This window comes from Sturnira hondurensis, unplaced genomic scaffold, assembly GCF_014824575.4.
Source record: "Sturnira hondurensis isolate 20B ecotype Veracruz unplaced genomic scaffold, ASM1482457v3 Scaffold0017338, whole genome shotgun sequence".
Taxonomy (NCBI): Eukaryota; Metazoa; Chordata; class Mammalia; order Chiroptera; family Phyllostomidae; genus Sturnira; species Sturnira hondurensis.
In genome coordinates, this window is record NW_028089969.1 from 972133 (window position 1) to 1033080 (window position 60948).

General features: G+C 36.8%; 2 protein-coding genes across 4 annotated transcripts; one reads left to right on the forward strand and one right to left on the reverse strand.

Annotated features, from left to right (window-relative positions):
- Window positions 1-10240: 10240 nt before the first annotated feature.
- CEP76 (centrosomal protein 76) lies at window positions 10241-27689 on the reverse strand. Of its 2 annotated transcripts, none has more exons than XM_037067624.1 (12): window positions 27401-27689; window positions 26248-26403; window positions 25123-25204; window positions 24260-24484; window positions 23158-23244; window positions 21578-21675; window positions 21090-21218; window positions 17556-17744; window positions 15177-15343; window positions 13739-14072; window positions 12430-12647; window positions 10241-11637 (listed from the first exon to the last, which is right to left on the reverse strand). In XM_037067624.1, the coding sequence occupies exons 1-12, from the start codon at window positions 27461-27463 to the stop codon at window positions 11499-11501; spliced, it is 1887 nt and encodes a 628-aa protein (XP_036923519.1). In that variant the 5' UTR covers window positions 27464-27689; the 3' UTR covers window positions 10241-11498. The 2 variants fall into 2 exon arrangements, with proteins under 2 accessions (XP_036923519.1, XP_036923518.1); XM_037067623.1 differs by having other exon boundaries at window positions 23059-23244.
- Window positions 27690-27912: 223 nt separating this feature from the next.
- On the forward strand, window positions 27913-56077 carry PSMG2 (proteasome assembly chaperone 2). Of its 2 annotated transcripts, XM_037067621.1 has the most exons (7): window positions 27913-28112; window positions 31331-31502; window positions 36402-36460; window positions 45160-45278; window positions 46636-46809; window positions 54178-54298; window positions 55774-56077. In XM_037067621.1, the coding sequence occupies exons 1-7, from the start codon at window positions 28056-28058 to the stop codon at window positions 55870-55872; spliced, it is 801 nt and encodes a 266-aa protein (XP_036923516.1). In that variant the 5' UTR covers window positions 27913-28055; the 3' UTR covers window positions 55873-56077. The 2 variants fall into 2 exon arrangements, with proteins under 2 accessions (XP_036923516.1, XP_036923517.1); XM_037067622.1 differs by lacking the exon at window positions 54178-54298.
- Window positions 56078-60948: the final 4871 nt, after the last annotated feature.

The window sequence follows — 60948 nt, forward strand, 5'->3', positions numbered from 1 at the left end:
TGCTTGAGGAGAGTCTGGGGATGGTGACTCCTGGGAGAGAACTAAGGGAACAGCCACCAGGATCCTTATGCTGAGTCATTCCCCATACTGCAGGAGCCATCTCTCTTAGGTAGAGCACTCCTCTCTGAAATGCATTAGCCTTAGGGGAAACAATAGCCCATCCACAAAAATAACTCTGCCCCACTCTCTGGTGCTTAAACCGGATTTCACATTACAGATAGATTAGATTAACAACTGATCATTTTAATTGATGATTACTTTTACAGGTAAATTGGCTGTAACAAATCACAAAGAAACAGCCAAAATGGGAAGACAAAGAAATAGACTGCAAATGAAAGAACAAGAGAATTTTCCAGAAGAACTGGATGAAATGGAAGTAAGCAACTCATCAGATATTTAGAGTAATAATTATAAGGACACTCAACAGCAAGAAAAAAGACATAGAAACCATAAAAAGCCCCGGCTGGTGTGGCTCAGTGGATTGAGCGCGGGCCTGTGAAGCAAAGGATCGTAGTTCGATTCCCAGTCATGGCACATGCCTGGGTTGCAGGCCAGTTCCCAGTGGGGGACACATGAGAGGCAACCACACATTGATATTTCTCTTCCTCTCTCCTTCCCTTCCCCTCTCTCTGAAAATAAATAAATAAAATATTTTAAAAAAACATAAAAAAAGGATCAGTCAGAAACAAAAAATGCAATATCTGAGATAAATATACTGGAAGGAATAAACAGTAGGCTAGATGAAGCAGAGGATCAAATCAATATTTTGGGAGCAAGGTAGAAAAAAACAATCAGGCAGAACAGCAAACAGAGAAAAGAATTTTAAAAAATGAGGAGACCTTAAGAAACATCTTAAACAACATGAAGCATAACAACTTCCGCATCTTGGGAATACCAGAAGGAGAAGAGAATGAGCCTATTTGAAGAAATAATAACTGTAAACTTCCCTAATCTGGTGAAGGAAAAAGTTACACAAGTCCAGGAAGCTCAGAGAGTCCCAAACAAGTTAATCCAAAGAGGCCTACACCAGGACACATCATAATTAAAATGACAAGGCTTAAAGATAAGTAGAGACTCATAACAGCCACAAGAGAAAAGCAGGTAGTTACCTACAAGGGAGCACCCATTTACACTGTCATCTGATTACTTACCAGAAACATTTCAGGCCAAAAGGGACTGGTGTGAAATATTCAAGGTGATAAAAAGCAAGGACTACAACCAAGGCTACTTTACCTAGCAAGACTATCATTTAAAATTGAAGGAGAAATAAGGAGTTTCCCAGAGAAGAAAAAGCTAAAGGACTTTGTTAATATCAAAACAATAGTGCAACAAATATTAAAGGGCTTGCTTTAAGAAGAAGAGAAAGGGGAAAAAAGAGGAATATAGTCTAACAATAAAATGGCACTACATATGTACTATCAAATAATCACCTTATATGTAAATGGCTTAAATGCTCCAACCAAAAGACATGCATAGGATAGCTGAATGGATCATAAATAAGACCTATATATATGCTGCCAAGAGGCCCATCTCAGATTGAAAGATACACACAGACAAAAGTAGAGGGGTGGTAAAAGATAATCTCATGCAAATGGAAAAGAAAAAAAAGCTGGGATACCAATACCTATTTCTGACAAAAGAGACTTTAAAACCAAGGCTATAGTAAAAATCAAAGGACACTATATAATGATAAAGGGAACAATCCAACAAGAGGATATAACCCTAGTAAACATTTACACATCCAACATAGGAGCTTCTAAATAAGTTAAAGCAAATCTTGATGGACACAAAAGGAGAGACCGACAGAAATACAGTCATAACTGGGGATTGTAACACCCCGTTGACTTTAATGGATAGATCTCCCAGGCTGAAAATCAACAAGGAGATAGCGGCTTTAAATGACACACTAGATCAAATGGATTGAATCAATATCTTCTGAGTAATCCACTCCAAAGCAGCAGAAGATAGAACACATGCTAGAACACAGGCTCCCAAACTCATTTTACAGAACAAATCTCAATAAATTTAAAAAATTTTAAATCATATCAAGTATCTCCTTTGACCACAATGCTAGGAAACTAGAAATTAGTCACAAGAACACTGAAAAACATGCAAAGACATGGAAGCTAAATAATGTTATGAAACAATGAATGGGTCAACAATGAGATCAAGGCAGAAATCAAAGATACCTTGAAACAAATGAAAATGAGGACATATCAACCCAGAATATGTGGGATACTGGGAAAACAATCCTAAGAGGGAAATACATAGCATTACAAGCCAACCTCAAAAAAGGGGGGGAAAGAAACAATCTAACAATAAACAATAAACAATAAACAATCAATAAACAATCAAAATAAACAATCAAAATAAACAATCTAACTTCACACTTAAAGGAACTTGAACAACAAACAAAGACCTATGTGAGCAGAAGGAAGGAAATAATTAAGATCAGAACAGAAATACATTAAATACAGTCTAAAAAAATAATACAAAAGATCAATGAATCCAAGAGCTGGTTCCCTGGAAAGATAAATGAGATGGATAAACTTTTAATAGGCTCATGGAGAAAAAAAGAGAAAGGTTCCAAATAAATAAAATGAAAGATGAGAAATAACAACTGACACCAAACAAATACACCAGATAAATCTTATGAACCACAACCTGCAAGAAATGGATAGATTGCTGGAAACATACAATCTTACAAAACTAAATCAGGAAGAATCAGAGAATCTGAATAGACAGATTATACCTAGTGAAATTGAAGCAGTAGTCAAACAACTCCGAACAAACAAAAGCACTGGAGCAGATGGTTTCACAGGTGATTTTTACCAAACATTCTGAAGAGAGCTAACATCTCCCCTCCTCAAATTACTTCATAAAATTCAAGAGGAGGAAAGGCTCCCAAACTCATTTTACAAGGCCAGTATTACCCTAATCCCAAAACCAGATAAAGACACTACAAAGGAAGAAAATTATAGGCCAATATCCCTGATGAACATGGAAGCTAAATACCTCAAAAAAATATTAGCAAACCAAATACAGCAATGCATCAGGAAGATCATATACCATGATCAAGCAGGATTTGTCTGGGAATGCAAGGATGGTACAACACTCACAAATTAATAAATGTGATTTCCCACATAAACAAAATGAAGGATAAAACCCACATGATTATATCAGTAGATGCAGAAAAGGCTTTTGATAAAAACCCTGCATCCATTTTGACAAACACTCTCAGCAAAGTGGGAATAGAGGGAACATATCTAAACAAAATAAAGGCCATAGATGACAAACTCACTGCCAACTTCATACTCAATGGGCAAAAATAAAAGCATTCCCCTGGAAATTGGGAGCAAGACAGGAATGTCCACTTTAACCTTTCTTATTCAACATAGTACTGGAAGTCCTAATCACAGCAATCAGACAAGGGGAAGAAATAGAAGGCATCCAAATTGGAAAAGAAGTAAAACTGTCTTTATTTGCAGATGACATGATACTATGCAAAGTATCATGATTCCACCAAGAAACTATTAAAACTGATAAATGAATTCAGCAAAGTAACAGGATACAAAATTAATATTCAGAAATCAGTTACATTTTTATATGCCAATAACAGAAAGGGAAATTAAGAAAACCATCCCATTCACAATAGCTACAAAAAGAAAAAAATAAGCCCTGGCTGGTGTAGCTCAGTGGATTGAGCACAGGCCTGAGAACCACACGATCACAGTTCCATTTCCAGTCAGGGCACATGCCTGGGTTGCAGGCCAGTTCCCAGCAGGGGACACACAAGAGGCAACCATACATTGATATTTCTCTCCTTCTCTCCTTCCCTTCCTCTCTAAAGATAAACAAATAAAATCTTTTAAAAAAATAACTAGGAATAAACCTAACCAAGAATGTAAAAGATCCATACATAAAAAATTATGAGAGAAAATAAGAAAATACAAATAAGTGAAAGCATGTACCATTTTAATGGATAGGAGGAATTAACATCATTAAAATTTCCACACTACCCAAAGCAATCTTGAGATTCAACACAATTCCTATCAGGATTCCAATGATGTATTCACAGAACTAGAACAAATATTTCAAAAATTTGTATGGAACCACAAAAGGCCCTGCATAGCAACAGCCATCTTGAAAAAGAACAAAATCGGAGGATCACACTGTGTAATATCAAACTATACTGCAAAGCCAGTTATCAAAATAATCTGGTACTGGCATAAAAATAATCACATAGCTCAATGGAATAGAATAAAGAGCCCAGAAATAAACCCACACCTTTATAGTCAATTAATATTCAACAGAGGAAGCAAGAACATACAAAGGGCTAAAGATAGTTTATTCAATAAATGGTATTGGGAAATATAAACAGATAGGTGCAGAAAAATGAAACTAGACTACATTCTTATACCACACACAAGAATAAATTTAAAATGGACCAAAGACTTAAATATTAGACCCGAAACCATGAAAATCCTCAAAGAAAACATATGTAGCAAAATCTCAGGCACTGGTCATAGAAATTTTCTATTGGGTATATCTCCCCAGGCTATGGAAACAAACAAACAAAAAACAAATGGGACTTCATCAAACTAAAAAGTTTTTACATAGCAAAGGAAATCATCCACAAAATAAAAAGACAACCCACAGAATGAGAGAACATATTCTTCAGTACATCTGTTAATATCCAAAATTCATAAAATACTAAACAAAACTCAACACACACACACAAAAACAATTAGAAAATGGGAAAAGGACCTGAATAGACACCTCTCCAAAGAGGACATACAGATGGCCAATAGACATATGAAAAATGCTCAACGTCACTAATTATCAGAGAAATGTAAATAAAAACCACACTGAGATACCATCTCACATCTATCAGAATGACTATCATCAAATTAAAAAAAAAAACAAGTGCTGGTGAGAATGTAGAGAAAGGGAAACACTTTTGAACTGTTGGTGGGAATGCAGACTGGTGCAGCCACTGTGGAAAGTGGTATGGAGATACCTCAGAAAATTAAAAATGGATCTACCTTTGACCTAACAGTCCCACTTCTGGGAATATATCCAAAGGAACTCAAAATACTATATTCCCCTATGTTCATTGCAGCATCATTTACAATCACCAAGATACTGAAGTAGCCCAATCGTCCATCAATAGATGAGTGGATAAAACAACTATGGGACATTTACACAAGGAATTCTTCTTAGCCATAAAAAAGGAGAAAATTTAACCATTTGCAATCGTATGGACGGACCTGGAAAAAATTATGCTAAGTGAAACAGGCCAGTCAGAGAAAGACAAATACCATATGATTTCACTTTTATGTGGAATCTAATGAAAAAGCTGAACTAATAGCAAAACAGACAGACTCATAGATGGAGAACAGATGCGAGCTGGGGTGGAATTCAGGGGATGGAGGGATTGAGCAAAAAAGAAAAAGGACTCATGGACATGGACACCAGTGTGGTGACTGCTGTGGAAGGAGGTATAAAGGGACTGAATGGTAATGGAAAAAATGTAAGAAATATTATATATTTTAAAAAATTATTCCCTTACAAGATTTGTTAAGTAATGGTCCAAGTGCCAGCCTGCAAACCAAAGGGTCACCAGTTCAGTTCCAAGTCAGGGCACATGCCTGGCTTGCCAACCGAGTTCACAGTGGGGCAGGGCAGGGGGTTGCACGCAGGAGAGGCAGCCACATATTGATGTTTCTCTTCCTACCTTTCTCCCTCCTTTCCCTCTCTAAAAATAAACAGATAAAATCTAAATAAGAAAATTCAGATGAAATTGCAAAAGACCCAGGATAGCCAAAATAATCTTGAAAAATAACAAAGTTGAAGGACTCTTACACTTTCCAATTTCAAAATTTACTATAAAACAATGATAATGAAAACATGTGGTACTGGCATGATAGAATATACTGGTATAACAGGAATAGAATCAAGAGTCCAGAAATGAACCATACATCTATGGTATAATGATTTTCAACAAGGATGACAAGACTGTTCAACAGGGGACAGATTTGTCTTTCCAACAAATGGTGCTAAGACAACTGGATATTCACATGCAAAAGAATAAAGTTGGATCCTTACCTCACAACATATATAAAAATTAGTGAAAGTGGATCAAAGACCTGAAAGTAAGAACTAGAAGTATAAAACTTACAGGAAAAAAATAGGGGTAAATAAATCTTCTTGATCTTAGATTTGGCAATGAATTGTTAGATAAGACAAAATCAAGAGCCACACATATAACATAGATACATTGAGTTTTATAAAAATTTAGTACTTCACAGGACACAATCAAGAAAGTAAAGACAACCACAGAATAGAAAATATTTACCCATCATGTATCTGATACAGGATTTGTATCTAGAATATATAAAGAGGGTCCAGCAGAGTGGCACAGTGGAAGTGTGCAGGGCCCATAACCCAGAGGTGGATAGACAGAATACAGAAAGAACTCTTACAACTCAATAAAAGACAAAGTACCCAATTAAAAAATGGGCAAAGAATCTGAATAGACATTTCTTCAAAGCAAGTATACAAATGGTCAAAAATCACATGAAAAGATGCTAAACAAAATTAGTAACCGGGAAAATGCAAATAAAACCCGCAATGAATTACCTCTACACCCACTAGAGTGGCTAGAATTGAAAAAGTTACATAATTATAGGTGTTAACAAGAGTATGGAGAACTCAAACCCTCATACACCACAGGTGAGGCTGAAAAATGGTGCCACTGCTTTGGAAAACTATTTGACAGTCCACCAAAATGTTGAATGTAGAGTTACCATATGATCCAGCAAATCATCTCCTAGATACATACATAAAGCCATGGAAAATGGAAACGTGTCCACACAAAACCTAGTACACTGAATGCCTATAGCAGCATTATTCATACACAGTCAAAAGGTGGAAACAACCAGAATGTCTATTGACTGACAAATGGATAAACACATATGAGATCCATCCAATGGACTATTATTTGCCCACAAAAAGGAAATAGTGATACACGTCAAAACGTGGATGAACCCTAAAGATATTATGCTAATGTGAAGAAGCCAGACATGAAAAACCATATATGATTTCACTCACATGAAATTCCAGAATAAGGAAATCTATATAGAAGGTAGATTAGTAGTTGTTCAGAGGTTTGAGTGGTAGGAGTAGCGGTTAGGGAATGGGGAGACAGGATAATTGCTAAAGGGTACAGGATTTTTTTTGAGGTGATGAATGTTCTAAAAAACTGGTGACAGTTGCATATCTCTCTTTATAGTACTGAACCGTGTGCTTTAGGTTGGTTAATTTTTTGGTATGCAAATGATCTCAGTAAAGCTGTTAAAAAATTTTTAATGATGAAAAATCTGTTTGCTTGTGTTCAAATTGAATAGATTTTTGTAACCTTCTGACAATTATCTACGTTTGTGTTACAATTGTTCCCATTCCCTCAACATACATTTTGGCAAAGAAAAGATTTTGTAAAAGTTAAATAAATGACCAATTATAACTCATTTGTAAATAAATGGATTTCAGAATTAATTCTCAGAATAGGCTGAATATGACTCAAATATTTTCTAGATGCTATTAGTGGGCACTATCCAGGTACATCAATCATTTACTGAAACTTTACCCAAATGGTAGAATTTGATATGCCTTTATATAATTGGCATATCACAAGGAATATCAGGCAGCTCAGTGCCTCTCAGGGCCTCAGGTTCCCTAGGTCATCCTCCCTATAAAGTGATCCTAGCCTCATTTGTCAGTGACTTGATACCCTATATGTTACTCCAATTTTTTTTAGGTTACGTGATAGGTACCATAAAAGACAGATGTCTTCTATATTCCTCTTGGGTAGAACCACTAATATGGTAAATGGAAAACTGGACTGGAACGGTGGCTTGAAGAGTGAGCAGCACATTTTTTTTAAATGGAGGAGATAGCACTATTGGCATCAAAATTTTTCCATACTATATGCTAGATGGTCACACCCAATACCATCCCCACAGAGAGAAAAACTCACATTTGTACACACAGAAGTATAGCAAAAAAAAAAAAAAGATAAACAGGTAAGTAAATTCAGTCAAAACTTAGCTCTAGAACTAATCTGCTACTAGGTATGTATCCTTTTTGGACAGGAAACTGAACTTACCTATAACTTAGGTGAACTGGAATACCTAAGACTCCTATCAAGTCCAAAACCCTGTAATCCCAGACCATAAATATTAAATCACATGTAAAAAGAGTATAAACATAACGTAGTTAAAATGCTAGTTTTGATCAGACCAACTACCTTCAAATACACTAGAAAACATCTGTTTTGGACCATTAGTACAAGTCCAAATTCAGTAGAATCAGAGAAAGCTTTTATTTCATAGGAATCTATGTGAATTATCTACCAGCTGAAATAACCTCCTCTTTCCTTATAATATCCATGACTATTTCAACACTGGTGTCAAGTAGTTAATTCACAAACCAGTTTTATAAATCAAATGTACTTACAATGACTATGCCAACCAAATATCAGAAAATATTATACTTTCAATACCCACATTTAATGCATTCAATACCCACATTTAATGCATTTAATTAATTAAATGTAGAATATACTATATAAACAGTATGTTAAGGTTCTTCGAAACTGGGTGGCTTCTAGTTTGTGTTTCACTTAAAGATTTTATATAGGTTTCGGCCAATCTGTTTCTTAACTACCAACAGCTGGAAAGCAACGCTAATTTCAATGGTATAAAAAAGTTAAGTGCACATTAAAAACACCATTCAGTTACTGTACTTTGTACCTAAGTGAAGTATAAAATTATTTGAGTGAAAGAAAATTGAGATAGCAAACTATAGTCTAATCTATCTTCTTGTTTAGTAAAGCACGAAATCAGAAGTGTGAATGAAGTAGTTTAAACAATCGATAGTTCACAAATAACATATTCTGATGGTCAGACATCTGTCAGAGAATACTACTTTAGAAGCAATTTTTTTTTTAAGTTGAAAGACAGAAACATTGATTTGTTGTTCCACTTATTTATGCATTCTTGGGATGATTCTTGTATATGCCCACAGGGGATCGAACCCACAACTCTGATGTAACAGGATGACACTCTAACCAACTGAGCTAACCAGCCAGAGCCTATGAGTAATATTCTTTTCAAATATAAAGTGTATACTTTATTTGGCTCAAGTCTTGACTTTGTTAAGAAACAGAAAATTGGGTTTCAAGTATGTGTAACTTTCTAGAACTTAGAAGTTATAGATATATTTCTGCAGATCTAAAAATGTACACTTCGATAAGGTAATTGGAGTGTTCAGTTATTTGGAGCTGAATTTAATAATTTTATTCAAAAGGTTCATGCTTGAGTAATGAAGTTTCTAGGTTTCTGATATTCTTCTACTAAATAAGTATACCTATATATTAGATATAGAGTACTATGTAAATGCAGTCAAAAAGAACACAAGACATAAAAAAATTTTATCTTTTTAATAGAAAAACAACTTTTATGACAGAGCTAAATACACAAGGTAAATTAAATTTTTTAAAAGAAATATTATTATAAGTAGTGGAATTTTAATGATAAATGCACTGAAATAACCTTTTGCAATAAACCATATTTGGAGAAAAACGTTAATTCATGTCAGATTCTATTAAAGTGCATAAAAAGTAAATTTATTTTAAAATTTATACTAAAGGAGCATTTGTAAATACATGAAGCCCAGTCTCAATGATAGTATAGCCTTCATCTTAATATAGTTTGCCTCTTAATACATGTCTCATGGTTTGTTCCACAAGTTAAAAATTCCTAAAGCCTACCAAGCAATTTTCTCTATTGATAGCTTTATGAGTAATTTTGGCAACAGAATAAAAAAGTCTTAATTCCTATTTTGCTAATTTTCTAAAGTCAAATCAGTCTCACAAAAAACACCTTATTGTTGCTTTCAATGAAAATTGACAGAAGGGGGATATTTTCAGACTTTTAAAACAAGTTACACCATAAATATTTGTATTTAAAAATAAAACAAAAGGTAACTTTTAGGACATCTTTTGATGTTTAACTTGTTACAAAACATTAAATCATTTTATTTGCAATGGCAAATTAATGAAACACATAACTTGTAGAACCAACTGGTATACAATTATTTTCTTAGTTACTTTCTTTTTTTTTTAATCCTCACCCAGGAATATGTTTTTACTGATTTTTAGAGAAGAAAAGGAGGGAGGGGAAGGAGAGAGGAAGAGAGGAGAGGGAGGCAGAGATAGAGAGAGGCAGGCAGATATGAGAAAGAAACATCAGTTGCCTTCTGTACATGCCCCAACTGGGATCAAACTGCAACATAGCTATGTGCCCTAACTGGCTATCAAACTGGCAACCGTTTTGGTGTATGGACAACACTCTGACCAAATGAGCCACCAGGCTAGGACCAATTACTTAAGGATACTGGTAAGACCTGTGCACAGAGATGCTGAATGACAGTCAAACCTATCATTTACATTACTCAGCGTCTTATCGATACAAAAAAAGTCAAACTGCTATTCTTTTCAATGGCTTGTTCGCTGGTAAAACTTGCTCAATTTTAAAACAAACGTCAGCACAGAGTCAATCATGTATGCTTCTTTTTACCTGGCCTCACACAAGGAGTCTCTGATTTATATTAGTCAGACATATATATGCTGCTGTTTTTATCATAATAAAATACAAAACAGAAAGAAAAAAATGTTTTCTTTCTGGAAAACACGGAATCCATGACAAGGCTAGTTAGTTAGTAATGAATTCTTTGACCACAGAACATCAGCAACAGATGCCAAATATTAATTACAGGTAACAATTTGTCAATAGCACAACAAAAGGGTACAATAAATTTTTCTAAAATACCTAATAATTTTTATAATGAATAAATTTAACAAATACTTATAAATTATTCATGTACTTTCATTCATATCAGATTTGTATTGTTATTAGTACTTGTGCTTTTCCAGTGCTAGTTTTTTCCTAATCTTGCATCAAAATTTTCCCATAAATCTCTGGAAAGTCACAAATATTCCTATGACCACGATGAAAATCTGCTGTGAGGTTAATTTCTCATCTATATAAATAATCCCATTAATCTAAGAATAATGATAACAATAATTTTACTATGGCTCAAACCCTCAGACAACTATCTTTCTGATTACTTATTAATATAAAGAAAACTAAGTACCTTTTACATTCATTATTTAAACTACTGAATACCTGTGAAAAAATAGTATTTATTATAATAGACTATACACTAATCCATACTAAATTCCACTCAATTTTATACAAGTGTTTCATCCTTAATTTTTAAATACACACATCATAATTTCCATTTCAAACATTATAGGTATAAACAAAACTGAAATATGACACTCAAGCCAGATTATGATTTTTAAAATAACTCCTAAACATATCCTATTGGTAAAATCCCAATAAAACGCAGGTATCCTTATAGAAATGTTAGTCCTATAATACTGAGCGATATTTACAAGCAAACATGATCCAAACAGCACATGCAGATTCAGGATAAGTAAACACTCGGACACGAACAGCCAGTCGCACTTGGTCTCCACGGCAACAGATTATTTCTTCACAGAAAGGAGACCTACAGAAGGAATAAAATTTATTAAATTGAGAAGTACACATAGGCTTTATTTTATTTTCAAGTTAGTATTTTAATTATTTTTTATTTTTTTAAATATTTTATTTATTTTTAGACAGAGGAAAAGGGAGGGAGAAAGAGGGCAACATCAACGTGTGGTTGTCTCTCACGCATCCCCCACCAGGGACCTGCTCTGCAACCCAGGCATGTGCCCTAACTGAGAATCAAACCCTCGACCCTTTGGTTGGAAGGCCAGTGTTCAAAATCCACTGAGCCACACCAACCAGGGCAAATTAATTAAATTTTTTAGAGAGGGGTAAGGGAGAAAGAAACATCAATTTGCATATTTATACATTCATTAGTTGCTTCTTGTATATATATGCCCTGACCAGGGACTGAACTCACAACCTTGGTGTATCAGAACTATACTCTAACCAAATGAGCTACCCTGGCCAGGGCCATAAATTGGTATTTTAAATAATATTTTAAAATCCTGTATCTGCTTCTAATGGCTCCATAATTTCAACAAGCTATTCAAATAATGGCCTATTTTCCTATAATTTAAAAAATTACACTAGTCAAGATCTGAGATCCTCAACCAAAACTGCACCAAAATCACTGGGAAAACTATCCCAAACTATCAAGAGCTACATTGCAGACCTAATAATCACAATCTGTGGCAAGGAAGTTAAGTCAATATAAAAGTTCCCCATGCAATTCTGAACTCATTCCTAAATAACTGATTTCTAAGATTCCTCCTCAAAACCATTTATGAATTCATAAGTTCCATCTTACCGAAGACATGTAGCAAACGCACGCCTTGCATTTCTATACACAAAATGTATTGGGAACCCTTTAAATGTGTGACCATCAGGTACAGCCCTCCTTATGGCATCCTGAAATTCTTCATTGCCTGCAGATATACTTGTTGTACGCTCAAATTCATAAGAAGCCAAAGCTGGTGATAAGAGATAAGAAAGCTGGTCTTCCCAAACAGTAGTGAGGCCAAGATCCTATGGCAATCAAAAGAAAAAAAGTAAATTACATGAACATTTGAAAAATCAATTATATGTCCCTGGCTAGGCAATTCAGTTGGTTAGAATGTTGTCCCAATACACCAAGGCTGCAGATTTGATCTCCAGTCAGGGCACATACAATAATCAACCAATTAACACATAAATAAGTCAAAAAAACAAATCAATGTTGGTCTCTCTCTCCCTTTGCTTCTAAAATCAATCAATAAAAATCATGACTTATTTATGATTAATCAAAAAAAATGCTGATTATTTTAAAATATGTCAAGATTTTTAAAACCTGTCAATTTTTAAACTTCCTATTAATTATAAAAATACATAAAAACTATAGGTATCAGGTTTCTTTACTTCTTAAAGAAAACAAAAAACAAAAACATTCAATATAATGTTAGTGAAGACTCAAAATTCTACACTGTTTTAAAAAAGATTTTATTTATTTTTAGAGAGGTGAAGGGAGAAAGGGAGAGAAGCAGCAGTGTGTGGTTGCCTCTTGTGCACCCCATATGGGGACTTGGCCCGCAACCCAGGCATGTGCCCTGACTGGGAATTGAACCCACCACCCTTTGGTTTGCAGGCTGGCACTCTGTCCACTGATAGAGCCACACCAATCAGGGCAAATTCTATACTTCTTTAACATCCACTAGAAAAGATCACATGAAATAGTCCTACTATGGAAGACAGTGTCAGTAAATTTTGAGGTCACATTTTATTTAAATTTACAGTTTAGTGAGATTGAATGTGCTTAGTTTGATTGCTTCTATGATAGAGTCAAGTGTAGGAAAGAAGACAACAAACTGCATATATAATTAAACTCAAACATTTATTGGGCACTTACTCTTTATTTCTGGAAGTAATAAATTCTGTTAAGTATTGGTGAATTTAGAAATTTCTGGGTCTCAGAACTTAATTTTCATGATTTTTAAAACTATAAGCTTCATAAAGGTAAAGACCGTATTTGCTTTGTTCAGGGCTAGAATACTGACTGACACTATCATACACACCTTCCCAAAACCGTTTATATATAAACAAATGAACAAATGTGTAAAACTACAAATTTCAGTGTTAATTACCTTCCTGTGCTCTGACACTAGTAACCTTAGCTGCATTTCTATTTCATTACTTGTTACAGAAGCATCAATTGTGGATGCACAAAGAGGTGGAAAGGGAGGAAGGGATGTTGTAGCTCCTGGAGCACACACAGATTTAATTGCTTCTTCACTCATGGGTTTCCATTTAGATTCATCATTCAAATCAAATACACAGATTTCTACTGAGTCTGAGGACTGACAATTTCCCAGAAACATCTGATGATTGAAAACACAACCAATTGTTCGATACGGATACAGTGGTTTGGGCTGTTCAGCAACTGGAGGTTCATCAGGATTGGTAGATTTGTGGATGTACCTAAAAAAGATAAATCATGATTTTATATAAGAACTTAAAAATTAGGAAGGCAGCATCTTACTGAGGACACTTAATGCCCTATTTCCCAGGACTGGAGTTTTAATACTTACTTTTCCCTTCTTATATTTCTATAATTTGATTACTCTATATTGATTACATAGCATAACTCATGCTATAAAAACCTAATTTATTCCTTTAACATGAGAATATCTTCTTTGTGTATTGTTAAGATAAAAAAAACACGTATCTCAATTAATACAATTATAATAATAATTTAGCTACACCCATGGCCTGGTAGCTCAGGTTGTTAGAGCATCATCCTGAGATTCCAAGGTTGCAGGTTCAGTCCCTGGTCAGGGCACCTATAAGAATCAACCAATGAAAGTATAAATAAGGGGAACAACAAACAGATGTTTCTCTAGCTCTCTCCTTTCCTCTCTCTCTCTCTATAGCTGATAAAATTAAAATAATTTATCTATATAAGATGAAGTAAAAATAATCAAAATGATTATTAACTAGAAAAAAAGAACCCAGAAAAATGAGAAAAGGGCTCAGGGCTGTGCCTTTAGGATCTCCAATATTTAAAAATAAGATAAAGAAAAACTGAGAAGAGTCAAAGTAAAAGTAATGAAACTGAAAGATACTGCTATGAGGAAAGAGAATGTCTGAGGAAGTAAGAAGCATTTAATACTTTGAAAATCTGATGATAAGCAATAATACTAAAAAAAAAATGTCCAGTGAATTCATCGACATGGAGTTGATCACATCAAATCCAAAAGAAATCATGATTTCAACATTTATTTTTAGGCTTAGGGACTGTCATCAGAAAAAGCATATGACAATTATATAAAATTAAAAGTAAATATACTATAATTTATTTTTTTGCCAATATTATGTTGGTAAAGAATATTTTAGGTGTACAAATTTCCTTAGAGTTTAATTACATAACTCTTTTAACTGAAGTAATTTTTTACACAGTCACTGAAAAGACTGTAATAACTAAAATTAACATGTAGCTTTAAGTACCATCAATATAAACAAAGAACCTACAATTTAAAACATTTGCATCTTTTTAAAATATCTTTGTAAACTTAGCTGGCAAACCTGTGTCCTGTTAAGCTCTCCCAAAAAGTGACAGTTCCATCAGTTCCACAAGTCATAACCCAAGCATGAGGTACTCCTTTTGCTTTAGTTCCAACGCAGACAAAGGCTTCTAATCCATATCCAAGAAGAAGGCTACACAGAAGGTTAGCATGATCTTCACAGTCACCCTAGAAAAATACAATGAAATAAAAAATTAAGAAGCTGTTCCTTCATATCATCTTCTTGTTAAATATTTAAATACAAAATGACAATAAAAAGTATCATTAACTTTTAACCATTAGTCCAGTGTTAAGCTGAAACAATAGAGATGGAAGAGAACATATGAAATTTAGAAGAACCTAATTTTACAAAGTACTCACAAATCTAATAATCATAACATTTATACTTTAAGAGGGTACACTGATATTCAAGAGCTTATAAAGAACTCATATAACATAGAAAAGCAGTAAGATTTTAAAAAGGTACAATAAGAGAACATGGACAAGCTGACAAATCATAGAGCAGGAAATGCAAATAAACAGAAAAATATACAAAGTGAAAACAATGAGTCACAGTAGCTACATATGATTATTGAAAAAACACATAGGAAAAATAAGTGGATATAATACAACAAAATGCCAACAATGGCTATAATGAGGGTGGCTATATATAATTTTCCCTTCTAAAATATTTTCTAAGTTCTCTTTGAGAATGTTATATTACTTTCATAATTTAAAAAAATTATAAAAACTATAAAATAAAAAATATCTGATATGTTCTGTGAAAAACCATATTAAACAGTAAGGTTACAATTACATGAAGCTATGTATTTAAGCATAGGAATACAGGTAATATGCAAAAGCGTAAAAAACTACTGAGTTCGGTATTAGAGTGGATGACATCTTTACCCTCAAAATTTTGCATTTATGGCTCTCCACTGTTGCTTTTTATTAACTGCAATAAATAGCATTTTATTATCATTAAATTGACTTGAGAAAAATATCATATCCAACCTTTTAGACCCAGTAATTTCTATATTGAGATTTTATGCTTTTTTTAAAAGCCCCAACAATACAACCAAAAATGTTCAATGCAAAAAATCATTCTCAATGACAGCGAAATACTGGAAACAAACCTAACACAGCCAAAAGAAACAGTCCTTACAATGGGGAAATAGTTAAGTACATTTTATTTCAACTCAAGAAAACTTTACACAGCCATTTAAAGACAAAGATCATAAAGACTAGCAACACATAGGTAAATGTTCATAGCATAATGTTCAATTATAAAGCAGGACACAAATTTTACTTATATCAATTGTATGTATAGAAGGAAAATAATACATAACAGGAGGAAAACATAAAAATATAAATTAAAGACATAATAAATTGGTAATAAAATTATGGGTGAAATTTCACTTTCACTTTTGTAATTCTGTTTTTTGTGCCAGAAAAATTTTTTAATAATTTTTAAGTTTCTAACTTAAGCTATGCTTTCTTTATAAATAAACTTAAAATAAAACAGTGAATCAAAAGTGTGTTTATTTCCTTTATCAAAAACTATTTACATAGTAATTTTAAATACATACCATTCTTACTATGTTTGAAATAAAAAGCTTAAATCTTTTGGAAACTACAGCTTGAGAATAAATCAAAATAATTTTGATAAGTAATATTTAACTGTTTTCAATTATCTTTAAGACAAAATTGTTCTAACTGAAAATGAATCTCTGATATAGTTTCTTCCATTGCATGAGCATGCCTTGTAAATATCTATACCAGTTACATAACTTCAGACTACACAAAACTGCTTCAAAACAATAACACAATAATTTTTTTTCTGTTCTATTTCAACAGAATTGGAATGCTAAAGACAGTCTGACTTATTTTTACATTATCAGCATTTTTGGAACACATAAGATTAGGAAATATCCCATAATTACACAAACTCCTAAATATATACTCATATTCAATACTAAACAAAACACCAATGAATCCAAGAATTTTTCCATATTCATTCCGTACTACCAATTTTCTCTTTTTAAAAAACATGTGTCTAAGCAAACTTTAATACATGAATAGTACTAGACCACCACAGTACTGGTCCTGGTGCTTTCACTCACTCAGTGTTTACCTCTATATCTTGATTTCTGACCTAATAGTACTTGCAAACCCCTACCTCACAGAAATCACATTACATTAAATAACTACACAAGAAAATGAAGATGCTAAGTTTTTTTCTTTATTATTGACATTGAAATGTTAAGAAAAATAGTAAAAAGATTATAACTTGTTAAATTGACAGTATGTACATTTTTGTGTTAATTATTTTACAAATACACCATAAATTCACAGTAATTATGATTTACTGCTTTTTAATGCTATTATGTATATAGGATACCTTATTTCTACAGAGAAAGGCCAGCAGAGTGCACCACTGTTCCTGTTTACCTCCTCCTCCAATAACAGGGGCTCTTTCATAACCAAGGACATTTACGAATCTTGCTGCTTGCCTTGGGGTATCCAGAAGCCGCCCAGCTCGAAGTGGTTTAACATAGGAACAGACGGGTCTATTTATCCCATTTTCATCCTGGAGGAAGAGGGGGAAAACATCTGTAATGAAAGGTTAATCATTTCCAATTTTAACATCTCTTCTTAGAGTACATTAACTGTGTGTTAAAACAATTCTGGATAACACTAAGTGATGGATTACCTTAAATCCAGTAGTAGGATGCTGAGTGCTATGCATACAATTCATCTTTAAATCCTGGTAACATCTGTTACTTTCATTTCATAGATGAAACTGAAGCTACAGCCATTATGCAACAGGGCCAGGATTCAACTACTGAGCTTACTCCAAAGAACATGAACTATCATATGTATGACCCATCAATCCCACTCCTTGATACATATCCAAAGTAACTGAAATCGGTATCTCAAAAAGATATTTGCACACCCAAGTTCTCTGCAGCATTATTCACAACAGCCAAGGTATGTAAACAACCAACATGTTCTTCAACGAATGAATAGATAAAGAAAATGTGGTACATACACACACTGTGCTTTTATTCATTAGTGACAAAGGAGGAAATCCTGCCATTTGCAATATGGGTGAACCTGAGTACAATGTGATAAGTGAAATAAGCCAGGCAGAAAAAGACACATACTGTATGGTATCCCTTACATATGGAATCTTAAAAAAAAGCTAGGTTCACAGAAATGGTAGTTGGGAGGAGAATGGGTGATACAGGTCAAAAGGTACAAATTTTCAGGTATACTTTTCTTAGCACACACACACAAAACTTAACTATGTGAGGTGATGGTTGTGCTCATTATCTTGATCTTGGTAATCTTTCCACAATACATATCAAATGAATACTGAATACTTTAGATATATATCATATGTTCGTCATTTATTCCACAATAAGGTTAAAAAAATCCTCTAAAAAAAGGTAAGCAGGTGGGTGGGAGATAAGCCAAAGTATTCTTTCATATTATCATACATAATTTAGTAACATATATCCAAACAGAACAAATAACTTCTGATTAGCTGATAATTCAGAGCTCATTTTTAAGTTGTTTCTATCTGGAGACCTACAGGAAACAATGATTTTGTTAACCAAGTCAACTGAAAGCAGAGTTCTGAAAATCGTTTTAGAAAACATCTTACATTTTAAATATAGGATGTATCCTAGCACTTGAACTGAATACTATGGATACAAAAATCTCTGATGGTTATTCACCACTGTGCTTTTAGAGTTAATATTATCAAAACCCTTATTTTCCTTAATTTCATGATTACTGATTTGATAAACTCAAAGGGTCATTTTTTTTAAAGATTTTTATTTATTCATCTTTAGAGGGGAAGGGAAGGAGAGAGGGAAAGAAATATCAATGTATGGTTGCCTCTCATGCGTCCCCTCCCCGGAACTGGGAACTGGCCTGCAACCCAGGCATGTGCTCTGACTGGGAATTGAACCGCGATTCTGTGGTTCGCAGGCCCGCGCTCAATCCACTGAGCTACACCAACCAGGGCTTCAAAGGGCCATTTTTTATTCAAAGTTCAGAGATGATTTAAAACTGTTACGGCAAGGCTCTTAAAAAATACAACCTAACTCACCCAACAGAAACACCATATATTTGAATTATCAGAACCACTGACGTCTTTCTATACCACAATAACGTAATTTTCCCAATATATTACTATTTATACTTGATTATTATAAGATCATGAATTTTTATATGATGCAGAGCAAAATGACTATTATGATTTCTACTCATATTAATTCTAAAAGGCACTGATTCCCACTCCCACCCCACCCCCCATCCTCTCTCATCACTACTCTTACCACCTTCTTCATGGTGGTTACTTACTCTCCATTGGTCTATGCTACCCTAGGAGTTAGAAATAGAGACAAAATGAAGGGATCAACTAGAACAGCTGAAATAGGACAAGGTAAGAACCAAGGACAGGTAAGGAAACTAAGAACAGAGAAAAGAGAAGAAGAGAAATTTAGGCACAGAGTGTTTTAAAGCACTGATTTTTTTTTTTTTTTAAACACTGAAGGGGACACAGAAGCAACTCAAGCTCCAGTCAGGATCCTCTAACTTTTTCTCTGTGATTCTCTCAGAAGGTACTGTTTTTTAAAATAGAAAATCATGATTCTAATTTTGGAGGGAATTAGGAAACTATTACTTGGATTTCCTTTTACATTAATTCAACATTACTAATAACTTAGTATAGTAAGAGAATATTAAGTCCTAAAATCACAAACTGAACACCAAAACATATGGGTGCATAGGAGTGCATATTTTGAACATCAAAAGGATAGCCTCAATCTTCAAGTGATTTGTAATATTTTCTTAAAACTAAATGGTCTTAAGGTCAATTTCTGTAACTTATTTAATTTTTGCACAGAAAATATACAAACTATCACTAAAACAACAATAGATTATTAAGGGCAATATCCCTGGGCATTCTATAGATGTTTGGTTAGGATAAAGGTGATTAATTTAGTTCCTGTGTGGGCCAGTTTGTCCTATTCTTACAACTCCACTAACTGGCAAGAAAGGAATGAAAATGTAAAAACAATGGATGCATTTCCCCTAAGCTAGGCATCAACAGAAGCACCCTGGAATACAAGATATATCATTACTTATTTCATTATAGTAATATTCCTAATATTACCTAAATATATCCCCATAAACTATTTAAATATCTTAAAATTTTCAGTATTTCAACCTCTAAACCTGTACTGTCTAAAAGAATTCCACTAACCATATGTGGCTATTTAAGTTTTAATTAATAAAATTTTAGCCCCGGCTGGTGCAGCTCAGTGGATTGAGCGCAGGCCTGCAAACCACACCATCGCAGTTCGATTCCCAGTCAGGGCACATGCCTGGGTTGCAGGCCAGGTCCCCAGTAGGGGACACATGAGAGGCAACCCCACATTGATGTTTCTCTCCCTCTCTTTCTCCTTCCCTTCCCCTCTCTAAAAAATAAATCAATAAATTTTTTTTTTTAAAAAAAAGAGTTTAAGAATACAGTTAAAAATGAAAAGCAAAATAAAACAAAGATTGTATTACTGTATTTTCAGACTATAAGACGCACCCCCCCCCAGGAATAATGGTTGTTGATCCTGTTTACATTTACATTTACGTTGGTGAAATATTATGTTATTTATGTTACTAAATATTTTACCACTTTTGCTTCAAAAATTTTTTCCTATTTTCCTCCTCTAAAACCTACAACTTATAGCCCGAAAAATATCACTTACCTACTCAGAAAAAAAGAGTATTACAAAATTATCATTCTATTTTACAAATAAATTTTCATTTTTCTAGAATTGTAAAAATTCAAGTTAAATAAAATGCATATAAACAAACAGTAAATATCAAATACAGGTGTGAATCTTTTCTAATACAATTTACAAACCTGAGCAAAAATCTTGACCAGCCGTGAGTTGTGTGAGGGTCGAATTTGCAAATATTCTCTCCACCACTGCTTAGCATATACAAGAAATAATCGCTCTTTCTCTGCAGTTTTCTGACGTTCCAAAGCAAGCTTGAAATTTAAAAAAAAATCAATTTCTATTCATTCTTCTTAATTACTATAAAATATGTAACAAATCTATGCACTTCTTTCCATCTCTACCACCACCCTAATCTAAGCCACCATCATCTTATCTATAAGAGACTCATGACTGACTTCCCTATTTCTTCTCTTCCCCCAATACAACCCAATCTCCATACGAGTGATCTTTTTCTCCCAAAGCATTACAAAATACTGAAATTTATTGTCATTCTCTTGCTTAAACTAATATATTGTAATTTTCTTTAAAAAAGAGTGCTTTCTAGGATCAACAGGTAAATACACTACTATGAAAACACATATACAAAGAAAAGAAATTTAGGATTATTTACCTGTGTGTTCACTACTTCTTGAGATAATGTTTGATTGAGTGGTGGGTACATCTCAAGTTTTATATTTAAAATTCCCACAGAAACTTTTGATTCTGTGCCTATAAATATAAGTAAATATTTAGAACTTCAGGTTTTAATACTATATATATTTAGTCTACCAAAGTCTAATCAAAATAATTAAAGCATTTTGTGCTTTACCATTTCTATGGAATAAAGATAATATTCACCTTTAATATTCACATTAAAAATAAAGAAAATCAAATTAGTTTTCATAGGGTACAAAGGCCTTCATCTAATTTTAAGGAGATTACCTATTTTCTTAGCTTCCTAATCACATTTTAAGGGACTTTTCAGACCTAAAGGATTTGGAAACCTTAATTTTTACCTTAATTAAATATATAATGCCAACCAGACATATTTAAACCGAAGTCAAAGCAACTGTTAATATCTCATTCTCAGAAAATATTTATACTTTTTGTCACATATAGTAATTCCCATTTATCCCTTCCCATTTTTCACATCACATGTGAGTACAAATTTTTAATCCATGCCTGTATGTAATGAATTAGAAAACAAATATACTTCACAACAAACAATTTAATATTTCTTTGGTGAATCAGAATATATTTGTTTGCAGGTCATAAGAATACACATCATGTTTGGTCTGTATGTGAAGACAAATAATGGGTATTACATTTGAAAATAAGCATCCTACATAAAACTTTTTTCTCTACTTTCTATTTAAGGAAAAACACACTCATTTGAAAATCTCAATTACTAAGGCTACACTGCCCAGTGGCCAGATTTAAAACTGCGATTAAGTTTCAATAACAAGAACTTTCATTATGTTAAGGATAAAACACTGGCAGCTTTTACTTTTTCAATATATTAGTAAACATGTATTACAAACTAAGTATTTATGCAAGTCCAAGGAGACAATGGTCAATAAGATAAGCACCATCTCTATCCTCAAAGCACTATTTATTTATATTGACATTTAGCAAGTTAGCACCTCTTTGAGTACCAGTTTTCCACATGTAAAAGGGTAAAAAAAATTTACCACAAGAACAGGTGCTGCAGGAAAACACCAGTACTAATGGGGATGCACTAACTCCTGGGGTGTGCTAGAATGGAGATATTCTGTGTGTGCATGCATGCATGAAAGTGTGCAGCCTCTTAATCTTCTCTATAGCCTCACATAAAATCAAATAAGTCTGAAAAAGAAAATCCTCAAAATTTCTATATCTATTTCCTAGGAAAGAAATTTTCACTAAGACAAGGCCAAAATGACTGTGAAGTTCTGCACGCATACTATTCTTCAAGACATGTCCTAAGACTGTAACACTGGAGTTCGATCGTAATTCTAAAGAAATTCTCCAACATTTTTGGCTCTTGGTTTATAACAGCATTTTAAAAATATAAAGTATATTTATAAACAAACTGAGGCTATAAAAATATAACAGTGGTATTAATCATCATACCTACACCCATAAGTTCCACAGTAAGATTAGTCACTCCATTTTCTGAGCCCAAAACTGATCGCCATTCAAGAAAATAGGATGCTACTAAAGTGGTCTCACCAAATATATCTGTTTTGATTAGCACCATATGGATTGGATCACTTATTGATAACATTGTTGTAGAATCAGCCATTCTAGTCCCATCACCTAGCAATAGAAACATCAAACAAAAAAAATAACACCACGTTACATATTCAGCCAGGCCAAAATAAAATACTTTACTGAAAACTATTAAAACCTTTATAAAAACAAATAGAATAATCTGATAATGTCTCAGAGAGTAGGTGATAAACTGGGAATAAAAGTACAGTCCAATTTCTCACAGCTTTTAAGAGGACTGGAAGATCTGTGATGAGTCATTTTGTTAATTAATGCATTATCAGTGTTTTCTGATCTTTAAGAGATGTCTACTCATTAGAAGTACTTCACTAAACTGTAAGCTACTACAATAATTCAAATATGTCAACATTAATTCCCAAACTACTTTTATGACTAAAACTCCAGAAATAACTGTATTATCTGCCCAAAACTGAAAGATCTAGCACCTTGGAGCTAGCAATTTAAGCCATTAACTGCTTTATTAGGGTAACATTTTTCTCCAGGGAAAAAACTAATATATGTTAGTACTGCATTTAGCAGTACTAAAATTCTGAAGGTATTATTCTACAATTCTGCTAAGTTTACAAATATATTATAAAAATTCCTTCATTGACAAAAATGTACAAAATACCTTCATAGGAAGAAACAGTAAAAAACAAAGGAATCACATATCATAATTTTAAAGTTCAAATATGAGTTACAGATTCACACTTAAACTTTGATTTTCAAAAGTTATATATCATAAATATAGTAATCTTTCATAAATGAGAAGGATCGTGTCTCATTCTCCATTATATCCCCAGTACTTACCTAGCATAACACCATGTACCTAGTATGTATTTTAATATTTATCACTAAATAGTCAAAAAGTACTCTTCAGGGAAAATTAATCAGCAGAAAACAGAGCAAGAAGCAGATTATATAGAAAGGAGCAGTGGGGGAAAAATAAAACGAAAGGATAAGGAGGAAGATTCATCCATTATAAATCTCTCCTTATAGCAAGTTATTATTGTTCTATAATAAAACCTCACAAAGATTTACTCAATTCATTATTGCTCCTTACCTAAGCTTTCTCTGTGTACTTCAAGTAAAAAGCCATCATGAAAATCTGGTTCACAGGCACATGGAACAGGTTTAGAACGAAAACGTTGGTTTCGAAAATGCAAACATAAAGTAAAGGTTGAACAGACTTGTCCTGGTAAAGGCTCAGGTTCTTGCAGATGTTCCAAGAAAGCTTTTCCACCCAAAACCTGAAGGTAAAGATACCTCCGTGTTGGATCAATATTAGCTGTAAAGTGTAGCAATATATATGAGGAAACTGCCAAATAACTTAAGGAATGTGATCAAGACAATAGGAAATAACAATTTGACAAAAATATTTGATAAAACTAAAGACTAGGGAAAAAAATTAAAAAGTAACACAATTATTATTATACCAGGACCATTTGCACCCAGGGAAGAAAAGATACATGATATGATACCTTTTTCTGAGTTTACACTCTGGCTACTTTCTCCAGCTAGAAAGGAGTCAGAGCCAAGGTTTAGGATACCTTTACTGTTAGTTGCTCATCCAACATTCACCTTCACCTCCACAGACCAACTCAGACAATAATCTTGACTCAGCAAAGTGTTGTGAGATAATTACCTTACATTAAAAAAACAAAGCTAAACAATTTTTATAAATTATTAAAACACAAGAAATAGGTGGTCCTGTTTTTGCTTCCACTGTGCTATACATTAAATCTTCTGATATATACTTGATGTAAAACAGAATCTAAGTTCTTTGGATGACAAAAATCTAAGTATTTCATTCTGGGTGGCGGGGGTGGGGGGACTGAAATGTTTTCTGTCAAATACCAAACACTACAGCATATCTACCCACTGTACTACCCACAACTAAATTAATGTTGAAAAAAAACAACATACTTTTTTTTAACAACGTTGATTGTCTATCAGTAAAACAAACTGATTGTTTTGGAGAGGGAGGGAGTTCTTGATCAACATTGTCCTGGAAAAGCAGACAGAAAATCAAAACAAATTAGAAAACAAAAATTATAGTTAACCAAGAAAATGCCAATAATGGAACTAAGAACTGAATCAAAAATAAATAGTATAAACCCCCTCAAAAGACCCCTATTTTCTTCACATAAAATAATGAAAAGTGTGAAAAAGAGGTGATGCAACTGGTTATTCCTAAAGGCTAACATTAAGAAATAAAACTGTCTTAAAAGCAATGTACACAGAATGCTAAAAACAAATCCCTAATACCTAAGGTTAAACTTTCTCTAAACCTTATATAACATTTGGCTTATGTTTCACCATGAACTGATTTTTAATACGGAAGTAACATTCACACAGCAAAAGCTGTTATTAGGTCAATTTTTACAGCAAATGGGTTTACAAACCTCAAAAACCAAAAAAAGAATGATGTGTTAAAATACTTATTCCCTGGTGTTTTATGAAGTCCATCCAATTTTTACATTATACTACCCAGTATTGAGGTCACAGTTTCTCATTATTGCCTCATTTTCAAAAGAAGGCCTACTTACTAATTTGTGCATTCATTCCACTATTGACCTATTTGTATGAAAAGATTGGAAGGTTCTTATGCGTTTATTTTCTTAAATTGATAATTTCTTAATCACAGAGAATATTGTCCCAAAAGTGTTTATTTTAAAAATAAGACTAATCTTTAAAAATTATAGAACAATATTATTAAAAATGAATGAGGTAATGAGGTGCTAATTTTATTTAAATATATAAAGTTAAAGCTAAAAGTTAAAGTTAAAATACTTAAAGTTACAGATACTTAAAGTTAAAATACTTAAAGACCTGGAGGCCATATAACAAAAGAAAAATTCTGTCATTGTAGAGAGAAATACATAGAACTCCAATTTCATTGATACATAATTCTACTTGTTACATTAGCTTGTACTTTAAACACAGGTATTACTACACAAAATGATCTTATTTTAAAGTGGTTTTACTGAAAGGAGAGGCCCCCCAAATATATTTATACTCTCAAATTTCTCCCCCTAAAGGATTACTCACAGTAACAAAATTAAGTTCTTTCATCACATCATCAATGATTCCCCGACGTCTAAGAGCTTTGATCAAATCTTCTGATGATAATTGTTGTTGATCAGGAGCTAATTCTTCCCGTATTGTCTCTGCAAGAATTTCTCTTATTCTGCCATGGACGTCCATCTATGTAGAAAACTTGCATTACAACTTACAATTTTACAATGTAGTCAAATACTGCCACTTGGTAAATTTCTTTCTAAAACACTGACCAAAGAAACAGTTCAGGAAGGCTTCTCCAGCTAATAGCAAAGGTAAAATTGTTATCAGAATTCAATGAAAATAAAGGTAGCTTTTTAAAAGGAAAAAAAACAATAAAATTTAAGATAAAAAACTTTTCGTACAAATTCTAGAAATAATCCCTACTGGTTACGCACTACCTTTGTTACAATATCCCCACAAATAACCACCAAAGAAATCTTTTGAAAGAGTACAGTATCAAAAGAGCACAGACCTATAAGCTGCGATCAAAGAAAAGTGTGAACTTCAGCTTTCAACGTATTAGATGTGACCTAGACTTATTTTCCCTTTATGCATCTGGAAAAAGGAATGCCCTGTCAAGGTGAAATGCTAAACAGCACAAAGCCTGGCATACAAGTACACAATAAACAGTAGTTTTTATTACTTCATCTTATTGCATTCCGTTGAGCATCTCCAAGGCACAATGTTCTTCTTGAGCTCTGAAGTATCACAAATACTTTCATTACAAATCTTTTAGTAATTTATTGCATGACTTCTTGAACATCAATGACATCTCAAGTTTCACCATTAAAGTAATGCCAATTCCTGACCTCTGAATATAACCCTGCTCCAAACACAACTTATACTCATTTGACTTCCAGAAACCATTAGATAAACCCTACGTTTTTACAACTGTCCTACAATACTATTGCCGTTCTATCACCTCAGACTCTTACTAGCACTTTCTTCTGGGCTTGTTCTTTTATCTAGGCTAGTGAGTCTCCCTGGCTTCAAACCCGAAGCTTCGCCCATCCCGCGCTCAGCAGATCTTAGCCTTTGCTCGAGTCCCCGGCAACATGGTGCCATGGTCGGCTGGGAGAAAGGAAACAGGCTGGATAATCGGGGCCACAGGGCGGGTAGAAGAGCGCCCGCGGCCCCTCACCTTGCTCAGCTGCTGGTGGATGAGCTGCTTCAGCTCGGAGGCTTTCTCCGGAGGCAGCGACATGCTGGGGCTGGCGCCTCGCCGCCTATCCTCTCCGATTCAGGTGCCTCAACTCGGCCGGCCCGCCCCGGAGCGTTACTCGCTGCTGAGCACAAAGCTGGCGCGACAGCTAGCCTAGCTCAGCTCCCAAGGGACGCGGCGCCGCGTCAACGAAGGAACCAAGCGGGAACCGTGGCCGCGGCAGCCGCGGTGCCCAACTGTTCTTTTGAAACGAAGGGAACCAGGCCTCGGGGCTGTCCCTAGCCCTGCCTGATCACCTCCACCTGCCCCTTCCCCTCTCTCAGGGTCCCTACTCAGCGACTTCAGCGCCCCCCAATCCATTGTCAGTGTCTTCGGATACGCTATCCCCACCCATATCTCCCTTCCTCGCCGGATCTTTCTACCCTCCCGACCGGCAGATAGCTAGACAGGTTCCTCAGGACCTCACGCCGAGGGACTGGAAGGACCCCTTCTGCTAGGTCACACTGCGCCTGCGTCGCGCGAGGCTGTAGGGGTTCGAGGTCTCACACACTAACAGAACCCTGCGAGTTTTGGTTTTCTCACCTCGTTCCTGCCAGGCCAGGGTTTACCTCCTTCTTCCCAGTTCAGTGCGACCATGTTTGTTCCCTGCGGAGAATCGGTCTTCAACCTCGAGGGATTCACCCTCCTGATGGTGAGTTCCCGCTTTTGTGAACTCTCCACAGTCCGACTTAGGGCTGCTGCCTCTCGAACGGCGCCTAGTGTGCCCCCACCCCGACTCCGGGTGTTTCACTCGGCCCTGGTTGAAGGAGAGTACTCGTTTCAGGTTTTCAGCCTGCGCTGAAATGAAGGGAGGTTGTCCCTGGAGGCAGCAGTCCAAATAGAACCTTTGTTGGCGATATCACCAAACTCTGCCTCTAAGTCTGCAGTTTGTAGCGTTTGTTGACTACCCAACGTAATGTGTTTGATATTGTAGGTGACGTTTTACGTACTTTTGCGGGTCATTCACTTTACATTTTATCCTGGAAAATCGTTTTCCAACTACTTTAAGAGTCGTACTTAAACGAGGAAGTCATTGTCATTCGCCAAAAAAAAAACCCCTCCTGTTAGGGTAGTAAGAGCAGTTTTTGCCAGTAGCTAAATAAATTGTCCATGTTCATTCATTGTTTCAATAAATACCCTGTTGTGTGAAAATAAAAGGATAAGAGTAGGTCCTTGTCCTCAATGAGTTTTACAGTCTAGTTGTAAACAAACCAATAAAAGCAGTAAATGCTAATAAGTTTTAAGAAGAGGTAGAAAGGCTTTAGTACTTATTGGAAGGGAGAGGGATACAAGGACCTGTTAGGAAAAACTTCATATGTGAAACCTTAAAAAAAAAAATCCCACCAAACTCATAGCTGCAAAGAACATGGAGGGGTGGGTGTCGCGAAGGTAGTCACAAGGTTCAAACCTTCAGTTATAAGTCAGTCCTTGATATGTAATGTACAGCATGGTAACAGTAGTTAACAGTATTACAGTATATATTTGAAAATTGCTAAGAAAGTACGTATTAAACGTTCTCATCACAAGGAAAAAAATTATAACTGGTGATGAATCTTAAAACTAAACATTTGGTAATCATTTCACAATATACGAGGTGGGGAAAAGTAGATTTACAGTTGTTAGTGCACTTTAACAGCTTTTTCTTACACTATTTATTATTTATTAATTATTGTATTATTTATTTGTATTACAACTGTGATCATACTTTTGCCCACCCCGTATGCATGTATCAATCATTATATTGTGTATCTAAAACTAATACAATGTTAAGTGTCAATTAAAAAAGTGGATTGAGTGCTGGCCTCTGAACCAAGGGGTTGTTGGTTCGATTCCCAGTCAGGGAATATGCCTCTTTTGGGAGCCAGGTATTGGTTGGGAGAGACAAGAGGCAACCACACATTGATGTTTCCCTCCCTCTCTTTCTCCCTCCCTTCCCCTCTCTCTAAAAATAAATAAAATATTTCTAAAGTGATAACAGAAAAAGACTTTCTGGCAATTTTCATCATAATGAATGCAAGAAATATCAATGAATGCTAAATTAGTATGTGATAATGCTCTGAGGAAGGAAATTTTACATAATTTCAAAGTAACTCCCTGAAAAATATTAATCACAAAAGGAATGAGTGTCTTTCCAAGAGATAACTGGCAGAAAAAAGAAAGGAAATCTTTATAGAGAAAGTAATGTCAAAAAGATTATTGGTGGTAACCTTGACAATTTACCAGTGGAGTGGTGAAGAGGGAAGTCATATTACAGTAGGTTGAATAAATGGGAGAAGATATGTATATATATATGTATATATATGTATGTATGTATTTCTGCATTAACTCACAAATTAATGAGAAGATAATATATACATATATATGTGTGTGTGTGTGTATTTCTGCATTAATTCCTGTCAATGTTTTAGTGGACAACTGTGGGGAATTTGGGCTGTGGAGGGACACCCTAAAAGTGAGGTAGTAGCTAGGGGCCTATGTGGGATCAAGACATCGTTATTTAGAAGGAAAGCTATTAGAGCATATGTATATGCTGATGGGAACAATTCAGTAGTGAAGAAAAGATGGTTGGTACAGGAAGAGTGAGGGTCTAACCAAAGTAGCAAAATCTTTGGGAAGAGGAGAGGGAATTATAAGAGATAACCAGAGGATTAATAGATGAAGCAATGAAAAGTGGGAGACCACTATGAAGAACCTAGAAAAATAAGACAAAGGCAAAAAAAAAAGAATCAATGAAAATTTGCCGTGTGTTAGATGTGGTTGGTAAAGAAAAGGGAAGAAGTTTCCTGGTTTAAGTAATTGTTTCAATAATTATTGCTCTTTTCTGAAATACAAAAAATGGGGACAAGTTTGGGCAAAAGTTTAATATTGTACATGTTGAATGTGAGTTACCTGTGATATAACTGTGGGGAGATGTCCATTAGGCTCTGAAGTTCAGATAAGTGTTCTGAGCTGTAGCAGTTGCACTATTTGCAGCCATGGGGATAAGTGTATGTGCTTGGTTTTAGTGTGAAAATGAACTCACTCCAACCTTCAGGCACTAACAAAGCAAACAGAAGAACTAAGGGCATTTTTATTCATACCTCACAGCCTTTACACTTGCTTTCCCACTTGCCTGAAATATTCTGTTCCTGGTCTTTGTGTGGCTCTCTTCCTGACCTCTTTCAGTGTATAGTTTCTTGTTACCTGAAGTAACAAGAAAAGGATTTTTTCCTTTACCGACTTATTTAAAATTGCAGCCAAACAAACATACACAAACTCACCATCACTGATTTTTGTCCATGGCACTTACCACTATATATTCTATATTTATTTTATTACAGGTAAACTTCTTTTTCACTACAATAGATGCTCTACCAGGGCAGGAACTTTTGTTGATTTGTTTTACTGCATTCCCAGTGCCTAGAGTAATGATTGACATAAAGTAGGTGTTCAGTAAATGTTAAATCAATAGTCTCAAAGGTGGTGGAGGCCCTCTGCTGACACCTCATGTGCAATTAATGAAAGGATATGTAGCTATGATACATCTGAGCCTAAACATTCAGTACTGGTGCTGTGATTGTCTTCTGTGTAAATGTCTAAAAGTGCTGTTAATAGGCCCTGGCTGGGTCACTTAATTGGTTAGAGTGTCCTCCCAATATGCTGGGGTTATGTGTTTGACCTTGATTAGGGCACACACAAGAACCAACCAAAGAATGCATAGAAAAGTGGAACAACAAAAATTGATGTTTCTTTCTCCCTCTCCTTCCCACCCTTCCTCCTCCTTCCCCCTCTCCTCCTCCTTTCCTCCCTCTCTCTAAAATGAACTTTAAAAATATTTTTAAAAAGTGTTGCTAACCTTGTTGCTTTAATAAATATTTTTAATGACTTCAGCCAGCAGTATCCGTTGGAAATGTTGGCCAGCTTGCGATAGATCTAATTATTTCTACACTGAATATGTCTAAAATTGGTTACTTCTATACCGATTGTCTTGTGCCAATGGTTGGAAACAATCCATATGCAACATCAGAAGAAAATTCAACAGAACTCAGTATAAATGCTGAAGGTATGTAAGACTGGCATATTTTATTCTACTACAAGATGGAATTGTTTTAAAATAAAAGTAGATTCTGTAAGACACTGTTTTGTTGTAAACATTTGCTAGTGATGACCTAGTCACATTATCCTAGTTCTCTTATATCCTGGTATTAGTTCTTAGCCTTTTCTAAATGGCATCTCCTATGAGAGATGTGACTGTACTTGTATTTTTGAATAGAAATTGAGATTCATATTTTTTAACCTGGATTTTTCTTTTCCCTTTTATTCTCAGTTTTATTTTCTGTTCTAACTGGCATGTGTAAGCACCAGTAAGACCAGGAAAGGAGAAAAGAGAATTCCACTGGGTTCAGTCTTGTGTATTTAGTATGTGCTACCTCATCTAACCCTCAGTCGTTTTCTCACATTATTAAAGAATACATAATAATATGATATCAATAAGGTGCAGAGAGCTTGAGTTGCCTAATCCTGCTAGTAGGTATAGGCCTTTCCCCTGCCACAGATCTCCATAATTTCTCATTGGACTATCAGACTGAATCAGGAAACATAGTTTATATTGCACTGACCAGTGTTTGTTTATAATGTGGTACTTCACTTAGTAACAGAAAAGCTATTGATCCTGAAGCACAGGAGCATCCAGTTACTTGGGTTGATGGGCAGCTTTTCTGTTGGCCTCTCAGTCCTCTTTTATCATTTTATGGTCAAAGTCAAGAGGTGATAGAGGACCATGAAAGACCATTGGTGGGTTGAAAACAAATGAAGCTTTTTTTTTTTTGTCTTATTAACCATCTCTTATTAACCATCTATGAGGATAGGCTTAGGAACCTCCAGAACATCTTTTAAACATTCCAACATCTGAATCATAGGGTGCCAGAAGGAGAAGGGGAAGAGAAAGGAACTGGAAACTTACTTGAAAAAATAATGGAGAACTTCCCCAATCTAGCAAAGGAAGTATACTTTCAGGAAATCCAGGAAGCTCAGAGAGTTGCAAAGAAGTTGGATCCAAAGAGGCACACACCAAGGCACATCATCATTAAGTTACCCAAGATTGAAGTTAAGGAGAGAATCTTAAAAGCAGCAAGAGAAAAGGAGAGAGTTACCTACATAGGAGTTCTCATAAGACTATCAGCTGATTTCTCAAAAGAAACCTTGCAGGCAAGAAGGGGCTGGAAAGTATTCGAAGTCGTGAAAGGCAAGGAGAGTCATCCAATACTACTCTATCCAGCAAGGCTATCATTTAGGCCCTGGCTGGTGTAGCTAAGTGGATTGAGCGTGGGCCTGTGAACCAAAAGGTCACTGGTTCGATTCCCAGTCAGGGCACATGCCTGGGTTGCAGGCCAGTTCCCAGCAGGGGACACTGGAGAGGCATTGATATTTCTCTCCCTCTCTCCTTCCCTTCTCCTCTAAAGATAAATTAATAAAAATTAAACAACTATCATTTAGAATGGAAAGGCAGATAAAGTGCTTCCCAGATAAGGTCAAGTTAAAGGAGTTATCATCACCAAGCCCTTATATGAAATGTTAAAGGGACTTATGTAAGAAAAAGATAAAAAATATGAACAGTATGGTGACAACAACCTCACAGTTATTAACAATTGACCTTTAAAAAAAACAACTAGAACTGGAACAGAATCACAGAAATGGAGATCCCATACAAGGTTATTAGGGGGGGAGTGGAATGGGGAGAGGTGGGGAAAAGGTACAGAGAATAGGTAGCATAAAAGGTAGGTAGAAAAGAGACAGGGGGAGGTTAAGAATAGTATAGGAAATGTAGAAGCCAAAGTACTTACATGTACAACCCATGGACTTGAACTGAAGCAGGGGAATGTGGGTTGGAAGGGGTGTGCAGGGCAGAGGATAATAAAGGGAAAATGGGACAATTGTAGTAGTAGCATAATCAATAAAATATATTTTAAAAAGAAATAATTTTAATATTGAGATTCCTGCAGGAATGATGGCTTTGTTAATACAAGATGGAATTTCAGTTATTTACTTTAACCCATTGGAGGTTGCCACTGATCTGAGAGTTACAAACTCTTTTCTTAAATATTGTTACATATATTGGGTGCATGGTTGTTTACATAACTAATATTAAGTCCTGATGTTCAAGCTAGTTATGACTTTGAGCCTTTGCACTGATATATGTAACAATATTTAAGAAAAAAGTTTGTATCAGGTCAGCCACAACCTCAGCAGGATTAAAGGATAAAGGACTATTATGTTAGAACTAGAATTTTTCTACTTCTAATGACAACAACAATCATTTATTATTATCTATGAGCTGAACACTGTACATTTACATGTGTTAACTTATTTAATTATCACACATACTCTATACGTAGTTTTATAGATGAGGAAACCATTGCACAGAGAAGTTAGGGTCACATGATTAATAATTGATGTAACTGAGCTTCTAATCAAGGAACTCTGGCCCCTGAGACCTGGCTCTTAAGCACCATACCACCCTGCTAATACACCTTCACACTAGTGCATTAGAGTGAAGGATCCACTGGTTTTCCACTGACACAAATTTGCAGCATGTCAATCGGATATAGTTTTTTAATCCACTTTATTTAAGATGAAGTATTTTGAAATAAATTATAGATATTATGACATTTCACCCTCAAATATGCATCTCTTCTCTTTTAAGAACATTTTTACATAGCTAAAATATCATCACATTTAAAAAATTAGCGATGGCAGTTTTTTAAATAACTTTCTATACCCTATCCATATTCAAATTGACCCAGTTTTACCCCCAAATGTTCTTTAAAGTTAGTTTTCCCAAACCTGGACCCAAAGTACATCTGATTGTTGTATCTTTGAAATCTTTTACTCAATAGTAGTCTTTCCTTTATGAAACAGATTTATTGAAGGAAAATTGGACCCACTGTCCTATAGAATAGGGGTCCCCAACCTACCTCCTCCTGATGCTGCTGGCATTACCACCTGAGCTCTGCCTCCTGTCTCCCACCTCACCCCACCCCCACACCACCTTAGTCCATGGAAAAATTGTCTTCCATGAAACCAGTTCCTGGTGTTGAAAGGTTGGGGACTGCTGCTGTAGAATGTCCCACCTACATTTGTCTTATTACTCCTCATGGTGTCATTTGCCTTGTTCCTCTAGTCTCTGTTTTCTGTTACTGGGGTTAGTTCTAAAGCTTGATTAGATAAAAGCTAAATAATTTTGGATAATACATTAAAGATGATGTTGCTTTCATATTGCATCAGAAGGAAAATGGGGAAAAAAGAAAACAGGATCTTAACAAAAAATAATTGGGTGATAAACTAATGGAGAACTTAAGTATTGCTATGTGGAAGGTAGCATAACTTACATCTTAAAGCTTAGCCTGCTCACTTTATACAGATATATCCTCTTCCCAGTAGTCTGTTGCATTGCACTATGTGTGTATGCCAGAGATGAATTAGAGGCCTGAATCCCTTTTTCCTAAATTTATGCCCTTTTCTCTAATTCCTAAATTTTCTGCTTTAGCTGCCTTTGCCCTGAACATACCTAATGGTTCCTAGACTTTTGCTGCAAGTCCCCAGTCACACCACACCCCACACTAGTCCAATGAGACAGTCCCCAAAAGACCTATAACAGAAGAAACATGATCTGCCAAAGGATTTGCCCAAGTCTAGGGTTGTTAATAATCCTTTTTATAGTAAGTAAAAGCTTACCTCTTAGCACAGTGACCTAATCATATGTCCTTAGAGACTCTATATTTTGTCTCTGGTTAATATCAGGGGTTTTAATTACTGGAGATGAAGTTAACATGAATATTTTAGTCATCAATAAAGTGGGTCCTTTGTAGATTCTGATGGAAGTTATGGGTCCTTTTCCCAGAAAAGCACACACATTGACTCAGAATTTTTTGTATGTTATATCAGGTCCTTCAAAAAATAAAAAAACACAAATGTACTTAAACTCCAGGGATTTATTATATGGCTAACATTTTCCTGCATTTTATTCTCTTAACCCCAGTGAGTGTTGCTGTCCTCTAGAGAAAAGGGAGAGTATCAGAAACTGAAAACATTCTTAAAAATTATTTTATTTGTGATAATACCAGAAATTTCTGGGGGAATACTTCCTTGATTTTATAATCAAAGTCAAAAGAAATAATTTTTGATATTTTCTTACAGTTAATTTTTCAGAAGTGAATGTGTTCTCTAAAGCCTACAAGTACCTTTTAAGGTATTTCTAAAATGCTTTACTTCAAGCAAATGATGTAGCACACATCTTCTATATTTTTATTAGAAGTGTTTAGACACAAAAGTTAAAATTCAGTTTTAATTTTTGTATTTTTTTTATTTTTCAGTTACAGTTTACATTCAATGTTATTTTCTAATACTTTCGGGTAAACAGCATAGTGGTTAATCATGTACTTTACAAAGTGGTTCCCCCAGTATTTCCAGGACCTACTTGGCACTATACATAGTTACTATAACATTACTGACTATATTCCCTATGCTGTTTACATCCCTGGGACTGTTTTGTGACTACCAATTTGTAGTTCTTAATCTCTTCACTTTTTTCACCTAGCCCCCCCAACCCTCTCCCCTCTGGCAACCATCAGTCTGTTCTCTTTACATATGAGTCTGTTTCTATTTTGTTTATTTTGCTCTTTAGAGTCTATAAATAGACTTTTAGAGTCTATTTATAACTGAAATCATATAGTATTTATCTTTCTCTATCTGACTTACTTCACTTAGCATAATCTGTAGGTTCATCCATGTTGTCTCAAATGGTAAGATTTCATTCATTTTTATGACCAAGTAATATTCCATTGTATATATGTACCACAGCATTTTTTATCCATTAGTCTACTGATGGACACTTTGGTTGCTAATAATTTTATTTCTATAGCTCCTTCATTTTAACTATTGTATGATTTCATTTTCTTTGCAGTATATTCATTGCCTTCAAAGAAGCTAGTGGCTCTTCAGTTAAGATCCATTTTTATTAAGGTTAGTATGTTATATTTGCTTTTTAAAATTTATTGAAGTTAAATATAATGAGACAATATGAAGTATCATTAAGAATTTGGAATTAAAAGTCATTTATGATCTTCTTACTGTATGTACAGTTTAGAGAGATCTGGATAGTGGAAAAAAAACTCGTAAAATTTCAGAGGTACTACCATCATTTAATGATTATATAGAAAGGAACTGAGACATGTACCTTGAGTATTTACAGTCTCAATTCAGGTAGCATTGGAGAAAACATTTAAGCATGTGAATATTATGGGTTTATTTCATTTGTTTGACATTTTCAACCAGTGACATCTACATAGAAATGGTGTATATATCAAAATATATTCTGCATCCAGCTGCCACCACTGTAGTCCAAACACTTTCATCTCTTAAGCCCCTGATTCTACCTTTGTACCACCCCTTCCCCACAAACACTTGATAGTCTATTTGCAAATAGCACCATCAGTGATCCTTTAAACCTAAATTAAATGACATCATTTCTCCCTTCAAAAAATCCATTAGTGGCTTCCCATCTTACTCAAAATGAATTCACAGCCCTCACCATGGCCTATCAGGTCCTGCACTGATACAGTAACCACTGGCCACATGTAGCTATTTAAATTTTGACTCATTTGTTAAAAGTAAATAAAATTAAAGAACTTCCAGCCAAGATGGAGGAGTAACTAGACACACTGTGCCTCCTTGAACAACCAAAATAAGAACAAAGTAACAACCAAAGGGGACTGCTGCTGTAGAATGTCCCATCTACATTTGTCTTATTACTCCTCATGGTGTCATTTGCCTTGTTCCTCTAGTCTCTGAAACAAAGTAACAACCAAAACTGAAAAAAATTGAACTGTATAGAAGTCTGACAACCAAAGAGTTAAAATAGACACACTCATCCAGACCAGTAGGCAGGGCAGAGTCAGATGGCCAAGTAGAGAGGAGTCACGGCACAGGAAGCTGTGACACTGGGTGCACAAGGCAGCACCGAGCAGACCCTGGGCACCCAGGTGGCAGCTGGCAGACCCCGGGCATGGGGTGACAATGGGAAGACCCAGTGAGGCAGGGATTGAGAAGCAAGGCGCAATGCGCACGGTGGCTGGCTGACCGGGTATCAGTCCCACATTTGTGCGCAGATAACTGCGAAGTGAGACAGATTGTGCAACCCAGGGTCCTAATGCTGGGAAATAAAGCCTCAAAACACTGATTGAAAACACTTGTGGGGATTGAGGTACAGGGAGAGACTCCCACCCTCGCAGGAAAGTTGGTTGGAGAAGCCCACAGGGACCTAGAACACACACAAGCCCACCCACACGGGAATTAGCACCAGAAAGGCCCAGTTTGCTTGGGGGAAGCAGTGGAAGGAACTGAGGTGCAATAGAGAGTGGCGCAAAGCGCCATTTTTCCCCTCTCAGATCCCGCCCCCATATACAGTGTCTCAACCCAGCAACTGAGTTGCCCCGCCCTGGTGAACACCTGAGGCTCTGCCCCTCATATGTAATAGGTACAAACAGACCAAAACATTATGGCTCAAGCAGAAAAACAAATCAAAGCCCCAGAGCTAATACTTCTGAGTGACCAAGAGATAGCCAGCCTATCACATGCACAGTTCAAAACAGTGGTGATCAGGATGCTCACAGAACTGGTTGATTTTAGTCACAAATTAGATGATCAAATAAAGGCTAAACTAAGGGAAACGAAGGGAAATGCACAGGAAACCAATAGTGGTGGGAAGGAAACTGGGACTCAAATCAATGGGGTGGACCAGAAGGAAGAAAGAAACAACCAAACAGAAAAGAATGAAGAAACAAGAATTCAAAAAAATGAGGAGAGGCAAAGGAATCTCCAGGATGTCTTTAAATGTTCCAACGTCTGAATTATAAGGGTACCAGAAGAGGAAGAGCAACAAGTGGAAAAGTTACTTGAACAAATAATAAAGGAGAACTTCCCTAGTCTGGCAAAGGAAATAGACTTCCAGGAAGTCCAGGAAGCTCAGAGAGTCCCAAAGAAGTTGGACCCAAAGAGGAATACACCAAGGCACATCATAATTACATTAGCCAAGATAAAAATGAAGGAGAGAATCCTAGAAGCAGCAAGAGATAAGGGGACAGTCGCCCACAAAGGAGTTCTTATCAGACTGTCAGCTGATTTCTCAAAAGAGACCTTACAGGAAAGAAGGGGCTGGAAAGAAGTATTCCAAGTCATGAAATCCAAAGACCTACAGCCAAGATTGCTCTATCCAGCAAAGCTTTCATTTAGAATGGAAGGGCAGGTAAAGTGCTTCTCAGATAAGGTCAAGTTGAAGGAGTTCATTATCACCAAGCCCTTATTTTATGAAATGTTAAAGGGACTTATCTAAGAAAAAGAAGATTAAAAAACATGGTATAGTAAAATGGCAGCAAATTCACAATTATGAACAACCACACCTAAAATAAAAGCAAACTAAGGAAACAACTAGAACAGGAACAGAAGTACAGATATGGAGATCACATGGAGGGTTAGCAAGAGGGGAGTGGGAGGAGGGTGGGGGGAAGGTACAGAGAATAAGTAGTGTAGATGGCAGGCAGAAAATAGGGAGGGCAAGAATAGGATGGTAAATGTAAAAGCTAAAGAGCTTAAGACACATGGACATGAACTAAAGGGGAGTGTGGGGGAGAGAGGGTGTGCAAGGTGGAGGTGAATGAAGGGGGGGAATGGGACAACTGTAATAACATAATAAAATATATTTTTGAAAGAAAGTAAGTAAAATTAAAAATTCAGTTTCTCTATCATTCTAGCCACATTTCAAGTTCTCCCTAGCCACATGTGGCAAGCACTTGACATAAATATCATTTCTGTTATTGCAGAGTTCTGATGGACAGCTGCAGTATCTAACCTAACCTCTAGCCATTCCTCTGTGCTTATTTCCTATTTCCCCCTTTTGCTCACCCTGCTTCAGTCACAGGAGCCTTACTGTGTTATTCAAACAGATTAAGCTCCCTGCTGTCTCAAGTCTTTACGCCAGTTTTTTTGCCTGGAATACTTTCCCCCTTGATACCTAAATGGCTCATATCCTTTAGTCTTTGCTTGAATGTTACCTCATCAGAAAGGCCTATCACCCTTTTCTATCATCTTACCTCATGCGAGTTTACAACTCATCATTGCCTGGTGTGTCATATATATGTTTATCATCTACATTTTTAAATTTTTTAAGATGAGACTTTTAAATCACTCTTTTATCATACTCCATTTCAAAAGTAATTTGATGCTCCTTATGAAAATTCAAATAATAAAAAGTACAAGTATGTATCTGAGATGGAACCAAAGTAAAGTTAGCTTGTAGAGTTACTACACATACAGGGCTTCCTAGTGGCCAAAGCAAAGAAGAGAATGCATTTATTTATAAAATTGACAGGCCCATGAGATAAACATATATCTATAGCTTAGAGGGAGGCATTGCTTTTCCTGGCATGGAGGCCAGAAATAAATTTTTTCTATAGCTACTCTTAGAGGGAGAATATGCCTGAGTTTATCACCTGAAGGAGAGCACATGTGTAATGTCCCTGATAGCCTTTTTACAACACAATTTATTTCCCTTTCTGTTTCCAGACCCCCAACATTTTTGCCACCAGTGTTGCCACACGTGAAATGGTTCTTGTAGTCATCTTTTAAAAACACATTTATGAGCACGTCCCTTCTTGAAATTTTTCAATAATTGTTCTAAGGATAAAGCTTATATTCTAAGTACTCAATAAATGAAGTAGTTTGAAGGTATTTAATGAAGCGTAAACACTTCTTATCCAGTAGCCCTGAAAATTGGCCTTTTATCTAATGTGGTAAATTTGGACCCTTCACAATGACGCTAATGATAAATTCCTTTCATTCTGTTGTAAAAAGGCCTGAGAATGTGTATTGTTGTTTATAATAATTTTCTTAAATACCTGTTGATTAATATAAAGCAAATTTTCAAAAGTACTTTTTATTGATTATGCTATTACAGTGGTCCCAGTGTTTCACCCTTTGCCCCCTCCCCCATACCCCTCTACTCCCTCTGGTGAGTCCCCTCTCATTTGTTCATGTCCATGGGTCATACATATAAGTTCTTTGACAACTCTGTTTCCTATACTTGCTCGTTACATCCCCCTGCCTATTCTGTAACTACCAATTTGTACTTCTTAAGCCCTTCACCTTTTCCCCCATTCCTCTAGACACCCCATTCCACTGGCCACCATCCCAATGTTCTCCATATCTGTGATTCTGTTTCAATTCTGTGTGTTTGCTTAGCTTGTTTTTTAGATTCAATTGTTGATAGATGTATTTATTGCCGCTTTTATTTCGTTTTCTTAAATCTTTTAATATCGTATAATAATGGTTTGGTGATGATGAACTCATTTACCTTTACTTTGTCTGGGAAACACTTTATCTGCTCTCTGATTCTAAATGATAGCTTTGCTGGATAGAGTAATCCAGGTTGTAGGTCCTTGTTTTTCATCGCTTTGAATACTTACCAGTTCCTTCTAGTCTGCAGTTGTTTTTTTTTTTTGAGAAGTCGGCTGACAGTCTTATGGGGACTCCCCTGTAGGTAACTAACTGCTTTTCTTTGCTACTTTTAAGATTGTCTCCTTCTCTTTAACCTTTGGCATTTTAATTATTGTGTGTCTTGGTGTGGTCCTTTTTACATCCATCTTTTCTGGAACTTTCTGTACTTCCTGGATATGTATGTCTTAACTTCCTTCACCAAATTAGGAAAGTTTCCTTTTTATTATATTTTTCAACTAAGTTTCCAATTTCTTGCTCTTTTTTTCCCTTTCTGGCATCCTTATGATGTGAGTATTGGAATGTTTGAAATTGTCCCAGGGGCTCCTCACACTGTCCTCGTATTTTTGGATTCTTTTTTCTTGGTGTGCTGATTGGATGTCCTTTATGTTCTAAATCATTGATTTGATTCTTGGCTTCATCCACTCAACTATTGACTCCCTGTAAGTTGTTCTTTATTCCAGTTCGTGTATTCTTCATTTCTACCTGGGTCCTTATTATACTGTTGAAGTGTATCCACTGAGTCCCTTGAGCATCCTTATAATCAGTGTGAATTTGAGCCGTATTTCTTTGTCTCATTTTGGCAGCCTCCCTGTGTTTGTTTCTGTGTATTAGGTAGAGCTGCTTTGACTCCATGTCTTAGTAGCGTGGCCTAATGTAGTAGGTGAACTGTAGGGTCCAGTGGCACAGCTTTCTGTGTACTCAAGGTGTGTATTCAAGGTGCTTCCTCTGTATGCCAAGTAATCCCTCCTCTTGTAGATGAGTCTTGATTGCTCTTGGCAAGTTAGCGAGAGGGATTTACCCAGTCCAGATAGCTGGTAGGACTGGCTGTGACCCCTGGCCATCAACCACCTCCCTCCGTGACTTTTGGAGGCAGTTGGGTTATGCTCCTTTGTGCTCTGTAACTGTCCACTGGGAGCACAGGCTCTGGGGTTTCCTCTTGTAATGCAGGCCAAGGTCAGGCTGGAACTGGGTTCTGTCAGTGGCCTCTAGGCATAAGTTCTGAAGTGATCTGCAGATGGCTGCTGCAAGTGGTGGGCCTGGGGCCACTCAGCGAGAGGAGGTATGGGGGCTGGGCTCAGCTATTGCTTGTTTGAGGGGATATAGGAAGTTCTGAAGACTGTGCCTAGCCCAGTCCTTCATATACAGAAGCTGTTGTAACCAGGGTAGGAGAGTTGTCTGGGTGGGCCATAGGTGGGATGGGGCAAACCCTTAGGTAATTATCAGAGCAGGACTTACCAGGTGAGCCAGGTTGATGGAGATTCAGATATGGTGTAGTGGCACTGTGGCTCTGTGGAGAGGAGGGTTCAACAAAGGTACACTGTCTGCTGTCTGCAGTTCTGTGTAGGAGAAAGCTGTCCCCCAGCTCCTGCCATGATGCCAGACACTTCAGTTACTCTCTATATGCCACTGGTGCCCTTCAAGCTGCTGATCCATTGCTGGAGCCCAGAGGGAATGAGTCTGAATAAGTCCACCTGTGGTATGAGGTTCTTTAAGAGGAGAGGTCTGAGAATCCTGCAATTTCTTCTGTTGATCAAACCCTTACTGCTTTTTATAGCCAGAAGTTATGGGGACTTATCATCCTGGCACCTGAACCCTGAGCTGTGAGTCTGGGATCCCTCCCTCTTGGCCGTATCCTCCATTTTATATCCACCACATGTGGTTTGGAACCACCAGTTTCAGTTCTCCGCCCCTCAGTTCCTCCATCCCTCCTGTTTGTGTGGATGAATGTGCTTTCTTTAATTCTTTAGTTGTTGGACTTCCATACAGATCAGTTTTCTGATGGTTCTGAGTGATGGTTGTCCTATATTTTAGTTGTAGTTTTGTTGTGGTTGTGAGAAGGTGCGAGCCCCATTTACCTACACCTCCATCTTGACGGAAGTCAGAAGTACTTTCTGTTTATTATCTACTTCTAATAGGAAGTAAGTTCCCTGAGAGAAGTGATGATGTGTCATTCACTGATATCCCCAGGATCTAAAGTAGTGCTTTGCATATAGAGAAGCTCTCAATAAATTTTGAATGCATTAGCTACCATGTGTTTAGGAGGTCGGAAATTTATCACTTTTCCAGAGTTGCTCCCCCATTCCCAATCCTAGTTATTGTATCATTATATGAATGGACTCTTGTGTGTATGTACTTATTGATGTCTAGTTTTTTATTTTATTTTATTTATTTATCTTTAGAGGGGAAGAGAAGGAGAGAAATATCAGTGCATGGTTTCCTCTCGTGCATCCCCTGCCAGGAACTGGCCTGCAACCCAGGCATGTGCCCTGACTGGGAATCGAACCACGATCATATGGTTCGCAGGCCCGTGCTCAATCCACTGAGCTACACCAGCCAGGGCTATGTCTAGTTTTCTTTACTCAGCATTGTATTCGTGGGGCTTATGTATGTTGTTTCAGTCAGAGGAGGTTTGTTCTTCTATGTAGGATGCTGCTGTGTAAATAAATTATAATTTATTCATTGTAGTGTTAATGGAGCATTTGATATTTTCCAGTTTCAAGCTATCATGAATGTTGTTATGATTATATTTTTTAAGATTTTATTTATTTTTCTCAAGAGAGGGAAAGGGAGGGAGAAAGGGAGAGAAACATCAGTGTATGGTTGTCTCTCGCTTGCCCCCTACTGTGGACCTGGCCTGCAATCCAGACATGTGCCTCAATTGGGAATTGAATCAGTGAACCTTTGGTTCTCAGGCTGAGAACCAATCTACTCAGTAGAGTTCTCAATCTACTGAGCCACACCAGCCAGGGTGTGTTGTGATTATTTTAATATTTAGATTAGAATCACTCTTTACTTCGTTTAGTTAATAATGTCATCTTGCAGTAAGAGTTGCTAATGCTTTTACATTTGTCACGTGGCTTTTTGGTTCACTTTTTAGTTCACACTAATATCAGTGTAAGTTCAAGAATTAAGATATACAGTTCAAATACTTTTCAATGAAATTTTTGGTATATGGAAATAAAGTGTGATTTCAAAGTAGTAAAAACATTTATTGAGCATTGATACTTCATACCAATACTGTTGTAATCACTCTATTTAATCCTTATAATAATGGTATGAGACAGGTACACCTATTTTTAAAATGTAGCCATTTTTACCTTCATTTTAAATTTTATTGAATAATTATTTTATTAATCATTTGTGAAAAAAGTTTACATAAAATTAGTTTCTCCCTCATAATTTTAATTTTTCTTTTTATCCTTACCAAAGGACCTTTTTCATTGTTTTTAGAGAGGGTGGGAAAAGAGAGAGAGAGTTGGGAAGGAAACATCGATTGGTTGCCACCTTTTATGTGCCTCCACTGGGGATCTAACCCATAACCTGGGTATGTGCCCTGACCAGGAATCAAACCCACAGCCTTTCAGTACACAGGATGACACTCCAACCAACTGAGCCACACTGGCCAGGACCTCCTCATAATTTTATAACCCACATTCCACGTTAACCAAACCAAACAGTTAACATCTTGCTACACCTACTTGATTCTCTGTCTCTCTGCACAGTTTACTTTTGCTAATAAACAATTCAAAAATAGGCTAATGACATCATATGTCACCTCTAAATACTTTAGCACATCTTTCAAGAACAAGGACATTATTCTTCACAACCACAACACCATTTCCACACCTAAGAAAATCAGCATTTAATGAATTTTTCAGTAGTATCATCCAACATACTCAAATTTCCCTGTCTTCAAAATATCCTTCAATTCTGGAACCATTCAAGGTTCACATGTTGCACATGACTGTTACATATTTTTAATTGGTATCCTTCAGTGTAGAACTGGCTTTCCTCTTTAGTCTTTACAATATTGTTTCCTGATGATCAAGTTCAGGTCAGAAGTTTATGGCAAGAACATCTCATAAATGACCATGTGGTCGTCTTTAGTAATAATGGATCACTTAAAATACCAGGAAATTTGTCAGTCGAAATAGAACTTTTTTAAAAATCTAGATTCCTCACAATTTATTTCTTAATTGTAAACATATAGATAATGCATTGCTTTTCATTTTTCACTTTTACTTTAAGGACAGTAAGTGGATCTAAAAATAATTCTAATTTTAGTATATTTAAATTGTCATCATATAAAGTTGATGAACTATTATATGCAATGCTCCTAATATACTTTAAGATCTAACTTAGATTTTCTTTTTCTTTCAATGTATTCAAAGTATAAGTCAAAGGCATTCTGTGAAAAACTGCTTTCCTGGGTGAAAAGTATTAACTGTGCCAAAGTTATTGTTCTTTCAAGCAGTCATTCATATCATCGTAATGATCTACAGCTTTGCAGGTATGTTTTGCCTTTGAAAAAATACTTTTGTTATGATTATACAGTATTATGATTTATATATTAAAAATTTAAAATATCGGGGGGGTGTTGCAGGGCTGGGTGAAAAAAGGTGAATGGTTTAAGGAAAAAAAAAATCCTAATAGATACAGACAACAGTATGGTGATTACCAGAGGGAAAGGGGACAGGGAGTTAAGGACAGGTAGAAGAAGGAATAGGGGGTAAATGGTGATGGAAAGAGACTTGAAGTAGGGTAGTTAACACACAATAGAATATATAGATGATGACTTGAATCCTATATAGTTTTATTAACCAATTTCATCCCAATAAATTCAATAAAAAGGGAAATAAATACCTAAAAGTTGAAATAAGTTTTAAAAGTCATGTATATCCTTACTGCCCCTCCCTGGAATTTAGAAAGAAGAGGGTAAAAGAAACTGAAGAAGTAGGAGGGAGCACAGTTAGATAGAGTCTTATTTCTATAGTTGGGGCAAAAGGAAGGCTTTGGTGTAAAGATAGAGATGGTTTTGGAACTGTTCCTTGATTGTTGATATTGTGCAAGGCAACATCACAGAGCTCAGCTATGAAAAGAAAGGGCACCTAGTTTATTGGTTGATAATTTTTGAAAGATTGGATTGATATCTCTGTTTATTTCCGTATGTTCAACCATTTGTATGGATTTGCAGACATCCAGTTGCCTTTAAGTATAGCTCCTAGTCATGTCAGACTGTATTCTTAAACATATGACAAAGTATCCAAGAGATAGAAATATAATCTATTTTATTGCATTATCATTTATGCACCTTTAAAATCATGATGAAAAATTATCAGCCAATAATTTCTAAGAATCTCACAGTAGGCCTTATGGCTAGAAGGGAACATAGCTGTGGAAAATAGATTCATCTTCATTATGGCCTTGCCTAAGTTTAAATTTTTCTATTTCTTTACTGTCTCTTCCAAGTATGTAAGTAGCAAGTCAGAGCAATGTTTTTTATGTTATTCTTCCATAGACTGCTAAAACTTGTGTTTACCTTGCACAGTAGAATATATAGAGAACAAGATGATTTTTTTAAAGATTTTATTTATTTATCTTTAGAGGGGAAGGGAAGGAGAGATGGAGAGAAATATCAATGTATGGTTGCCTCTCATGAGGCCCCCTGCTGGAAATTGGCCTACATCCCAGGCGTGTGCCCTGACTGGGAATCGAACCACGATCCTCTGGTTTACAGGCCCGTGCTCAATCCACTGACCTACACCAGCCAGTGCGAGAACAAGATAATTTTTGCTAAAAGAATTGAGTTTTGCTTTGATGTTTATATCTGTGAGTTTTTAGAAAGTTAATTATGTAATTGTTTCTAGTACACCTTTCAGATACCTACTTACACCTTCCATGCAAAAAAATGTTCAAAATAAAATAAAGAGCCTTAATTGGGAAGAAATGGAAAGAAGCCCATGCATTCCTGAAATACATGATTCTGAGTTTTGTATCCGTGTACCTGGTGGAGGTATCACAAAAACACTCTATGATGAAGGGTGAGTTTGTTAGCCTGTTTGTTCATTTGTTCCCCACCTTATTTTAAAATGAAAGAACAATAAGTGGGAGGGTGTGTTGGGTTACTTATTAGAACTTTGAGAATATATTTATAAAATGGAAATTACATTCAGAGGAAAGATTGAAATTTGGCTATAGGAGAATGGGCTCCTGAAAAGCCATATTTAATGCTCTATTATGCGTGGCGTATGAGGGATAGTGAGGCTTGTTCTATGCAACCTCTATAATCCTTTTTTAAAGTTTTTTGGTAAAATATACATAAATTAACCATTTTATAAGTGTACAATCATGTAGTATTAAATATATGCACACTTTCAGAACATTATCATTATTGTAAATAGAAAATCTGTCTCATTAAGTAATAATAATTCCTATTCCATTTCTGTCAAATCAATAATGTTCTCACTTTCTGATTTTAGTAATTTGAGTCTTCTGTCTTTCATTCTCAGTTATTCTAGTCAAACATTTGTTAATTTTTAAAAAAATGTTTGTTGATTTGAGAGAAAGAGCAAGGGAGGGAGGGGGGAGAGAGAGAAACGAGAGAGAAACATCAATGTGAGAGAGAGACATCACTTGGTTGTCTCCTATACATACCAACCTGGGATTGAAACAGCAACATAGGTGTGTGCCCTGACCAGGAACTGAACCCCAATCTTTTGGTGTATGGGGTGACACTCCAACCAACTGAGCCACACCAACCAGGGTACATTTGTCAGTTTTTTTATCTTTTCAAATAACTAGTTTTTGGTTTTATTGAATTTTCTCTATTGTTTTTCTGTTCTCTCTTTTATTTATCTCCACTCTAATCTTTATTATTTTCTTCTTCCTACTAGCTTTGGATTTAGTTTGCTCTTCTTTTTCAAGTTCCTAAGATGAAAACTTAGGTTATTCATTAGAGAAATTTCTTTTTTAATATGTGCATTTACACCTACAAATTACCCTCTTAGCACTGCTTTGGCTATATTTAAGTTTAGTATGTGTATTTTTATTTTCATTCATCTCTAAGTATTTTCTACATTCTTTTGTGATTTTATTTCCTGCAAATATAATAGAATTCTTAAGCTATAAATCCCTTCTGATTTCTTCTTTCATCCATTGATTGTTTGAGAATGTGTTATTTAATTTCTATTTGTGAATTTTCCAGTGTTCTGATAATTTCTATTGTCACTCAATTACATTTGTTTAATCTTCTTGATGAATTGATCCTTTTGTCAATGTATATATTTTTATCTCTTGTAACAGTTTTTGACTTGAAATCTATTTTGTCTGATATTAGTGTAGTGATCCTGTTCTCTTTGGTTACTATTTGTATGGAATATCTTTTTCCATCTTTTCACATTCAAATTTTGTGTCCTTAGATCTTAAGTGAATCTCTTGTAGACGGCCCATACTTGGATCATGTGTTTTTATTCATTCTCCAAAGTTAACCCATTTGCATTAAAAATGATTACTGATAAGGAATATTTTTTAATTATTAATGTATTTTTAGAGAGAGAGGGAAGGGAGGGAGAATGAGAGGGAGAGAAACATTGATGTGTGGTTGCCTCTTGCACACCTGTAACTGGGGACCTGGCCTGCAATCCAGACCTGTGCCCTGACTGGGAGTTGAACTGATGACACTGTGAATCACAGGCCAGTATTCAGTTCACCAAGCCACACCAGCCAGGCCTAATAAGAGCTTCTGTCATTTTGCTATTTGTTTTCTGTATGTCTTAAAGCATTTTTGTTCTTCATTTACTCCATTACTGCTGCCTTCTGTGCCTTGATGGTTTTTTGTACTGACATGTTTTGATTCTCTTCCCATTTCCTTTTGTGTATATTCTGTTGATACTTGCTTTGTGGATACTAAGATGATTCCATATAACATCCTAAAGTTATAATAATCTAATTTGAATTGATACTAACAACTTCAATTGCATATAAATACTACTAATCTACACACTTCCCTCCCACCCTTATAATATTTTAATCACAAATTACATCTTGTTATTTTTATTTTTTTTAAGATTTCATTTCTTTTTAGAGAGAGGGGAAGGGAAGGAGACAGAGAGGTAGAGAAACATCAATGTGTGGCCACTCTCACGCGCCTGCAACTGGGAACCAGGCCTGCAACCCAGGCATGTGCCCCAACTGGAAATCAACCGGGGACCCCCTGGTTTGCATGCATCCACTGAGCTACACCAGCCAGGGCACAAATTACATCTTTATACATTGTTGCCCAATAACTTAGGTTTGTAATTATTTTTATGCATTTGTCTTTTAAATCCTCTACAGTCACTCTTGATTGGTGTTTAGAAATGACAAACATTTCAAACAACAGTGAAAGAAAGGGTAGAAAATAGCAAGAGATCTTTTTTCTTTTAGCCCCTCTTTATTGATTTACGTGTGTACCCCTAGTCTACCATCAGATTTGTAGTTACTTAACACTATCTCTATTTTTACCAGCCTCCCATCTCACAATACCTGGGGCTAAGTTTTAGGCTAACTAATAGGCCTTGTATGCTTTAATTGCCCTTGACTCTTCCTCCTTACTGGGAATTGACATCCCTGATAAGTGCATGGAAGACAGAGCCAGTGGTTATGAAAAGGGGTAGGGAAGCTGTTTAAAAAATGGCTTCTGCTGCTTCATGAGCTCATGTAGTCTACTCTGTACTCTTCCATGGGGGTGGATGAGGGATGGATGTGTCTCTGGTGCCCTGAGCAGTGTGGCTTTAGAGAATTGGTCAGAGCTAACCCTAGAAAAAAAGGACCAAAATTCAACCAATAAATCTGCCTCCTCACATAAATAAATTACAGGAGTAGAAACCTAGCAATGCAAATTACTGGTTTGCTTGCTCTCAAATCTACATTATATGACTTTTGCATGATGAAGTCATGATAGTGGAAATAGTAACATAAGTGGTAGTCAAGGTAATAGCAAATTGTGTGCCTGTACTTGCTCTGTGTATCTTACATGTATTTTTTAATTCTCATAAAACCATATACATATGTACTTGTCTAAACCACATATTATTTTTTTAAAATATTTTATTTATTTATCTTTAGAGGGGAAGGGAAGGAGAGAGGGAGAGAAACATCAATGTATGGTTGCTTCTCATGCATCCCCTGCTGGGAACTGGCCTGCAACCCAGGCATGTGCCCTGACTGGGAATCGAACCGCGATCCTGTGGTTCGCAGGCCCGCGCTCAATCCACTGAGCTACACCAGCCAGGGCTAAACCACATATTATTAATAATATAATTGAAGAACAGCAAGGTTAAATAACTGCTAAAAGCCACCAAGGTCCTGTAGTGACAGTGGTGGGGTTTAACTCTATGCAGTCATATTCCATGTCTTTTACTACTCTATTACATTGTCTGCCACACCGGTTTAAGGGAAAGGAGGGAGCTGTATGAGAGGGTACAGGGGAGAGAGAATAAAATGGGAAAATAAACAGAAAAAAAAGGAATGAAAAAGTCGTATGGATAGTGAGTGGCAGAACCAGGATTTAAACAGGTGTTTGGCCCCAAGTCCTGTACTTTTAACCACTTCACAGTAGGTTCTAGCAGTGATTGTCCAGTACTCTGTAAGCTTTATTTTTTGTCTAAAAGTTGAACCTGTTTCTTGTGGTTTACAATGACATATGCCTCTGCTTTCTTCCTGAAAATATTTAAGACTTCTCTGTCAGAAATGATACAGGCATTTTAAATTTTTTCCCCCCAGTACAACTTGGTTTATTTATCTCTGGCCATATCATTTTAGGTTTTTCTTTTCCCTGAACACTACTCTGTTCTTATTAAAAACATCATTTCCTTCAACTTTTCTTCTTTTTTTCCTAGTCTATTTGTGTTTTTAATTGTTTTCCAGCCTAGTTTATTCTATATAATTAATACCATATCACATCATATCATATATCATCAACTGTTCTCTTAACAGCTCAGAAGCCCTGACTACCTAATTATTCTCTGCACCTGCCCTGCAGACCACCAGCTTTGAATCATTGTCTTGCTTCATTCAAGCCACCTTATTTGTGGCCTAGACTGCTTGTTAGTGTACTTGGGTGGCCATACCAAAATACCATAGGCTGGGAGGCTTAACAGAAATTTGTTTCCTCACACTTTTAAAGTCTAGAGGCCAAGAGCAGGGTGCCAGCATAGTTGGATTCTGGTGAGGACCGTCTTCTTGTTTTGCAGATGGCTACTTTTTGGCTGTATCACCACAATGCAGAGAGAAAGCTCTCTCCCTTCCTCTTAAAAGGCTGGCTACTTTTTGGCTGTATCACCACAAGGCAGAGAGAAAGCTCTCTCCCTTCCTCCTCTTAAAAGTCTGCAGTTCCATGGGATTAGGAACCCACCCTTATAATCTCATTTAACCTTAATTACCTCCTGAAGATCATATCTTCAGATTTGGTCAGATTGGAGGTAAAGGTTTCAAATAAATTTTAGAGGGATGGAATTCAACTGCTTTCAAGCAACTGATAGCAACTGCTGTCAAGCTAATTGATTTCCCTTCCTCCTTCATTCAGACCTACTCTGCCTCATTAGCAGTAGTATTGTTAGAGTTAATTTTCTAAAGTGTGAAACTGATCTCAACACTCCCTGAGTAAAATCCATCAGCACTTTTACTTGCTTTGTGCATAATCTGGTTCATAATCCTTATTTACCTTACAAGGGCCTCCAGAATCAGCTCCCACGGTTTATTCCTTGGTGCTGTATCCTCCTCACACTCTGTACTCCCGCTAGCTAAACTACTGGCAGTCACAGTTTTCTAAAAGCTGGCTCATTCTTTCTTACTTGTTCCTTCTATTTTTATCCTCTTGTCTTCTATGCAAAAACCTACCCTGTTTCCAAGAGTCTAATCAACATCCTGTGTGTCCTTATTTATTTCTCCCTTCTAAACAAGGAATTTCCTCCTCCTCTTTGTATTCCTACTCTGCCTTTTCAAACTGACTTCTTAATTCTTACAAATCAGTCTCATACTTTTGATTCTAACCGTGTTGGAGTACTAATATCACACTTGCCCTCCTGCTATAAACAACTGGACACTGGACAGAATTAATGAAACAGTTGATTTTCTGGTATGGAACAATTGTGATCCTTGAGAGAAGGCAAAGTCCAAAAAGTATCCCAGGTTTCTGCTTAGAGACACCTTCTGGACTATCACACAGGTTCGGGGAGGGAACCCAGGTGGAGCACTGTGGTCTTGCTAGTTGAGGAAATAAGACTTCAGACTTCTGGAAGTCTGAGACAACTGGAAAGTACAAGGCAGAGAACCAGAAAGGTGGGAGCTGTGTAGAAGAAGAGTGGTTAGGGGTCTGTCTTAGTTATTTTCTGAGTTCTGAGCATCACATGTAGGGTAAAACTCGAGACCAGACAAAGAACTTCTGGTTAAGTATAAACTTAGCAACAATAACAGGATATATTGTAAGTTATCAGTATTAACCAAAACTATTATAAAAGTTATATATAATCATTATAGAACATTTGAAAAATGTGGAATAGTCGAAAGAAACAATATTTTAAAAACTCAATTCCGTCACCCAGAAATAACTGCCAGTAATAGGTTTTTGATATTTCTCTCAACTTGTTTAAAATATAATTGAGTTGAATATATGTATCTGTAAGATACTGTAAAACATTTAAAACTTTATAGTTCATCTTATTTGAAGATGTTTCTTACAAAATCAATTTTCTCTTATTTGTCAATAGCCAAACCTGTGTTTCATGTTCAATGCAATTATACATTCATTGCAACATTTTTGGAATTGAAAAGAAAACATGTGACTTATACAATTTTGAATCCACTTTTCTCCCTCAGTGCGTATTATGATTATTTGCTAAATATTTTGCGATAAACATATTTTGCCTTCTCATTATCAAAACAAGTTTATATTCTGATCTCTGGAAAAGGCAATATTATTCTAATAATAAATGGTGGCAGTGTTGTGATTGACCTGAGATCCCTTATACAAGGGGTGGGCAAAGGTAGGTATACAGTTGTGAGTGCATGAGGTGCAGAGTTTATTCTTATACTGTTATTTATTAATTATTGTATTATTTTCCATACCAGCAACTAACTGTAAACCTACTTTTGCCCACTCCTGTATTTAATTGGAATAGAAGTACATTTGTAATTTAATAATGGATATATCTTGTGTTAGATTTTAATGTCACAGAATAATAAAATTAGTCACTCTACCTTTTTTACAGAGAGGAACAGAGGATGGTATTAAAACTGTCGCTCTACTATTTGTGTTACAAAGTAGTAGTGTGAGGCACTGTAAATTCAAGACCATGCTCTAACATTTTTCAAGCCACAGTCGCTAAAATGAAGGTACAGCCAGGGTGGCTAGGTTTCTCTAGGCACGAGCCATTTCTCAGGCTATTATAGCATGAGCATTTAGGAACTAGAATCGTCTGAGCCATCACAGCACACAGTGCTTCCATACAAAGCCGGAGTGTCCCTAAGATATTTTAGAACTATGTACTGAGATGGTATAAGTAGTGATAACTTCCACTTGATAATATTTAGAGACTGAAATGCTGTGGTAGGCTCTCCCTGTACATCTGAGCCTTCTGAACCTACATGTCAGTCTCCTACACGTCTTAAATCCAGATGAGGAGCCCTACTCACCTTTAGTTCTGTATCGCTCTGTCAGTCATGTGCTCTCAAGTCTTGGCATAGTTTTTCTCATGGTACTTGGATTCAGGGTGTTAGAAATGATTTTTGCTTTTGTTGGCAAACAGGAAACTTTTTGCATTGGTCTCATTACTAGCTTGAGGCATATATAGTGTAACAGTTAGGAGACATGTTTTAGAGTCAGAAAGACCTAGGTTTAAGTTCCACCTCTGCCATTTCCTAGATGAAGAAGTTTGAGCATGTTGTAACTTTTTTAATGGTTGTTATAGTGACTGACTCATAAAATATGCAGTCATTGCTTAGCACATAATAATCACTCAGTAAATGTAAAGTAATAGTAAGGGCTTTCCTTCACTGTTTTAGAATAAGGTGTACCTTTCAGTCCCTTTGCTGTGTTACTTCAGAAAATTAGCTGTTTCTACAGTAGGTTTTGGAAGTAGATCAGAACACACCTTATGTTCTATACCCAAGGATAGAGGGATAATTTTTCACATAGCATTGGTGTGAGGCACAAATTTGCGTATGCTTCGGGTGGGCATTACATGGCTGCTAGCCCTATCTCTATAAACAGAGTAATATCTGGGGCAAGGGAGATGAGTAAGTGATCTCATGATCTCATCTTTTCCTTGCCTAAAACCTGGAAGATTGTCCTAACTGTAAAAACAACACTGGAATCAGAATCTTGTATCAGGAGAATACCTTTTTTTTTTTTTTTTTCCAATTTGTCGTAGCTGTTCTAAAGAAATCCCAGTGGCGGTTCTGCTGAAATTTGTTTCAGAAGGAGACAATATCCCAGATGCATTAGGTCTTGTTGAGTATCTTAATGAATGGCTGCAGATAGTCAATCCACATGTAAGTTTTTCTACAGCTTAAGCCTCTGGTTTCTCTAGTTATGTATTCATAAACTTGTATTTTATATGCTATATAAGTAGACCAAATAAGTAAAAGTTCATGTTGAGTATAAACATATTGCTTCTTAAAATTTAGTTTAGCACAACTTAGGAAAAGAGGGCAGTTAACCAACCTGTTGTTGACAGTTGTTTCATTAAGGTTAATTTTCCAAAAAAGGAAAATCTTAAGTACTTCATTGTATTAATTGTTCATGTTGCATTTATACCAGATAGCTTTTTATAAGAATAAACAAGTACTTTTTGGGAATTAGGATTTTTTAAAGGAAACAAAAGGTATTGTGCTATGTGGCAATACTGTAGCTATTAAATATGTATTATAATTAATATATTTCTCTATTATGAAATAATAGAAATTAATTAGCCTTTAGGCATAACCTAGAGAAGTCAATTAGCCTTTAGGTATAACAGAAGTCCCATAAGGCTGTTTCATATGGTAAGTAATTATCTTTTTTTAAAAAAAAATGTTTATTTTTAGACAGAGGGGAAGGGAGGGGAAGGGAGGGAGAAAGAGAGGGACGGAAATATCAGTGTGTGATTGTCTCTCATACACCCCACTCTGGGGACCTGGCTTGCAACCCAGGCATGTGCCCTGACTGGGAATCAGTGACTCTTTGCTTTGCAGCCTGGCACTCACTCCACTGAGCCACACCAGCCAAGGGTGTCTTTTTTTTTTTTAATCCTCCCTAGAATATATTTATTGATCTTAGAGAAAAGGGGAAGGGAGGGAGTAAAAGGGAGGGGGGAGAGAGAGAGAGAGAAGAAGGAGAAACATCAATGTGAGAGATAAACATTGATTGGTTGACTCCCATACGCACCTCAACTGGGAATCAGTTAATTGCAGCCTAGGTATGTGCCCTGAGTGGGAAATGAACCTGCAGCCTTTTGGTGCATGGAATGATGCTTCCACCAACTGAGCCACCTGGCCAGGTTGGTAACTGTCTTTTTTTATTCATGCTTTTGCTAAGAACAAATTGATACACTTGTGCAGCACTGATTTTTTTATAACCTCTATTCCAGGGGTGTTAAACTCATTTTTAGCGGGGGCCACATCAGCCTCATGGTCACATTCAAAGGGCCAAATGTAATTTTAGGACTGGATAAATATGTAACTACTCCTTAACTAAAGGCAAGGAGCTTGGCACTGCTGCCGAATAGACACAAGGTGCCAGGCCAAATAAAACAAAGTAGAGGGCCTTGTGTGTTTGCCACCTGTGCCCTATTCCTTTTGAATTTACTTGATGGAAGTTGATATAAAGACATAGAAATTTATTATTTGTTTTCTTACAGTAAGACCCAGCTAAATGTGTCAGAACCAAAAGGAACCAAAAATTAGAGAAGGGAAGGTTTTTGTAATAATTACATGTTAAAAGGTGATTTCGTTGTAAAGATGATTGATTAAAATATTTTGTTCTTTAGTTACAGTGTGATGACCCCACGGCATCTGCCTTGCCATGGAAAATGCCAAGTTCTTGGAGATTACTCTTCGGCAGTGGTCTTCCCCCTGCGCTTTTTTGATCTGTTTTTAGTTTTACACCTTCTGTCCTAAGACAATTGTGTCCCCAAAACTGTTAAACAACTGTATAAAAAGCAGTATTATCTACTGTATTGGAAAATAATCTTTACTTTTCACAGAAAAAAATGGATTAGCAAAAGCTAGTTGTTGCTATGGTTTTCATCATATGCAACAAATGTAAATTTTGTACAATAAAAGATTTCCTAATTCTGTGAAATGTGTCTTTTTAGTTTTTTAACTTAGACTTCTATACTCGTTTCCTGTTTCTGCTGTGACAAATTACTACAAACTTAGTGGCTTAGAAACAATACAAATTTATTACCTTACAATTCTGGAAGTCTGGAGTCCACAAGTAGGTCTCACTGTACTCAAAGTGTTAGCAGGTCTCTTCTCTGGAGACTCCAGAGAATCAGTTTCCTACCCCTTTCCAGCTGCTAGCTGTGTTTGGCTCATGGCCTCTTTCTCCCTCTTATAATGATTCTTGTGATTACATTGGGTGCCACACAAAAATCTAGAATAATTTTCCCATCTCAAAGGAATTTAATAAATAAAAATAGTTTTCAGTTTTGAGTTGCCTACTGCCTAGCAGTCAGTTTTTTACACATGATCTTAAACATCTGCTATTTGGCTGTGTTACCTCTATGTATCTGTAGAACAAGGGCTTACCATATTTTTTGGACTATGAGACGCACTCTGCTGCCCACCCACCAGTTTGGAAGGAAAATGCAGCAGCAAATGGCAGCATTTTCTGCTGCTCCTGCCTCCTGTGACCGCCCCCCCCCCCCCACTGCCACCACCTCCCGCAGTGAGCCAGGTAAGCTGCATTCAGACTTTAAGATGCACCCCCCCCTCCCAAATTTGGCGGGGGGAGTGTGTCGTTTAGAGGAAGAAAAATAGAGTATAATATTAATAGTACTTCAGAAATCATTTATTTGTGATACATAAATCATTCTAGTTTCCATAGCCTGTTTCTGTTTCTCTTGTGGTTAAGATATTAAAGTGAGGTGATGCCAGTCAGATGGTGGAATAGGAAGTCCCAGCCCTCACTCCCCATAGATACACCAATTTATCGGTAGTATATGGACCCACCCTGGTACGGTTGGTTAGAGCATCCTCCTGATACGCCAGTCACAGATTCAATCTCCCAGTCAGAGCACGTAGAAAAAGCAACCAATGAATGCAAAAGTTACTGGAACAAAATGTTTGTTTCTCACCCTGAAATCAATACATATTTTAAAAATAAAAATAGGTGGACCAAAATACCTTTATGAGAAGTCCAGAAACCAGTTAAAAATTGTACTGCCACAGGTGAGCACAGTAGAAAACAGCTCCATTGGAATGGGTAAGAATAGTTGTTTTGTTTTACTCAGAATTGCCCTTCCCCTAAGTAGACAAATGAACATGATTAGGCAAAACCACCAGCTTATGGCCTGGGGTGGCAGGGAATAGAGAAGAGTAGGATGTGCATTAATCCAGCTTTTTAGAAGGCTGCTGGTGCGATACTAGTTCCTGTCTTCACCAACTTGAAACTTCACTGACTTGTCAACACTCACAAAATTGACATATATTAGACATCTGGGGGCCACTGAAACCAAGGGAGCAGGAATGTCTTCCTTCAGCCCCAGAGAGCCTGCAGTGCTGTTACCAAACAAAGGGTCTGAGGGGGGCGCAATACTTGGCCCCCCGAGGGATGCCAAAAACTGCTTCAGAAAACAGAGGTCCCTCCCAAGGACGGTATACTAATATCTATTGGGCTCTTCTGTCCGCCGCCAATTGGAAAGACGTCTCTCGATGCCAGAGATTTGTGAAAAGGAAACAAAATGTTTATTTAATGCTATTCAGGCCTAATGCCTTCCTTAAAATATTAAAGTCTTTAAGGGTATACACCTACACACACACTCACACACACACACACACACACGCAGCGCTCCCTTCTCCCACTGTCCCAACTCCGGGTACCATAAATCAGGAAAAGAGCACACGTCCATTTTTTTCAGGTTGCTGGAACTGTGAGCTGTGTCGCCTGCCTGTCCAGGCAAGATCTCCAATTAATCCAAAGTCATGTGGCACCTTTCACTGGCAAGAGTTCTTTGTACCAAGTTCCAGTCAAAGTCTCTCCTGGTTTCCAGGCCACTCGGCTAAAGGGAGCGCCCCAAAGCTGCGTGGGCCTCTTCTACCAAAGCTGCACTCCACCAAAAGCATGCGTCTTTCTTCTTCACCTGGCCGCAGGGATCTCCATTCTGGCAAAGCTGCGTGGTTTTCCCTTTCACCTGGCCAAGAGGGGGTCCTCACTCTGCTGAAACCTGTGTGGCTCTCTCTCCTAATGGCTACAGGGGGTCCTAACTCTGCTGAAACCGCGTGTCTCTCCCCCTAATGGCTGCCGTGTCTGGGTTTAAATCCCCTGGTGCCCATCTTCCTCTGTACCCCTATTTCCGACTCCTCCCAGTAACACCTGCCAGTATTTCTGTATTATTATAAGTTTACTGGGCTGCCATTGTTAGTCTGTGCAGGTATGGCCCCATGTCCTAGAGCCAATCTTCTCCAAGCTCCCACGCAGGCGCTGTAACTCAGGGGATCTGCCCCCCAGTCACATCTTGGGGGGGAAGTGACTTCATTCCCCTAGCTCCAAGCATGGCCACAACCATTTAACATATCCAAGTGATCCGCCAAATGCTATAGATATGTTAAATGACCAAGCCATGGATTAGCTGCAGGGCTGTGTCTTTACAAAACAGCCCTGCATGTTCCTGGTCTATGTGTCCCTTCCCCCAACTCACACCTGTGGCGGGGAAGGGGTGAGGACACCTTATACATCTCTCCAATATTCCTATACACTTTGAGTTCTGGACACTATTCCAAATCTTTCCTGGCACCCCCCCCCCCTTTGGCTGCACCCTGTATCAGTGCCACAAGCCAGCACAGCTCTGCACAGTCAGGGGAAGGCACCCACTTGGAGCTCCAACAGCAGGGAAAGAGAAAAATAAAATGTGGGTTCCAGCTTTTCAGAGCTTTGGTCTAGGTACTGATACCTGTCTCATCTGACTTGGTGATGGGGAACGGATAGGGAACTCAAGACTTGGAAAATTTTAGCTTAAAGTAAATAGTTATAAGTCTAGCAAGTAATGTGTATGTTAAACCTTTTGTTTCAGAAACCAGATAAGGCCCATCCTGGCTCCTTGGAAAACAGCCGGCCTCCTAGGGCACTGGCTAGAGATTACCACCTGGGGACAACTGGAGGCATCCAGGCCTTTTGTCTTCCAGGGAAGCAGATGACCACCCCCCAACTTGGGAACAGCTAACTGCCAAGGACAAGAATGTTGCAGCTTCTGAATCTCAAAGCCTTCATCACACCTTGTTTGTCCTCCCCCACCCGCCTTATAAAAGATCTGGCCAGGCCCTGGCTGGTGTAGCTCAGTGGATTGAACGTGGGCCTGCGAACTAAGGGATTGCAGTTTGATTCCCAGTCAGGGCACATGCTTGGGTTGCAGGCCAGGTCCCCAGCAGGGGACACATGAGAGGCAACCACACATTGATGTTTCTCTCCCACTCTCCCCTTCCCATCTCTCTAAAAATAAATAAATACAATATTAAAAAGATCTGGCTAGGAAAGAGAAGGGAAGATGGTTTGTTAGGGTATGAACCCGCCATCTTCTCAGATCGCTAGCCATCTGAATAAAGTGCCCATAAAAGATTCAATCTCTGTCATTGCTCATTGGATTTGGTAGTGACAGGCAGCCTGAATGCCGGTCTTTTCCGGTTACAGAGCCAGCATACTTTGCATGCCTGGAAATCGCTGAGAACAAGAGAGTGGCACCTTGCTGCTGCAGCACTGGAGAACCAGCAGTGTCACAGACTGTGCAGGGAGCAAGAGATTATGAGCTCCTGATGAAGAAATCTTCAGACCTCTCTAATAGAGGAATATACACAGGCCCAGAGAAATTGCATTCTGCGAAGAGCTTCAGGGAGCCCCAGAATCTAACTAGGCTGATTGGTGAAGCAAAACAATCACAAGGCAGGAGGAAAGACAGAAACATAGCTCAATTAAAGGAACAAAATAACTCCAGAACTGAATCCCAAGGAAATGGAGATCTCTGAATTACATTACAAAGAATTTAATTGTCTTAAAGAAGCACAATGACTTACAAGGGAGCACAATTAAGTGAAATTAGGACAATAATCCATAAAATATCAACAAACTATAAAAATACTGATACAGGGTGCAGCCAGCCCCCCCCCGAAAAAAAAGATTTGGAATTGTGTCTAGACCTCAAGGTGCATAGGAATATTGGGGAGACATATAAGATGTCCTCACCCCTTCCCCCACAGGTGTGAGTTGGGGAAGGGGACACATGGAGCAGGAACATGCAGGGTTGTTTTGTACAGCCACAGCCTTGCGGCTAATCCACGGCCTGGACATTGAACATATTATAGCCTTTGGCGGATCACTTGGATATGTTAAATGGCTGTGGCCAGGTTTGGAGCCGGGGGGATGAAGTCATTCCCCCAAGATGTAACGGGGGAATGAGTTACAGCACCTGCCTGGGAGCTTAGAGAAGACTGGCTCTAGGACATGGGGCCACACCTGCCCAGACTAACAATGGCAGCCCAGTGAACTTGTAATAATACAGAAATACTGGCAGGTGTAACTGATCATGGGAGGAGTCGGAAATAGGGATACAGAGGAAGATTGGCACGGGGATTTAAACCCAGACATGGCAGCCATTCGAGAGCCATGTGGTTTTGGGCAGAGTTAGGACCCCCGCTTGCCCAGGTGAAAGGGAAAACCACACAACTTTGCCAGAATGGATATCCCTGCAGCCAGGTGAAGAAGAAAGACATGCTTTTGGTGGAGTGTGGACCCCTGCACCTTTGGTAGAAGCCCACACGACATTGGGGTGCTCCCTTTGGCTTCATGGCCTGGAAAGCAGGAGAGACTTTGACTGAAAAAATGGGTACAAAGAACTCTTTGCCAGTGGACCATGAGAAGGTGCCGCATGACTTTGGATTAAGCGGAGATCCTGCCTGGACGGCGACACAGCTGACAGTGCCAGCAGCTGGGAAAAACTGGAAGTGTGCTC

Coding starts and splice junctions, on each gene's coding strand:
- CEP76 (XM_037067623.1), bottom strand. CDS start 27,463: ATGTCGCTGCCTCCGGAGAAAGCCTCCGAGCTGAAGCAGCTCATCCAC. Junction 26,404..27,400: donor TCCACCAGCAGCTGAGCAAG/GTGAGGGGCCGC, acceptor TTTTCTACATAG/ATGGACGTCCATGGCAGAAT. Junction 21,219..21,577: donor AAGAAGTAGTGAACACACAG/GTAAATAATCCT, acceptor TTAAATTTCAAG/CTTGCTTTGGAACGTCAGAA.
- PSMG2 (XM_037067621.1), top strand. CDS start 28,056: ATGTTTGTTCCCTGCGGAGAATCGGTCTTCAACCTCGAGGGATTCACC. Junction 31,503..36,401: donor ACTCAGTATAAATGCTGAAG/GTATGTAAGACT, acceptor TTTTCTTTGCAG/TATATTCATTGCCTTCAAAG. Junction 36,461..45,159: donor TAAGATCCATTTTTATTAAG/GTTAGTATGTTA, acceptor ATGTATTCAAAG/TATAAGTCAAAGGCATTCTG.